Below are 72,089 nucleotides of genomic sequence, written 5' to 3' on the forward strand. Positions count from 1 at the left end.
ATGAGGGCACTGTTACTGGTCTCCCTCACCCACACACTCCATTACCGTCATTCTCGTCATGGTGTCTCACACTTGGCCGCTCATGTGGAGTCTTTGCTTCCTTTCTGTTAATCGTGTTGATTCCTCTTCAGCTGATACTTTCACTTCTTAGAAGACGAGTGTTCTAAGTGTCAATGGCCGTGGTCTATGCCGACCTCAGATTCACAAGAGCCTCTGGCCAGGTCACAGGTCAGTGGGGGGATTCCTATCTATAGGACACGTAAGGGAATCCAATATGTATAATTTATGGAGGTTTCCTGTATATGTAAATGAGGGGCTGGTGAGGGGTACACATAGATGAGGGGCTGGTGAGGGGTACATATAGATGAGGGGCTGGTGAGGGGTACATATAGATGAGGGGCTGGTGAGTGGTACATATAGATGAGGGGCTGGTGAGTGGTACATATAGATGAGGGGCTGGAGAGGGGCCTGGGTCCATCTGACCAGGTCATGTTTATTTATAGAGATCTGGATCCATCTGGCCAGGTCATGTTTCTCTATAGAGATCTGGATCCATCTGACCAGGTCATGTTTCTCTATAGAGATCTGGATCCATCTGACCAGGTCATGTTTCTCATAGAGATCTGGATCCATCTTACCAGGTCATGTTTCTCTATAGAGATCTGGATCCATCTGACCAGGACATGTTTCTCTATAGAGATCTGGATCCATCTGACCAGGTCATGTTTCTGTATAGAGATCTGGATCCATCTCACAGGCCATGTTTCTCTATAGAGATCTGGATCCATATGACCAGGCCATGTTTCTCTATAGAGATCTGGATCCATCTGACCAGGACATATTTCTCTATAGAGATCTGGATCCATCTGACCAGGCCATGTTTCTCTATAGAGATCTGGATCCATCTGACCAGGCCATGTTTCTCTACAGAGATCTAGATCCATCTCACAGGCCATGTTTCTCTATAGAGATCTGGATCCATCTGACCAGGCCATGTTTCTCTATAGAGATCTGGATCCATCTGACCAGGCCATGTTTCTCTATAGAGATCTGGATCCATCTGACCAGACCATGTTTCTCTATAGAGATCTGGATCCATCTGACCAGGCCATGTTTCTCTATAGAGATCTGGATCCATCTGACCAGGTCATGTTTCTCTATAGAGATCTGGATCCATCTGACCAGGCCATGGTTCTCTATAGAGATCTGGATCCATCTGACCAGGCCATGGTTCTCTATAGAGATCTGGATCCATCTGACCAGGCCATGTTTCTCTATAGAGATCTGGATCCATCTGACCAGGCCATGTTTCTCTATAGAGATCTGGATCCATCTGACCAGGCCATGTTTCTCTATAGAGATCTGGATCCATCTGACCAGGACATGTTTCTCTATAGAGATCTGGATCCATCTGACCAGACCATGTTTCTCTATAGAGATCTGGATCCATCTGACCAGGCCATGTTTCTCTATAGAGATCTGGATCCATCTGACCAGGTCATGTTTCTCTATAGAGATCTGGATCCATCTGACCAGGCCATGGTTCTCTATAGAGATCTGGATCCATCTGACCAGACCATGTTTCTCTATAGAGATCTGGATCCATCTGACCAGGCATGTTTCTCCACAACTATCTATGAGGGCACTGTTACTGGTCTCCCTCACCCACACACTCCATTACCGTCATTCTCGTCATGGTGTCTCACACTTGGCCGCTCATGTGGAGTCTTTGCTTCCTTTCTGTTCATCGTGTTGATTCCTCTTCAGCTGTTACTTTCACTTCTTAGAAGACGAGTGTTCTAAGTGTCAATGGCCGTGGTCTATGCCGACCTCAGATTCACGAGAGCCTCCGGCCAGGTCACAGGTCAGTGGGGGGATTCCTATCTATAGGACACGTAAGGGAATCCAATATACATAATTTATGGAGGTTTCCTGTATATATAAATGAGGGGCTGGTGAGGGGTACATATAGATGATGGGCTGGTGAGGGGTACATATAGATGAGGGGCTGGTGAGGGTACATATAGATGAGGGGCTGGTGAGGGGTACATATAGATGAGGGGCTGGAGAGGGGTACATATAGATGAGGGGTTGGTGAGAGGTACACATAGATGTGGGTCTGATGAGGGGTAAATATAGATGAGGGGCTGGTGAGGGGTACATATAGATGAGGGTCTGGTGAGGGGTACATAGATGAGGGGTACATATAGATGAGGGTCTGGTGATGGGAACATATAGATGAGGGGCTGGTGAGGGGCACATATAGATGAGGGCCTGATGAGGGGTACATGTAGATGAAGGTCTGGTGAGGAGTACATATAGATGAGTGTCTGGTGAGGGTACACATAGGTGAGGGGCTGGTGAGGGGTACATATAGATGAGGGGCTGGTGAGGGTACATATAGATGTGGGTCTGGTGAGGGGTACATATATATGAGGGGCCGGTGAGGGGTACATGTAGATGAGGGGCTGGTGAGGGGTACACATAGGTGAGGGGCTGGTGAGGGGTACGTATAGGTGAGGGGCTGGTGAGGGGTACATATAGATGAGAGGCCGGTGAGGGGTACATATAGATGAGGGACTGGTGAGGGGTACATATAGATGAGGGGCTGGTGAGGGTACATATAGATGATGGGCTGGTGAGGGGTACATATAGATGGGGGGCTGGTGAGGGGTACATATAGATGAGGGGCTGGAGAGGGGTACATATAGATGAGGGGCTGGTGAGGGGTACATATAGATGAGAGGCGGTGAGGGGTACATATAGATGAGAGGCCGGTGAGGGGTACATATAGATGAGGGACTGGTGAGGGGTACATATAGATGATGGGCTGGTGAGGGTACATATAGATGGGGGGTTGGTGAGGGGTACATAGATGAGGGGTACATATATAGATATCTGGATCCATCTGACCAGACCATGTTTCTCCATAGAGATCTGGATCCATCTGACCAGACCATGTTTCTCTATAGAGATCTGGATCCATCTGACCAGGCCATGTTTCTCTATAGAGATCTGGATCCATCTGACCAGGTCATTTTTCTCCACAACTATCTATGAGGGCACTGTTACTGGTCTCCCTCACCCACACACTCCATTACCGTCATTCTCATCATGGTGTCTCACACTTGGCCGCTCATGTGGAGTCTTTGCTTCCTTTCTGTTCATCGTGTTGATTCCTCTTCAGCTGTTACTTTCACTTCTTAGAAGACGAGTTTTCTAAGTGTCAATGGCCGTGGTCTATGCCGACCTCAGATTCACGAGAGCCTCCGGCCAGGTCACAGGTCAGTGGGGGGATTCCTATCTATAGGACACGTAAGGGAATCCAATATACATAATTTATGGAGGTTTCCTGTATATATAAATGAGGGGCTGGTGAGGGGTACATATAGATGAGGGGCTGGTGAGGGGTACATATAGATGAGGGGCTGGTGAGGGTACATATAGATGAGGGGCTGGTGAGGGGTACATATAGATGAGGGGCTGGAGAGGGGTACATATAGATGAGGGGTTGGTGAGAGGTACACATAGATGTGGGTCTGATGAGGGGTAAATATAGATGAGGGGCTGGTGAGGGGTACATATAGATGAGGGGCTGGAGAGGGGTACATATAGATGAGGGGTTGGTGAGAGGTACACATAGACGAGGGGCTGGTGAGGGGTACATATAGATGAGGGGCTGGTGAGGGGTACATATAGATGATGGTCTGGTGAGGGGTACAAAGATGAGGGGTACATATAGATGAGGGTCTGGTGATGGGAACATATAGATGAGGGGCTGGTGAGGGGCACATATAGATGAGGGCCTGATGAGGGGTACATGTAGATGAAGGTCTGGTGAGGAGTACATATAGATGAGTGTCTGGTGAGGGTACACATAGGTGAGGTGCTGGTGAGGGGTACATATAGATGAGAGGCCGGAGAGGGGTACATATAGATGAGAGGCCGGTGAGGGGTACATGTAGATGAGGGACTGGTGAGGGGTACATATAGATGAGGGGCTGGTGAGGGTACATATAGATGATGGGCTGGTGAGGGGTACATATAGATGGGGGGGCTGGTGAGGGGTACATATAGATGAGGGGCTGGAGAGGGGTACATATAGATGAGGGGCTGGTGAGGGGTACATATAGATGAGAGGCGGTGAGGGGTACATATAGATGAGAGGCCGGTGAGGGGTACATATAGATGAGGGACTGGTGAGGGGTACATATAGATGATGGGCTGGTGAGGGGTACATATAGATACTCTGCAGATTTTGTCTGTCTATGACTAGATAATCTGATAAGAGAGAAGGATCAATAACCAGAATATACATCAAACCCTAAGAAACGAGGCCAAGCCAAATAAACCCAACAAAGGGGTTAATGCAAGCAGGTGGTCAGTCTAATGTTCTGGGAGATGAGGTTTTCTGGGGGGCCACAGTCTGAGATCACTGGTCTATAGTCAGGTCCACCATGGGGTATATACAGTGCCTGGTATACAGCAGGGGACAGAGGAGATCCAGCAGAGAGACATGCTGAGGCATTGGCTGCTGTGACCCCGCCCCTGAGGGATCCACTGAGTCCGCCTCTTGATTGGTGGATCAGCCAGTTCTGCCACTTGGTTGTTCAGTAAAACCCTCTGATTGGTTGGAGGACTCCCCACAATATACACAAGTCTTCACCGGCACCAACAGTAGGATCAGAGCGGAAGGATGAGTATAATATAATGAGGAGGAGGGGTCCGGAGGGAGGGAAACACCCCACAAATAACCCTCACCCCTACAGTGTCACATGAACATTAGACTATTGGAGGCATCACATCTGGTCTCTCATTCACAGGGGGCCCCCCGGAGCCAACAGATGAAGACTGGGATATCACCTATGAAAATATCCCCGCCCCCAAACAGAGAGAAGATCCCACCCAACCAAGTAGAAGGTGTCTCAGGGGTAAGAAAAGACGTATATAAAATACATAACAACCACACACGTAATTATACTGTCATCACTATATACAGTATATAGATTGTATACAGTATATTGATTGTATAGAGTATCGTGATGACTCGCTCTTGCAGACAGGTGCGGTTGCAGTATAGAGGCACGGAAACACAACTTTTCAAATCAAAGTTCAGTGTTTTATTCACACTTGGCAAACAGCAAATAAAGAAAAAGTAACAGCAGTCCACCTGTATTCCTTAGGGGTTTGTTCACACCTGAGTCAATGCCATGCGGCATCAAGCAAGTCTTTTCCAGGCCTCCAGGCAGTCTACTCACCAGCTTCCAACCTCTCAGGGAAGACTCCACTCTCATCTCTCGGGCAGTGTGAGCTGCAACTAGTAAATCCCCCTCAGCTGGTGGAGCAGGCTGCCTTTAAGGCCAACAAAATCCGTCCCGGATTGTGGGGAATGATCCCCACCCTACACTTGACCATTCCCAGTAAGAGCCCACTGGATTGTGGGGAATGACCTCCACCCTACACTTGGTCATTCCCAGTAAGAGCCGCCTGGATTGTGGGGAATGATCCCCACCCTGCACTTGGTCATTCCCAGTAAGAGCCGTCCTGTATTGAGGGGAATCATCCCCACCCTGCACTTGGTCATTCCCAGTAAGAGCCGTCCCGGATTGTGGGGAATGACCTCCACCCTACACTTGGTCATTCCCATTAAGAGCATTCCTGGATTGTGGGGAATGACCCCCAACCTACACTTGGTCATTCCCAGTAAGAGCCGTCCTGGATTGTGGGGAATGACCCCCACCCTGCACTTGGTCATTCCCAGTAAGAGCCGTCCTGGATTGTAGGGAATCATCCCCACCCTACACTTGGTCATTCCCAGTAAGAGCCGTCCTGTATTGTGGGGAATGACCCCCACCCTGCACTTGGTCATTCCCAGTAAGAGCCGTCCCGGATTGTGGGGAATGACCCCCAACCTACACTTGGTGATTCCGAGTAAGAGCCGTCCCGGATTGTGGGGAATGACCCCCACAATAACTACAAACCCCAGGGCCGAAGCCCAGGAGTCACTAACTCCCCTCTTAATAAGTCCCCTAAAATATAACTTTTAATAGTGTAATAAAATATTCCCACTCAATTGATTAAAAATAAATGTCAGAGTGTTGCTTGAACAGTGAGAAATAACCAGTGGGGGACCCCCTATCTGATAATATAACTGTTTTAGCGGCGCTGCAGCCTGCCGCAATGGCAACACTATGACGTGCGACTTAAAATATAAGCACAGCCACCCCCGACATGTTTCGCTGTTGAGACAGCGTTATCAAGAGGTAATGTGGCTACAATGTGACCCAAACATCGGCGGGGCTATTTATAAGCTGGTGTCACTCATCATCATTAGTGGACCGGTCTCCTAATCCAATCAGGAGACCTGTAACTGACCCTTGACGCCCCAGCCAATGCTAGAAGCCGAACCGGAACCCTTCCGGGTCAAGACCCTACCTGCGTACCTATCCTAATACCTGTATTTATGACGTAAGACCAAGGTGGGAGTCTCTCAACAACCGTCATCACTGCGTGACCGGATCTCGCCTCGCGCGAGAGTTCGCCGCGCCTGCGTGGTTAGCAGCGCTGAATACTAGACCATTGCGCGTGCGCCGAACTCGGCGCCGTACTGCGCATGTTTCCGGACTTAGACTCAGACCGCTGGATGACAGCGCCTATGTGTGTATATCACCCGACTCAATATGTGGTCCATTCAACCACTTAGTTACCACTACGGCCATAGATACCATAAATGAACCATGAGAAAAAAATGTGGCTAAGGTATATTAATTAAAGAGCAGAGGTATTAAAGATGTATGGTATTAAGTACTGGTTCATACGTGTAGTATAAAGTGGTAGTGTATCTATTATGGCGATAATCATCAGATGATACTTCTTGTGAAGGTGGTATGTCTATCATGACGATAATCATCAGGTATAGACTTCTTGTGAAAAAGATTAAATTAACTAAGGTGAGTATAGATACATGAGATATACTAAAATCATTAAGGTAAGTATAGGTACCAAAGGTTCGTGTTCGTGTTATTCATGTTGACTGACAATTGTGTCAGTTGTGGTCACATAGTAAATAATAGTTAATGGTGGGATGCAAAAAATGTAAGATAATGCAATGATAAAGACAGCAGGCAGCTGAATGTTTGTTATTATCACATGATGATATTTTATAAGAAGGCTGCAAATGAGAATCCTTCGTTAAGGCCCAACGGTGCCTTACTTTTAAGAAGAAAAATCCATTTTGCTTCTTCGCGAAGGAGGCGAACGTCAATGTTGCCCTTACGGGGGCCTAATTTTAAATGGCACAATCCATAAAAATGAAGATCCTGTATTCGTCCCTGATGTATGCTCTGGACGTGTCTGGCAAGTGGGGTATCGGCCATAGTCCGTATGTTACTTAAATGCTGAGACATGCGTCTGCGTAATTCTTGTGTGGTTTTACCCACATATAGCTTCGGACAGCTGCATCTGGCTACATACACCACATTCCGCGTACCGCAGTTGATAAACTGTCGTATATCATACTCTCTCTGATCAACTGGATTTACCAGCTTCTTAGTTCTTGGGATCAGGTCACAGAACTTACAATGACCACAGGGATAGGAACCCACTGTCCTATTCTGGAGCCAAGTAGAAGGACCCTCCTCCGTCTGAAGATGACTATGCACTAGCTGATCGCGAAGGCTAGGGCCCCGTCTGTATGTCAGACTTGGTCGCATCCCCACTACCGGGGCTATATCTTGATCCCTGGATAACAGATGCCAATGACGGCGTAAGATGGCCATAACCTGGTTGGTGTACCCATCATAGGTACCAATGCATCTCACCTTCTTCTGAGTCTCTCCTTGTTTGGATGGGCCCAGAAGGGTATCCCTATCCTGTTCAACTGCCCTTCTATATGCTCGTTTAAGATGCTTTCGAGGGTAGCCCCGCTGTCGGAACCGCTGATACAAGTTGTTGCTTTCCCTTTGGAAGCTAGCCTCTTCAGAACAATTCCTCCTTGCCCTGAGGTACTGGCCCACGGGAATACTCCTCTTGAGAGGATCCGGGTGCCAGCTGTCCCAGTGCAATAGGGACTTCGTGGAGGTCGGCTTTCTGAATATATCCGTTTGGATACGGTTGTCGCTGTCAACATAGATTGTCAAATCTAGAAAGTTGATGGTACGGCCGCCATATTCGGCAGTAAAGGTCATCCCAATCTCATTGGTATTCAAAGTAGAGACGAAATTATCAAAAAGTGCTCGTGACCCATCCCATAAAATGAGGACGTCATCGATGTAACGTCCCCAAAACAAAATGTGCTGTGTGTAACGACTAAATTCATCAACAAAAACAACTGTGTTCTCCCACCACCCTAAAAAAAGATTTGCATAATTTGGTGCACAAGAAGCCCCCATAGCGGTGCCCTGTGTTTGGTGATAGTAGGTGCCATTGAAAAGAAAATAATTGTGGGTGAGAATAAATTCTAAAAGTGACAAAGTAAAAGTATTGTGTTCGCGGAAGACAGTGCTTTTAGTAGCCAAAAATTGTGAAACTGCCAAGAGACCTAAATTGTGCCGGATGTTGCTATACAGACTTTCAACATCAAGACTAGTGAGTACAGTGGAATCAGTGACAGTGATTTCTGAAAGTTTAAGTACAGTGTCTTTGGTGTCTTTGAGATAGGAAGGCAGTGAGGTGACAAAAGGTGCCAACACTCTATCCAGATACGAGCTACCACCTTGTGTAAGGCAATCATTTCCCGAAACTATCGGCCTCCCACGAATGGGGCTCGTATTTTTATGTGTTTTCGGGAGAGCGTAAAACGTTGCAGTGGTTGGGTGAGCATCGAATATAAACTTAAATTCGTCTTCTGAAAGGAGACCTTTGCTTTTGGCAGACAGAAGCAATTTCCTATAATCTTGTAGGTAGACATTGGTGGGGTCAGCGGCAAGTACTTCATATTTGGTGCGGTCCGACAGCAACGCCATCACCATGTCTACATAATTTTGTTTGTCCATGAGTACCACGTTACCACCCTTGTCACTGGGTTTGATAACCAGTGACGGGTTGGCCCGTAATGCGTTGAGGGCCACCTGTTCATCCCTATCTAGGTTGGAGCCAATAAGGCCTTTCTTGGGTCTAATAGTACCCAATTCCTGGGTCACGATATCAACAAAAATTTCAATGTTAGGAAATTGAGAAAAGAGTGGTGTCATCTTGGATTTGGGTTTAAATTCTGTATAGGGTGCCTCAAATCTCATAGCAGCACCCTCACCTTCATGCCAGAGTTGTTCCAAGTCTTCTAACACCCTTTCGTCACGTTGCACTTGTGCCCTGTGATCATTTTCTCGTATGGTGTGCCATTTATGTAGCGCAACCTTCCGCGCAAACAAATTGATATCAGTGACCCATGTAAAGAGATTGAACTTCGGAATGGGGGTAAAGGATAAACCTCTTCTCAACAGTGAGGTTTCGGCTGGACTGAGATCATGTGAGGACAGGTTGATGACTTGTAGGTCACTTGTCGCTCCATCATGCGGCAAGTCCCTACAGTCATTGTGCCGTATCATGTGGTTGTGGGTAGTGTCCCCGTAGGGAGTCCTAAAAAAGTCATAGGAGTAGGTATGTTGCTGTTCGGCATTTGGGTACCTAGAATGGATGCTTGTGAGGTAGGGAAAAAATTGGTAATAGTAGTTCTCCTCTGTGGCAATGGTGCCTGATGTACCTGAGTAGGTGCGCCAACTACTGGTAATGAGGCAGAGGTAGATGCCGAGCCAGATGCTGGTGGCAAAGTGCCAAACATGGCGACCGAGCTGCCTATTGGAGGCACATTTGGTGCTGGAAAAGCATTTGAGAAAGGGTTGGAACATGTCACCTGATGTTGAGGGTTACTGCTATACTGAGCGCTTGAGCGCTGTGTTGGATAGCGTTTAGCTTGTGGTTGTTTCTCCCTATGTGATGTAAAGAGATTGAACTTCGGAATGGGGGTAAAGGATAAACCTCTTCTCAACAGTGAGGTTTCGGCTGGACTGAGATCATGTGAGGACAGGTTGATGACTTGTAGGTCACTTGTCGGGAACTTCGGAATGGGGGTAAAGGATAAACCTCTTCTCAACAGTGAGGTTTACATTTTTTGCATCCCACCATTGTTACGCCTAGCGCTCCGGGCCCCCGCTCCTCCCCGGAGCGCTCACGGCGTCTTTCTCCCTGCAGCTCCCCGGTCAGTCCCGCTGACCGGGAGCGCTGCTCTGTCATGGCCGTTGGGGATGCGATTCGCACAGCGGGACGCGCCCGCTCGCGAATCGCATCCCAGGTCACTTACCCGTTCCCGTCCCCTGCTGTCATGTGCTGGCGCGCGCGGCTCCGCTCTCTAGGGCGCGCGCGCGCCAGCTCCCTGAGACTTAAAGGGCCAGTGCACCAATGATTGGTGCCTGGCCCAATTAGCTTAATTGGCTTCCACCTGGTCCCTGACTATATCTATCCCTCTCTGGCACAGAGGATCCACCTCCTGCCAGCCGGCATCGTGACAGTAGATCCGGCCATGGATCCCGCTGAAGTTCCTCTGCCAGTTGTCGCTGACCTCCCTACGTTGGTCGCCCAGCAAGCTCGTCAGATCGCCCAACAAGATCACCAGCTGTCGTACTTGACCACCATGACACAGCAACTCCAGTCACAACTACAGCAAGTACAGTCACAGCTACAGCAGCAACAACCATCTCCTCCGCCAGCTCCTGCACCTCTTCCGCAGCGAGTAGCCACTCCTAGCCTCCGCCTGTCCTTGCCGGACAAATTTAATGGGGACTCTAAGTTTTGCCGTGGCTTTCTTTCGCAATGTTCCCTGCACATGGAGATGATGTCGGACCAGTTTCCTACTGAAAGGTCTAAGGTGGCTTTCGTAGTCAGCCTTCTGTCTGGAAAAGCTCTGTCATGGGCCACACCGCTCTGGGACCGCAATGACCCCGTCACTGCCTCTGTACACTCCTTCTTCTCGGAAATCCGAAGTGTCTTTGAGGAACCTGCCCGAGCCTCTTCTGCTGAGACTGCCCTGCTGAACCTGGTCCAGGGTAATTCCTCCGTTGGCGAGTACGCCATACAATTCCGTACTCTTGCCTCTGAACTATCCTGGAATAATGAGGCTCTCTGCGCGACCTTTAAAAAAGGCCTATCCAGCAACATTAAAGATGTTCTGGCCGCACGAGAGACTCTTGCTAACCTGCATGAACTCATTCATCTAGCCACTCGCATTGACATGCGTTTTTCTGAGAGGCATCAAGAGCTCCGCCAGGAAAAAGACTTAGATCTCTGGACACCTCTACCACAGTCTCCACTGCAATCTGCGCCTAGGCCTCCCGCCGAGGAGGCCATGCAAGTGGATCGGTCTCGCCTGACCCTGGAAGAGAGGAATCGCCGTAAGGAAGAGAATCTTTGTCTGTACTGTGCCAGTACTGAACATTTTTTGGTGGATTGCCCAATCCGTCCTCCACGTCTGGGAAACGCACGCTCGCACCCAGCTCTCGTGGGTGTGGCGTCTCTTGATGCTAAGTCGGCTTCTCCACGTCTCACGGTGCCTGTTCGGATTTCTACTTCAGCCAGCTCTTCCCTCTCAGCCGTGGCCTGCCTGGACTCTGGAGCTTCTGGGAATTTTATTCGGGAATCCTTAGTGAATAAATTCCGCATTCCGGTGACCCGTCTTGTCAAGCCACTCCACGTTTCCGCGGTCAACGGAGCCAAGTTGGATTGCACCGTGCGTTTCCGCACGGAGCCCCTCCTAATGTGCATCGGACCTCATCACGAGGAAATTGTATTTTTTGTCCTTCCTAATTGCACTTCTGAAGTTCTCCTTGGACTACCCTGGCTTCAACACCATTCCCCAACCCTGGATTGGTCCACTGGGGAGATCAAGAGTTGGGGCCCCTCTTGTTCCAAGGACTGCCTTCAACCGGTTCCCAGTACTCCCTGCCGTGACCCTGTGGTTCCTCCTGTATCCGGTCCCCCTAAGGTCATTAAGGACTCTGCCTGCCACAGGAAATGCCCCTCCCCCCCTCCCAGTCCCATCAGGCAAGCCCCTGTGTCCCCGCATGGCCCTCGTCCTGGTGTCACACTGCCCCGTGCCAGGTCTCGCCCTCTGCCCTCTCTCCCCATTCCTACTCCTGCTGTTCTGCCTGCCGTTGAGGAATCCCTCCATCCTTTCCCGGTGTCCTCATCCCAGGGGAGGCAGTTACCGGATAAAGAGAAGGGGAGACCTAAGGGGGGGGGTACTGTTACGCCTAGCGCTCCGGGCCCCCGCTCCTCCCCGGAGCGCTCACGGCGTCTTTCTCCCTGCAGCTCCCCGGTCAGTCCCGCTGACCGGGAGCGCTGCTCTGTCATGGCCGTTGGGGATGCGATTCGCACAGCGGGACGCGCCCGCTCGCGAATCGCATCCCAGGTCACTTACCCGTTCCCGTCCCCTGCTGTCATGTGCTGGCGCGCGCGGCTCCGCTCTCTAGGGCGCGCGCGCGCCAGCTCCCTGAGACTTAAAGGGCCAGTGCACCAATGATTGGTGCCTGGCCCAATTAGCTTAATTGGCTTCCACCTGGTCCCTGACTATATCTATCCCTCTCTGGCACAGAGGATCCACCTCCTGCCAGCCGGCATCGTGACAACCATTAACTATTATTTACTATGTGACCACAACTGACACAATTGTCAGTCAACATGAATAACACGAACACGAACCTTTGGTACCTATACTTACCTTAATGATTTTAGTATATCTCATGTATCTATACTCACCTTAGTTAATTTAATCTTTTTCACAAGAAGTCTATACCTGATGATTATCGTCATGATAGACATACCACCTTCACAAGAAGTATCATCTGATGATTATCGCCATAATAGATACACTACCACTTTATACTACACGTATGAACCAGTACTTAATACCATACATCTTTAATACCTCTGCTCTTTAATTAATATACCTTAGCCACATTTTTTTCTCATGGTTCATTTATGGTATCTATGGCCGTAGTGGTAACTAAGTGGTTGAATGGACCACATATTGAGTCGGGTGATATACACACATAGGCGCTGTCATCCAGCGGTCTGAGTCTAAGTCCGGAAACATGCGCAGTACGGCGCCGAGTTCGGCGCACGCGCAATGGTCTAGTATTCAGCGCTGCTAACCACGCAGGCGCGGCGAACTCTCGCGCGAGGCGAGATCCGGTCACGCAGTGATGACGGTTGTTGAGAGACTCCCACCTTGGTCTTACGTCATAAATACAGGTATTAGGATAGGTACGCAGGTAGGGTCTTGACCCGGAAGGGTTCCGGTTCGGCTTCTAGCATTGGCTGGGGCGTCAAGGGTCCGTTACAGGTCTCCTGATTGGATTAGGAGACCGGTCCACTAATGATGATGAGTGACACCAGCTTATAAATAGCCCCGCCGATGTTTGGGTCACATTGTAGCCACATTACCTCTTGATAACGCTGTCTCAACAGCGAAACATGTCGGGGGTGGCTGTGCTTATATTTTAAGTCGCACGTCATAGTGTTGCCATTGCGGCAGGCTGCAGCGCCGCTAAAACAGTTATATTATCAGATAGGGGGTCCCCCACTGGTTATTTCTCACTGTTCAAGCAACACTCTGACATTTATTTTTAATCAATTGAGTGGGAATATTTTATTACACTATTAAAAGTTATATTTTAGGGGACTTATTAAGAGGGGAGTTAGTGACTCCTGGGCTTCGGCCCTGGGGTTTGTAGTTATTGTGTCTTAGGACCCCTCATTCCCCCGTTTGGGGTTTTTTTGAGTTTGAATGACCCCCACCCTACACTTGGTCATTCCCAGTAAGAGCCGTCCTGGATTGTGGGGAATGACCCCCACCCTACACTTGACCATTCCCAGTAAGAGCCGTCCCGGATTGTGGGGAATGACCCCCACCCTACACTTGGTCATTCCCAGTAAGAGCCGTCCTGGATTGTAGGGAATGATCCCCACCCTACACTTGGTCATTCCCGGTAAGAGCTGTCCTGGATTTTGGGGAATGACCCCCACCTTACACTTGGTCATTCCCGGTAAGAGCCGTCCTGGATTGTGGGGAATGACCCCCACCCTACACTTGGTCATTCCCAGTAAGAGCCGTCCTGGATTGTGGGGAATGACCCCCACCCTACACTTGGTCATTCCCAGTATGAGCCGTCCCGGATTGTGGGGAATGATCCCCACCCTACACTTGGTCATTCACAGTAAGAGCCGTCCTGGATTGTGGGGAATGACCTCCACCCTGCACTTGACCATTCCCAGTAAGAGCCGTCCCGGATTGTGGGGAATGACCCCCACCCTGCACTTGACCATTCCCAGTTAGAGCCGTCCCGGATTGTGGGGAATGACCCCCACCCTGCACTTGGTCATTCCCGGTAAGAGCCATCCTGGATTGTGGGGAATGACCCCCACCCTACACTTGGTCATTCCCAGTAAGAGCCGTCCTGGATTGTGGGGAATGATCCCCACCCTACACTTGGTCATTCCCAGTAAGAGCCGTCCTGGATTGTAGGGAATGATCCCCACCCTACACTTGGTCATTCCCAGTAAGAGCCGTCCTGTATTGTGGGGAATGACCCCCACCCTGCACTTGGTCATTCCCAGTAAGAGCCGTCCCGGATTGTGGGGAATGACCCCCAACCTACACTTGGTGATTCCGAGTAAGAGCCGTCCCGGATTGTGGGGAATGACCCCCACCCTACACTTGGTCATTCCCAGTAAGAGCCGTCCTGGATTGTGGGGAATGACCCCCACCCTACACTTGACCATTCCCAGTAAGAGCCGTCCCGGATTGTGGGGAATGACCCCCACCCTACACTTGGTCATTCCCGGTAAGAGCCGTCCTGGATTGTGGGGAATGACCCCCACCCTACACTTGGTCATTCCCGGTAAGAGCCGTCCTGGATTGTGGGGAATGACCCCCACCTTACACTTGGTCATTCCGGGTAAGAGCCGCCCTGGATTGTGGGGAATGACCCCCACCCTACACTTGGTCATTCCCGGTAAGATCCGTCATGGATTGTGGGGAATGACCCCCACCTTACACTTGGTCATTCCCAGTAAGAGCCGTCCTGGATTGGCCTTCCAGCCATACTACGGCCATAGTGTCAGTCTACAACACGCAGCACAGACACTGAATAATACCGACTCTTACTTCCCCAAGACCAGGAACCTTAGTGACACATATCGCCCATACATTGTATAGAGTATATAGATTATATAGAGTATATACAGTATAGTGCATATAGAGTATATAGATGATATATGGATTGTATCCAGTGTATATACATTGTATAGAGTATATAGATTATATAGAGTATATACAGTATAGTGCATATAGAGTATATAGATGATATATAGATTGTATCCTGTGTATATACATTGTATAGAGTATATACAGTATATACAGTATAGTGCATATAGAGTATATAGATGATATATAGATTGGATTCTGTGTATATACACTGTATAGATTATATAGAGTATATACAGTATAGTGCATATAGAGTATATAAATGATATATAGATTGTATCCAGTGTATATACATTGTATAGAGTATATAGATTATATAGAGTCTATACAGTATAGTGCATATAGAGTATATAGATGATATATAGATTGTATCCAGTGTATATATATTGTATAGAGTATATAGATTATATAGAGTATATACAGTATAGTGCATATACAGTATATAGATGATATATAGATTGTTTCCTGTGTATATAAATTGTATAGAGTATATCGATTATATAGAGTATATACAGTATAGTGCATATACAGTATATAGATTATATATAGATTGTATCCTGTGTATATACACTGTATAGATTATATAGAGTATATACAGTATAGTGCATATAGAGTATATAGATGATATATAGATTGTATCCTGTGTATATACATTGTATAGAGTATATAGATTATATAGAGTATATACAGTATAGTGCATATAGAGTATATAGATGATATATAGATTGTATCCAGTGTATATATATTGTATAGAGTATATAGATTACATAGAGTATATACAGTATAGTGCATATAGAGTATATAGATGATATATAGATTGGATCCTGTGTATATACACTGTATAGATTATATAGAGTATATAGATGATATATAGATTGTATCCTGTATATACATTGTATAGAGTATATAGATTACGTAGAGTATATACAGTATAGTGCATATAGAGTATATAGATGATATATAGATTGTATCCTGTGTATATACATTGTATAGAGTATATAGATTATATAGAGTATATACAGTATAGTGCATATAGAGTATATAGATGATATATAGATTGTATCCTGTGTATATACATTGTATAGAGTATATAGATTATATACAGTATATACAGTATAGTGCATATAGAGTATATAGATGATATATAGATTGTATCCTGTGTATATACATTGTATAGAGTATATAGAGTATATACAGTATATACAGTATAGTGCATATAGAGTATATAGATGATATATAGATTGTATCCTGTGTATATACACTGTATAGAGTATATAGAGTATATACAGTATAGTGCATATAGAGTATATAGATGATATATAGATTGTATCCTGTGTATATACATTGTATAGAGTATATAGAGTATATACAGTATAGTGTATATAGAGTATATAGATGATATATAGATTGTATCCTGTGTATATACATTGTATAGAGTATATAGATTATATAGAGCATATACAGTATAGTGCATATACAGTATATAGATGATATATAGATTGTATCCTGTGTATATATACTGTATAGAGTATATAGAGTATATACAGTATAGTGCATATAGAGTATATAGATGATTGTATCCTGTGTATATACATTGTATAGAGTATATAGATTCTATACAATATATACAGTATAGTGCATATAGAGTATATAGATGATATATAGATTGTATCCTGTGTATATACACTGTATAGAGTATATAGATTATATACAGTGTATACAGTATAGTGCATACAGAGTATATTGATGATATATAGATTGTATCCTGTATATACATCTTGTCCTGTGTTTTGTATACAGGTTTCCCGGCTCCTCCCCCTTATGTCACTATCACTCTCATCCTCCTCTCCTGCACACTCATGATGGTCATCATTGGACTCTCTGTACGATGTGAGTATCAGCAAAATGTACTAATGTGAACACAACCTATAACCATCCCATGAACCGATGGCTTCACCCCCCCCCCCCCCACCACCACCACCACCACCACCACCATCTAATAGAAAACCAACAAATCATCTAAACTCCGCCCTCATCTATTATCTTCACTTAGTGTCCCACCTGTATAATGCTAACCCAACCGCACCCTCTCATTAGTGGGTAATGTGCCCAGATCCCTTAATTCACTCTCATAGGCTCTCGTTGCCATCCCCTATGGTGCCATCTTGGGCAGCTAGACCTTCTCTCCTGGTGTTGTGGACCCTGTGTTCCATCTGTGGCTTCATGCCATGCACTTCAGAGTTAGCCACTTACGTTCAATGTTGGTTGACACCATCGGCCCTTTTGGCTCTTAAGGTATCGGTGCCCTTGGGGCTTTGGAGGATTGCTCTGTGCACCACTTTTTCACCTCCATACCCTCGCTGTCATGTCTGGGCAGGGAAGGAGTGCACACTATTATCGCTCACTCCCCATATCCCTGCCTACTTACGTACTCGCCCTAGATAGCGGGTCCATAACCACGGTGACGGTCCCTACTTACAATAAGTAAGGGCAGTCCAGTCAAAATAATAAACTATAATGCAGATGTAGGTCGGGACACAGAATGGAATCACTCAGACTAACAGAAATAAAAACTAAATATACACACATGTGGTGTCCCGGTACCGTATTGCATACCGTACCTAGTGTAGAGGTCCGCAAAGTCAGAGTAACTACGTTCAGGTAGGGTTCCTCAGGGGGGACAGCCCCTAGTCGCCTCTCCTCAAGTTTGTCTATAATGCTAATATATGAATATATTAAATAATTATAGCTATATTGTATAGGAATGTATAGTACTTACCTTGTTCAGCGTCGCAGGACCTTCGGTCATGTGACCATTCTAATAACCTCTATGGTATGTTGCAGGACCTTAGGAGGTCCTTGGGTCACGTGTTACCCACAAATCTCTGTAATGGTGATTGACATCAGTATGGACCAATTAGCGTTAGTCCAGCCCCTGCCCATATAAGAGAGCTGCGTCCAATTATCGCTCTCTTGGGTTGCTGCTCTCGTGGATGCCGGACTAGCAGGACGGATCTACGCAACTTTCAAAGACACGCTAGGCCTCAAAACCTCCGGCCTCAGCAGAACCAAAAATGGTGAGTTCAAATCTAAATCCCCACTAATGCTAGCGTGACTACTGGACTGCAACTAATTCCCCTAAATCCAGTGGAACAATGCACAGTACTAAAAGACTTTAAATGCTAAAGTCCCAACCAATGTCAATCTCCAAGGAAAGTTGTTGTTATGCTTAGAGACTGTTATTTTATTGAAGCTTGCAGAAAACCTTCAGTAAAAGTCAATCCTGTTTCAGAAAACTCTCCGGTTGTGGACAATCTATTCTTATTTTCTACCTCCCTATCGCTCTTGGGAAGGGTGGCGGTAGGAAAAGCATTATGGAGGAGCCCTCACCCTGGCATCACGAATAGCAAGGGTTAACAAGCACCCTTTAATTACCGCACAGCTACACTCCCCATACCCTACATCCCCCAGGCTATCACACACAGTAAGTCGCTGTCTACAGTCCAATACCAAGAGGTTACAGATAAGCCAATTCGTAGAACCAGGAGAATAGTCAGAGAGCGGAGCCAAAAGAGTTAAAAATGCCAGATATAACAAATACAATATAAATGCTAGCTAGGAGTACACAGAGCTCTTTAGCAGGCAAGAATTGGGAGTAGACTGCCAGCTTATATAGGCCCAGACAGGGGCTCACATCAAGGTCAGCTGACCAGTCCAGACAGCTGGGCGTAGCCCAAACCAAAACAAAACAGAGAGAACTGTCAGAGCTGTTTAACCCCACGGGTTCTGACACTTGCCTTCCCATTTCTCCCTGGCTCCTCCACACCAGTCATCTCCTTCTATTGTGGGAACTGACTTTGAGGTCGAGGGTCTCCCAATTGTTCCATCAGTCTTTAGTCATCTTGCGTTTTCAAGAAGCGAGCTACAATATATTGTCTAGGTGCTACCGGGTGCCCATCCAGCTCCCTGCCATTTTGCCCCATGTGTTCCATCTGCTTAAAGGGGTACTCCGGCCCTGAGACATCTTAGATGTCTCACTGTGGGGGTCCCGCCACTAGGGACCCCCGCAATCTTGTATTCGCCACCCACCTGTTTGAGCTGCATGCCGTGGTGCCAGCTCACAAACTGCTGGGTGACAATCACGGGGCCGGAGTATGGTGATGTCACGACTCTGCCCCCATGTGACGTCACCCCCAACCCTGCTATGCAAGTCTATGGGAGGGGGCGGGACGGCCGCCATGCCCCCTCCCATAGACTTGCATAGCGGGGGCGGGGGGTGATGTCACATGGGGGCAGAGTCGTGACGGCCATCACGCCCCCTCCCATAGACTTGCATAGCGGGGGCGGGGGGTGACATCACACAGGGGCTATCGTGATGTCACGATACTCTGGCACCATGGTCGCCACCTGGCTGTTTGTGAGCTGGCACCACGGTGTGCAGCTCAACAGGTGGGTGGCGAATACAACATTGCGGGGGTCCCCAGTGGCGGGACCCCCACGGTGAGACATCTTATCCCCAATCCTTTTGATAGGGGATAAGATGTCTCAGGGCCAGAGTACTTCTTTAAGGCTCATTTCTATATACCTTCTGGTCATGTCCGATTCTCTCCTCCTATTGGGTGGAGGTTTCCTGTGCTATTCGTTATGGAGCTCACGATGGGGTGGACTCTAGCACTATCACTGGGAGATCTCCACCAAGGACAAACGATCTCCAGGTTCTGGTGATGGAGCCAGAGCTTACATTCCGCTGCTCTAGAATCACACCGATCCATCCTTATCCCTCTAGGTGTCCAAACGATCTAGAGCATATGAAAGACCTGACCTCCATCTCCCACACTTCTCACCACCATTTTTTCCAGACGTGGTCATCGTAGGTCATCTACTGAGTCTTCTTCTCCTATCTAATTGCGGCGGCTGAACTTCACCTCCTGCTGAACGCTGCATTGGTGTGACATCATATATTTGGTTTCCGGCACTCGGTCCTGTGGAGGGGTTTCCCCCCCCCCCCCCCTGATTCAAACATAAATGTTTTCTACGTAATTCTGACATGGAGACAGGATACAAAGGAACCATCTTTATGTTTACTCCACTAAGTGCTAACACTGTAATTATTTTATATGCCATTTGGTGGAGACACTATAAGCATTTTATCCTAAATAGAACAGTGACCTGATTGTAGGCAGGATTTTACCTAGATAGTGCACATGTTTTTCTGCATCTTTTTAACCCTTTGCGCCAAAATATGTGACTTTTTACCACTGCTGTCCACAGCCGGTTCTGTAAGCCAGGTTTGGTCTGGTGTATGTTTTGAGGTGTAATTGAGGCCATTGCGCGACACTTTTTTGTTAAAAAAGTCGCACTACATAAATAAGCCAAAAGTGTGTGCCAAAGTCATTTTAATCAAAATCTCTTCAGGGGTGGAGCAACAAAAAGTCACACATTTCAAGGACTTTTCTACAAAAAAAAGCCTCTTAACCTGTTGAGAAATTCCTGCGATGCCCTTAAATAATAGACCCCTATTTCATCACATTCTTATACACAGGCCCAGATTTATCAGTCTGTCCGGGACAAAAACTGGTCAGATTTGCCCATAGCAACCAACCACAGCTAAAAAAAAACTGTTCATAGCAACCAATCACAGATAAAAATTTAAAAAACGGTCATAGAAACCAATCAGAACTCAGCTTATAGCCCATAGCAACAAAGCTCGGCTTTCATATCCTAACAAGCTCTGCTAATACAGTGGAGGAAAAAAGTATTTAGTCAGCCACCAATTGTACCCGTTCTCCCCCTTATAAAGATGAGGCTGTAATTTCCATCATAGGTTATAACCTCACCTATGAGAAAAAATCCATAAAATCACATTGTCTGATTATTAAAGAATTTATTTGTAAATTATGGAGGAAAATAAGTATTTGGTCGCCTACAAACAAGTAATATTTCTGCCTCTCACAGACCTGTAACTTCTTCTATAAGAGTCTCCTCTGTCCTCCACTCGTTACCTGTATTAATGGCTCCTGTTTTATCTTGTTATCAGTATAAAAGACACCTGTCCACAACCTCAAACAGTCACACTCCAAACTCCACTATGGCCAAGACCAAAGAGCTGGTGAAGGACACCAGAAACAACACTGTAGACCTGCACCAGGCTGGGAAGACTGAATTTGCAATAGGCAGGCAGCTTAGTGTGAAGAAATCAACTGTGGGAGCAATTATTAGAAAATGGAAGACATACAAGACCACTGATAATCTCCCTCCATCTGGGGCTCCACACAAGATCTCACCCCGTGGTGTCAAAATTATCACAAGAACGGTGAGAAAAAATCCCAGAACCACACGGGGGACCTAGTGAATGACCTGCAGAGAGCTGGGACCAAGGTAACAAGCGCTACCATCAGTAACACACTACACCGCCAGGGACTAAGATTATGCAGTGCCAGACGTGTCCCCCTGCTTAAGCCAGTACATGTCTGGGCCCGTCTGAAGTTTGCTAGAAAGCATTTGGATGATCCAGAAGATGATTGGGAGAATTTCATATGGTCAGATGAAACCAAAGTAGAACTTTTTAGTAAAAACTCAACTCATGGTGTTTGGAGAAGAAAGGATGCTGAGTTGCATCCAAAGAACACCATACCTACTGTGAAGCATGGGGGTGGAGACATCATGCTTTGGGGCTGTTTTTCAGCCAAGTGACCAGGATGACTGATCTGTGTAAAGAAAATAATGAATGGGACCATGCATCGTGAGATTTTGAGTGAAAACCTCCCTCCATCAGCAAGGGCATTGAAGATGACAATGATCCCAAACACAACGCCCAGGCAACGAAGGAGTGGCTTCCTACGAAGCATTTCAAAGTCCTGGAGTGGCCTAGCCAGTCTCCAGATCTCAACCCCATAGAAAACCTTTGGAGGGAGTTGAAAGTCTGTGTTACCCAGCGACAGCCCCAAAAGATCACTGCTCTAGAGGAGATCTGCATGGAGGAATGGGCCAAAATACCAGCAACAGTGTGTGAGAACCTTGTGAAGACAGAAAACATGTGACCTCTGTCATTACCAACAGTGTGTGAGAACCTTGTGAAGACAGAAAACATGTGACCTCTGTCTTTACCAACAAAGGGGATAGAACAAAGTATTGAGATGAACTTTCCATATTCACCAAATACTTATTTTCCACCATAATTTGCAAATAAATTCTTTAATAATCAGACAATGTGATTTTATGGATTATTTCTCATTCTCTCTCATAGTTGAGGTTATAACATATGATGATAATTACAGCCTCATCTTTATAAGGGGGAGAACTTGTACAATTGGGGGCTGACTAAATACTTTTTTCCCCCACTGTATGAAAGCTGAGTTGGCATTTGTTGTTATGATCCTTCTCCTCTAAGCTCGTATGCGACATATTCGGGTGATTTTATTACAATTTACTATTTGTCTGCACTCGGCTTGGAATACTAGACCCAGTATCACTACCACCAGTCCAATCTGGATACACACAATTTCCAAACCAACCAATTATCCCCAATTTCTTTACCCCAGTGAGACTTGTAGTGAGAAAATGACAACTTACAGAAGTTAGGCCTGATCCCCAATATAAGAACACCCCAGCTTACTAGGGCAGCATTCCAATACCTTCTGCTGGCAGTGGGACCCCTACGGTGGGGAATAGGAGAAGCTAAGAAGCTATCAGGCCCTACCCTTATAATTCTTTAATATTTGGGTTTTCCATTGACTGCCCTTTCTGGTGATATCTGACACGACCACCTAATTGCGTAATATTTACCCAGTGGGTACAGTTGGGGCAAGAATCAATTCACAGAAGTCATGTGAAGGCTCCTTCTAAAGGTATTAAGAGGAGGTATTCAACTGTATATGATAGGAGCTGTGGATATGTCTAAATATGTCAGACCCTTAACAGGACGAAGCATAGCAGTAGTGGGAACCTAATTAAAGGGGTACTCCGGCGCTAAGACATCTTATCCCTTATCCAAAGGATAGGGGATAAGATGCCTGATCGTGGGGGTAGCGCCACTGGGGACCCCCATGATCTTGCACGCAGCACCCAGTTACAATCAGTCCCCGGAGCATGTTCACTCCTGGTCTGATGACTGGCCATAAGGGGGCCGGAGCATTGTGCCCCCTCCCATAGGCCCCCTCAATGCAAGCCTATGGGAGGGGGCGTGACAGCTGTCACTGCAAGCGTCACGCTCCGCCCCCTCAATGCAAGCCTATGGGAGGGGGCGTGACAGCTGTCACTGCAAGCCTATGGGACATCACGCTCCCCGCCTCAATGCAAGCCTATGGGAGGGGGCGTGACAGCTGTCACGCCCCCTCCCATAGGCTTGCATTGAGTTGGCGGAGCGTGACATCACACGGGGTCGGAGCCGTGACCTCACAATGCTCTGGCCCCAGCTGCGGAACCCCCACGATCAGCATCTTATCCCCAATCCTTTGGATAGGGGATAACATGTCTTAGCGCCAGAGTACCCCTTTAACAATGTAATATTAAGTTGTCCACTTTTTCCACCACTGATCTTTAGTTCTCTGACCTGACAACCCATCATCCTACTGTATGATATGTTTTAGTATCTCAGGTGTCCGAACTCCACCTAAACACTCGGGCTGAATTACAGCAACTACAAGGAGAACATGAAGACCTTGGCTCCAGGTTTACCCAGAGTAACTTGAGAAAAGACTCAATGGTTCAGGAGCTTAGAGAAAACCAGAGCCAGACCCAGCAGGACCTGGAGAAGACGCGGGCCGCACTGCAGGAGGTGCAGGAGAAGTGGACGACCGCCACCCAGGAGCTGCAGAAAACCATACGGGAAAAGGAGGACACCAAGTCCACTCTGCGTAGACTTCAAGATGATCTCCAGAGCACCAAGAATGACCTGGGAGGAAAGCAGGAGGAGCTCTCCAGGTAACTCCATCTATTCACATCTTATAAGTCACCTGATCCACCTCAACTCCTCCCATTGTGACCACATAGGAGAAGAAACGTCACCATATCAGCCCAGAGTCCTACGTACTGCTTGGCATCATGTGTGAGATCGTTCTGTCCTGTGATGATTCATTGATGGATTTGGGGGTCACTCATATGAGGATCATACTTACAATAGGATTTCGTATCTGTTAACCCGATGCCACTGTAATGGGTGACGGAACTTTAACAGATGCCAGACAGCTGCGCCGTCACTCATAGGCTACAGTGTCATCTTCTCATAGATATGTGTTGGGCTTCTAGTGGCTTCTCATCATATATCTGATACATAGAAGCCATTATAGCCTACGGTTGGGTTCACAAAGTATTTGGACACTATTGGGGAGTATTATGGTCAGAATCTTTAGCCAAAACTAGAAGTGGGTCCGAAAGACAGAAAAAGAGGTCAATCTTTCCATGATAATTTTACTCTGTGACATTTTACTTCTGGTTTTGGCTCAAAATACTGACCAGAATATTACATGTGAATGTGGCCTTAGTCACCACAGCCTCTGGCAAACTTATAACTTGTGTTATAACAAACACAAATGCATATAAAAAGGCTTCATAAAACAATAGGACAGACAAATGTGCATAAAAACACCCCCCAAAAAAGAAAGCTTGAAAATGAGAGGCCCATTTTGGTTGTAAAGTTTGCATGCTTCATCTATAGTCTTTGGAGACACCTCTACCATGCTCCATCTATAGACCAGTGGAGACACCTCTACCTTGATTCATCTATAGCTGGTGGAGACACCTCTACCTTGATTCATCTATAGCTGGTGGAGACACCTCGACCATGGATCATCTATAGCTGGTGGAGACACCTCTACTATGCTCCATCTATAGCTGGTGGAGACACCTCTACCATGCTCCATCTATAGCTGGTGGAGACACCTCTACCATGCTCCATCTATAGACCAGTGGAGACACACCTACCATGGTTCATCTATAGTCGGTGGAGACACCTCTACCATGGATCATCTATAGACCAGTGGAGACACCTCTACTGTGGTTCATCTATAGCCGGTGGAGACACCTCTACCATGCTTCACCTATATCTGGTGGAAACACTTCTACCATAGTTCATCTATAGCTGGTGGAGACACCTCTACCATGCTCCATCTATAGACCAATGGAGACACACCTACGATGGTTCATCTATAGTCAGTGGAGACACCTCTACCATGCTCCATCTATAGACCAGTGGAGACACCTCTACCATGCTTCATCTATATCTGGTGGAAACACTTCTACCATGGTTCATGTAAAGCTGGTGGAGACACCACTACCATGGATCATGTATAGCTGGTGGAGACACCTCTACCATGGTTCATCTATAGTCAGTGCAGACACCTCTGCCATGGATCATGTATAGCTGGTGGAGACACCTCTACCATGGATCATGTATAGCTGGTGGAGACACCTCTACCATGGTTCATTTATCGCCGGTGGAGACACCTCTACCACGGATCATCTATAGCTGGTGGAGACACCTCTGCCATGGATCATTTATAGGTGGTGGAAACACCTCTACCATGGTTCATCTATAGTCGTTGGAGACACCTCTACCATGGTTCATCTATAGCCGGTGGAGACACCTCTACTATGCTCCATCTATAGCCGGTGGAGACACCACTACCATGCTCCATCTATAGACCAGTGGAGACACCTCTACCATGGTTCACGTAAAGCTGGTGGAGACACCTCTACCATGGTTCATCTAAAGCTGGTGGAGACACCTCTACCATGGTTCATCTAAAGCTGGTGGAGACACCTCTACCATGCTCCATCTATAGACCAGTGGAGACACCTCTACCATGGTTCATCTATAGCTGGTGGAGACACCTCTACCATGGATCATTTATAGCTGGTGGAGACACCCCTACCATGGATCATGTATAGCTGGTGGAGACACCTCTACCATGGTTCATGTAAAGCTGGTGGAGACACCTCTGCCATGGATCATTTATAGGTGGTGGAGACACCTCTACTATGGTTCATCCATAGTCGGTGGAGACACCTCGACCATTGTTCATCTTTAGCTGGTGGAGACACCTCCGCCATTTTTTTGATTGAAAGAGCTTTATTTTCCGTTCAGTCATTACAAGTCGTACAATAAATTACAGTCACACAAAGCATGATAGTACAATACACAGCAAAGGTTCCCTAAGCTATAGATCGCACACCATGCTACTCTAACACTCAGCTCAATCCTGTAATAGAAAGGCACAAGAGATCGAGAAACAAAACAATACAATCTGTGATCGGGGTAGGGGTGTGGGTGACTATGTGGTGGTGGGGAGGGGGTGGATCACAGGGCCAAACTGCTGGGCTGTATCTTCAGGGAGACATGGGAGAAGGAGAGGGGTCTTCACTCCTCTTCTTCCTCATCAACGGCCGGGCTGTCCAAGATGACACCTCCGCCATGCTTCATCTATAGACCAGTGGAGACACCTCTACCATGGTTCATCTATAGTCAGTGGAGACACCTCTACCATGCTCCATCTATAGTCGGTGGAGACACCTCTACCATGCTCCATCTATAATCGGTGGAGACACCTCTACCATGGTTTGTCTATAGCTGGTGGAGACACCTTTACCATGGTTCATGTAAAGCTGGTGGAGACACCTCTACCATGGTTCATCTATAGTTGGTGAAGACACCTCTACCATTGTTCACGTATAGCAGGTGGAGACACCTCTACCATTGTTCACGTATAGCAGGTGGAGACACCTCTACCATGCTCCATCTATAGTCGGTGGAGACACCTCGACCCTGATTCATCTATAGCTGGTGGAGACACAACACCACTAACATGGTTCATCCATAGCCGGTGAAGACTCCTCTACCATCGTTCATCTATAGCTGGTGGAGACACCTCTACCATGCTCCATCTATAGTCGTTGGAGACACCTCTACCATGCTTCATTTATAGTCGGCGGAGACACTTCTACTATGGTTCATCTATAGCCAGTGGAGATGCCTCTATCATGATTCATTTATAGCTGGTGGAGACACCTCTATCGTGCTTCATCTATAGTTGGTGGGGACACCTCAACCATGGTTCATCTATAGCTGGTGGAGACACCTCAACCATGGTTCATCTATAGCTGATGGAGACACCTCGACCATGGTTCATCTATAGCTGGTGGAGACACCTCGACCATGGTTCATCTATAGCTGGTGGAGACACCTCTACCATGGTTCATCTATAGTCGGTGGAGACACCTCGACCCTGATTCATCTATATCTGGTGGGGACACCTCTACCATGCTTCATCTATAGCTGATGGAGACACCTCTAACATGGTTAATCTATAGCTGGTGGAGACACCTCTACCATGCTTCATCTATAGCCAGTGGAGACACCTCTACCATGGTTCACCTATAGCTGGTGGAGACACCTCTACAATGTTCATATATAGTTGGTGGAGACACCTCTACCAATGTTTATCTATAGTTGGTGGAGACACCTCTACCATGCTTCATCTATAGCTGGTGGAGACGCCTCTACCATGGTTCATCTATAGCTGGTGGAGACACCTCTACCATGATTCATCTATAGCCGTTGGAGACACCTCTACCATGCTTCATCTATTGTCGGTGGAGACACTTCTACTATGGTTCATCTATAGTCGGTGGAGACACCTCTACCATGCTTCATTTATAGTTGGTGGAGACACTTCTACTATGGTTCATCTATAGCCAGTGGAGACGCCTCTACCATGGTTCATCTATAGCCGGTGGACACACTTCTATCATGGTTCATTTATAGCTGGTGAAGACACCTCTACTGTGCTTCATCTATAGTTGGTGGGGACACCTCGACCATGGTTCATCTATAGCTGGTGGAGACACCTCGACCATGGTTCATCAATAGCTGGCAGACACACCTCTACCATGCTTCATCTATAGCCAGTGGAGAAACCTTTACCATACTTCATCTATAGCCAGTGGAGACACCTCTAACATGGTTCTTTTATAGCTGGTGGAGACACCTCTACTATAGTTCATCTATAGCTGGTGGAGACTCCTCCACCATGGTTCATCTATGACTGGTGGAGACACCTCTACCATGCTTCATCTATAGCCAATTGAGACACCTCTACCATGCTTCATCTATAGCTGGTGGAGACACCTCTACCATGGTTCATCTATAGTTGGTGGAGACACCTCTACCATGGTTAACCTATAGCCGGTGGAGACACCTCTACCATGGATCATCTATAGCTGGTGGAGACACCTCTACCATGGATCATCTATAGCTGGTGGAGACACCTCTACCATGGATGATCTATAGCTGGTGGAGACACCTCTACCATGGATCATCTATAGCTGGTGGAGACACCTTTACCATGATTCATCTATAGTTGGTGGAGACACCTCTACAATGCTTCATCTATAGCCAATTGAGACACCTCTACCATGCTTCATCTATAGCTGGTGGAGACACCTCCACCATGATTCATCTATAGCTGGTGGAGACATCTCTACCATGGTTAACCTATAGCCGGTGGAGACACCTCTACCATGGATCATCTATAGCTGGTGGAGACACCTCTACCATGGATCATCTATAGCTGGTGGAGACACCTCTACCATGGATCATCTATAGCTGGTGGAGACACCTCTACCATGATTCATCTATAGTTGGTGGAGACACCTCTACAATGCTTCATCTATAGCCAGTGGAGACACCTCTACCATGGTTCATCTATAGCTGGTGGAGACACCTCTATCATGGTTCATCTATAGTCGGTGGAGACACCTCTACCATGCTTCATTTATAGCCGGTGGAGACACTTCCACCATGGTTCATCTATAGCCGGTGGAGACACCTCTACCATGGATCATCTATGTTTGGTGGAGACACCTCTACCATGGTTCATCTATAGCTGGTGGAGACACCTCTACCATGCTTCATTTATAGCCAGTGGAGACACCTCCACCATGGTTCCTCTATAGCTGTTGGAGACACCTCTACGATGGTTCATCTATAGTTGGTGGAGACACCTCTACCATGCTTCATCTATAGCCGGTGGAGACACCTCTACCATGGTTCATCTATAGCTGGTGGAGACACTTCTACCATGGTTCATCTATAGCCGGTGGAGACACCTCTAACATGATTCATTTATAGCTGGTGGAGACACCTCTACCATCGTTCATTTATAGCCAGTGTAGACACCTCTGCCATGGATCATCTATAGCTGGTGGAGACACCTCTAACATGGTTCATTTATAGCTGGTGGAGACACCTCTACCACAGTTCATCTATAGCTGGTTGAGACACCTCTACCATGGATCATCTATAGCTGGTGGAGACATCTCTACCATGGTTCATATATAGCCGGTGGAGACACCTCTACCATGGATCATCTATGTCTGGCAGAGACACTAATTTTACTGTTTTTTTTTACTGTAGATGTGAGAATAACCTCGGATTGATCAGTTCTCAGAAGTGGACATTTGAATCTCAGCTGAGCAAGACAAGAAACATCCTCCAAAATACACAGAGCAACCTACGTCTAACAGAGAACAATTTATCACAGAAGAATGGAGAACTGAACAATGTAAAGAAGTCTCTCCAGAACGTTCAGAAGAACCTGATGGAAAAAGAAAAATATTCAGCGCAACAGAGCAAGAAGCTGAGTGACCTGGATCAGAGATTGAGTGAGGCTGGAAAATGCTTAACTGGTGCACCCTGTGAGTATGAGGGGTGGAGGAGTATATAGGTACAGTATGAAGGGTTGAAGGGGTATATAGTGACAGTATGAAGGGTGGAGGAGTATTTAGTGACAGTATGAAGGGTGGAGGAGAATTTAGTGATAGTATGAGGTGTGTAGGAGTATAAAGTGAGAGTATGAGGGGTGAATGAGTATATAGTGACAGTATGAGAGGTGGAGGAGTATATAGTGCCATTATTAGGGGTTGAAGAGTATATAGTGACAGTATGAGGGATGGAGGAGTATATAGTGACAGTATGAGTGGTGGAGGAGTATATAGGGAGAGTATGAGGGGTGGAGGAGTATATAGTGATAGTATGAGGGGTGGAGGAGTATATAGCAACATTATGAGGGATGGAGGGGTATATAGGCACAGTATAAGTGGTGGAGGAGTATATAGTTAAAGTATGAGGGGGTGGAGGAGTATATAGTGACAGTATGAGGGGTGAAGTATGTAGTGACAGTATGAGGGGTGGAGGAGTATATACGTACAGTATGAGGGGTAGATGTGTATACAGTGACAGTAGGAGGGGTAGAGGTGTACATAGTGGTCATGTGTGGTGAGGTATATATAGTGGTCATGTGTGGTGGTATATATAGTGGTCATGTGTGGTGAGATATATTTAGTGGTTATGTGTGGTGTATATATAGTGGTCATATGTGGTGGGGTATATATAGTGGTCATATGTGGTGGGGTATATATAGTGGTCATATGTGATGGGGTATATATAGTGGTCATGTGTGGTGGTATATATAATGGTCATGTGTGGTGGGGTATATATAGTGGTCATATGTGGTGGGGTATATATAGTGGTCATGTGTGGTATGGTATATATAGTGGTCATGCATGGGGGTATATATAGTGGTCATATGTGGTGGGGTATATATAGTGGTCATATGTGGTGTGGTATATATAGTGGTCATGTGTGGTGGGGTATATATAGTGGTCATATGTGGTGTGGTATATATAGTGGTCATGTGTGGTAGTATATATAGTGGTCATGTGTGGTGGGGTATATATAGTGGTCATGTGTGGTATATATAGTGGTCACATGTGGTGGTATATATAGTGGTCATGTGTGGTAGTATATATAGTGGTCATGTGTGGTGGGGTATATATATAGTGGTCATGTGTGGTGGTATATATAGTGGTCATGTGTGGTAGTATATATATAGTGGTCATGTATGGTGGGGTATATATAGTGGTCATGTGTGGTGTGGTATATATAGTGGTCATTTGTGGTGGGGTATATATAGTGGTCATGTGTGGTGTGGTATATATAGTGGTCATTTGTGGTGGGGTATATATAGTGGTCATGTGTGGTGGTATATATAGTGGTCATGTGTGGTGAGATATATTTAGTGGTTATGTGTGGTGTATATATAGTGGTCATATGTGGTGGGGTATATATAGTGGTCATATGTGGTGGGGTATATATAGTGGTCATATGTGATGGGGTATATATAGTGGTCATGTGTGGTGGTATATATAATGGTCATGTGTGGTGGGGTATATATAGTCGTCATATGTGGTGTGGTATATATAGTGGTCATGTGTGGTGTGGTATATATAGTGGTCATGTGTGGGGGTATATATAGTGGTCATATGTGGTGGGGTATATATAGTGGTCATATGTGGTGTAGTATATATAGTGGTCATGTGTGGTAGGGTATATATAGTGGTCATATGTGGTGTGGTATATATAGTGGTCATGTGTGGTAGTATATATAGTGGTCATGTGTGGTGGGGTATATATAGTGGTCATGTGTGGTATATATAGTGGTCACATGTGGTGGTATATATAGTGGTCATGTGTGGTAGTATATATAGTGGTCATGTGTGGTGGGGTATATATATAGTGGTCATGTGTGGTGGTATATATAGTGGTCATGTGTGGTAGTATATATATAGTGGTCATGTATGGTGGGGTATATATAGTGGTCATGTGTGGTGTGGTATATATAGTGGTCATTTGTGGTGGGGTATATATAGTGGTCATGTGTGGTGTGGTATATATAGTGGTCATTTGTGGTGGGGTATATATAGTGGTCATGTGTGGTGGTATACATAGTGGTCATGTGTGGTGAGATATATTTAGTGGTTATGTGTGGTGTATATATAGTGGTCATATGTGGTGGGGTATATATAGTGGTCATATGTGGTGGGGTATATATAGTGGTCATATGTGATAGGGTATATATAGTGGTCATGTGTGGTGGTATATATAATGGTCATGTGTGGTGGGGTATATATAGTGGTCATATGTGGTGTGGTATATATAGTGGTCATGTGTGGTGTGGTATATATAGTGGTCATGTGTGGGGGTATATATAGTGGTCATATGTGGTGGGGTATATATAGTGGTCATATGTGGTGTGGTATATATAGTGGTCATGTGTGGTGGTATATATAGTGGTCATATGTGGTGTGGTATATATAGTGGTCATGTGTGGTAGTATATATAGTGGTCATGGGTGGTGGGGTATATATAGTGGTCATGTGTGGTATATATAGTGGTCATATGTGGTGGTATATATATAGTGGTCACATGTGGTGGGGTATATATAGTGGTCATATGTGGTGGTATATATAGTGGTCATGTGTGGGGGTATATATAGTGGTCATGTGTGGTGGTATATATAGTGGTCATGTGTGGTGGGGTATATATAGTGGTCATATGTGGTGGTATATATAGTGGTCATGTGTGGTAGTATATATATAGTGGTCATGTATGGTGGGGTATATATAGTGGTCATGTGTGGTGTGGTATATATAGTGGTCATTTGTGGTGGGGTATATATAGTGGTCATATGTGGTGGTATATATAATGGTCATGTGTGGTGGGGTATATATAGTGGTCATATGTGGTGTGGTATATATAGTGGTCATGTGTGGTGTGGTATATATAGTGGTCATGTGTGGGGGTATATATAGTGGTCATATGTGGTGGGGTATATATAGTGGTCATATGTGGTGTGGTATATATAGTGGTCATGTGTGGTGGTATATATAGTGGTCATATGTGGTGTGGTATATATAGTGGTCATGTGTGGTAGTATATATAGTGGTCATGGGTGGTGGGGTATATATAGTGGTCATGTGTGGTATATATAGTGGTCATATGTGGTGGTATATATAGTGGTCACATGTGGTGGTATATATAGTGGTCATGTGTGGTAGTATATATAGTGGTCATGTGTGGTGGGGTATATATAGTGGTCATGTGTGGTGGTATATATAGTGGTCATGTGTGGTAGTATATATATAGTGGTCATGTATGGTGGGGTATATATAGTGGTCATGTGTGGTGTGGTATATATAGTGGTCATTTGTGGTGGGGTATATATAGTGGTCATATGTGGTGGTATATATAATGGTCATGTGTGGTGGGGTATATATAGTGGTCATATGTGGTGTGGTATATATAGTGGTCATGTGTGGTGTGGTATATATAGTGGTCATGTGTGGGGGTATATATAGTGGTCATATGTGGTGGGGTATATATAGTGGTCATATGTGGTGTGGTATATATAGTGGTCATGTGTGGTGGTATATATAGTGGTCATATGTGGTGTGGTATATATAGTGGTCATGTGTGGTAGTATATATAGTGGTCATGGGTGGTGGGGAATATATAGTGGTCATGTGTGGTATATATAGTGGTCATATGTGGTGGTATATATATAGTGGTCATGTGTGGGGGTATATATAGTGGTCATGTGTGGTGGTATATATAGTGGTCACATGTGGTGGGGTATATTTAGTCGTCATATGTGGTGGTATATATAGTGGTCACATGTGGTGTGGTATATATAGTGGTCATGTGTGGTGGTATATATAGTGGTCATGTGTGGGGGTATATATAGTGGTCATGTGTGGTGGTATATATAGTGGTCATGTGTGGTGGGGTATATATAGTGGTCATATGTGGTGGTATATATAGTGGTCACATGTGGTGGTATATATAGTGGTCATGTGTGGTAGTATATATAGTGGTCATGTGTGGTGGGGTATATATAGTGGTCATGTGTGGTGTGGTATATATAGTGGTCATGTGTGGTGTGGTATATATAGTGGTCATATGTGGTGTGGTATATATAGTGGTCATGTGTGGTAGTATATATAGTGGTCCTGTGTGGTGGGGTATATATAGTGGTCATGTGTGGTGGTATATATAGTGGTCACATGTGGTGGTATATATATAGTGGTCATGTGTGGGGGTATATACAGTGGTCATGTGTGGTGGTATATACAGTGGTCACATGTGGTGGGGTATATTTAGTGGTCATATGTGGTGGTATATATAGTGGTCACATGTGGTGTGGTATATATAGTGGTCACATGTGGTGGTATATATAGTGGTCATGTGTGGGGGTATATATAGTGGTCATGTGTGGTGGTATATATAGTGGTCATGTGTGGTGGGGTATATATAGTGGTCATATGTGGTGGTATATATAGTGGTCACATGTGGTGGTATATATAGTGGTCATGTGTGGTAGTATATATAGTGGTCATGTGTGGTGGGGTATATATAGTGGTCATGTGTGGTGTGGTATATATAGTGGTCATGTGTGGTGTGGTATATATAGTGGTCATATGTGGTGTGGTATATATAGTGGTCATGTGTGGTAGTATATATAGTGGTCATGTGTGGTGGGGTATATATAGTGGTCATGTGTGGTGGTATATATAGTGGTCATGTGTGGTGGTATATATATAGTGGTCATATGTGGTAGTATATATAGTGGTCATGGGTGGTGGGGTATTTATAGTGGTCATGTGTGGTGGTGGTGGTATATATATAGTGGTCATATGTGGTAGTATATATAGTGGTCATGTGTGGTGGTATATATAGTGGTCATGTGTGGTGGTATATATATAGTGGTCATGTGTGGTAGTATATATAGTGGTCATGTGTGGTGTGGTATATATAGTGGTCATGTGTGGTGGTATATATAGTGGTCATGTGTGGTGGGGTATATATAGTGGTCATATGTGGTGTGGTATATATAGTGGTCATGTGTGGTAGTATATATATAGTGGTTATGTGTGGTAGTATATATAGTGGTCATGCGTGGTGGTATATATAGTGGTCATATGTGGTAGTATTTATAGTGTCATGTGTGGTATGATATATATAGTGGTCATGTGTGGTAGTATATATATAGTGGTCATGTGTGGTAGTATATATAGTGGTCATGTGTGGTGGTATATATAGTGGTCATGTGTGGTAGTATATATATAGTGGCATGTGTGGTAGTATATATAGTGGCATGTGTGGTAGTATATATATAGTGGCATGTGTGGTAGTATATATAGTGGCATGTGTGGTAGTATATATATAGTGGCATGTGTGGTAGTATATATAGTGGCATGTGTGGTAGTATATATAGTGGTCATATGTGGTAGTATATATAGTGGTCATGTGTGGTAGTATATATAGTGGTCATGTGTGGTGGTATATATAGTGGTCATGTGTGGTAGTATATATATAGTGGCATGTGTGGTAGTATATATAGTGGCATGTGTGGTAGTATATATAGTGGCATGTGTGGTAGTATATATATACAGTGGCATATGTGGTGGTATATATAGTGGCATGTGTGGTAGTATATATATACAGTGGCATGTGTGGTGGTATATACAGTGGCATATGTGGTAGTATATATAGTGGTCATGTGTGGTAGTATATATATAGTGGTCATGTGTGGTAGTATATATAGTGGTCATGTGTGGTGGTATATATAGTGGTCATGTGTGGTAGTATATATATAGTGGCATGTGTGGTAGTATATATAGTGGCATGTGTGGTAGTATATATACAGTGGCATATGTGATGGTATATATAGTGGCATGTGTGGTAGTATATATATACAGTGGCATGTGTGGTGGTATATACAGTGGCATATGTGGTAGTATATATAGTGGTCATGTGTGGTAGTATATATAGTGATCATGTGTGGTGGTATATATAGTGGTCATGTGTGATAGTATATATATAGTGGTATATGTGGTGATATATAAAGTGGCATGTGTGGTAGTATATATATACAGTGGCATATGTGGTGTGGTATATATAGTGGCATGTGTGGTAGTATATATATATATATATATACAGTGGCATATGTGGTGGTATATATAGTGGCATATGTGGTAGTATATATATACAGTGGCATATGTGGTGGTATATATAGTGGCATGTGTGGTAGTATATATATACAGTGGCATATGTGGTGGTATATACAGTGGCATATGTGGTAGTATATATAGTGGCATGTGTGGTAGTATATATATACAGTGGCATATGTGGTGGTATATACAGTGGCATATGTGGTGGTATATATAGTGGCATGTGTGGTAGTATATATATATACAGTGGCATATGTGGTGGTATATACAGTGGCATATGTGGTGGTATATATAGTGGCATGTATGGTAGTATATATATACAGTGGCATATGTGGTGATATATATAGTGGCATGTGTGGTAGTATATATATACAGTGGCATATGTGGTGGTATATACAGTGGCATATGTGGTGGTATATATAGTGGCATGTGTGGTAGTATATATATACAGTGGCATATGTGGTGTGGTATATATAGTGGCATGTGTGGTAGTATATATATATATATATATACAGTGGCATATGTGGTGGTATATATAGTGGCATATGTGGTAGTATATATATACAGTGGCATATGTGGTGGTATATATAGTGGCATGTGTGGTAGTATATATATACAGTGGCAAATGTGGTGTGGTATATATAGTGGCATGTGTGGTAGTATATATATATATACAGTGGCATATGTGGTGGTATATATAGTGGCATGTGTGGTAGTATATATATACAGTGGCATATGTGGTGGTATATACAGTGGAATATGTGGTGGTATATATAGTGGCATGTGTGGTAGTATATATATACAGTGGCATATGTGGTGTGGTATATATAGTGGCATGTGTGGTAGTATATATATAGTGGTCATGTGTGGTAGTATATATATAGTAGTCATATGTAGTGTGGTATATATAGTGGTCATATGTGGTAGTATATATAGTGGTCATGTGTGGTAGTATATATATATACAGTGGCATATGTGGTAGTATATATAGTGGCATGTGTGGTAGTATATATATACAGTGGCATATGTGGTGTGGTATATATAGTGGCATGTGTAGTAGTATATATATATACAGTGGCATATGTGGTGGTATATACAGTGGCATATGTGGTAGTATATACAGTGGCATATGTGGTAGTATATATAGTGGCATATGTGGTAGTATATATAGTGGCATGTGTGGTAGTATATATATACAGTGGCATATGTGGTGGTATATACAGTGGCATATGTGGTAGTATATATAGTGGCATGTGTGGTAGTATATATATACAGTGGCATATGTGGTGGTATATACAGTGGAATATGTGGTGGTATATATAGTGGCATGTGTGGTAGTATATATATACAGTGGCATATGTGGTGTGGTATATATAGTGGCATGTGTGGTAGTATATATATAGTGGTCATGTGTGGTAGTATATATATAGTAGTCATATGTAGTGTGGTATATATAGTGGTCATATGTGGTAGTATATATAGTGGTCATGTGTGGTAGTATATATATATATATACAGTGGCATATGTGGTAGTATATATAGTGGCATGTGTGGTAGTATATATATACAGTGGCATATGTGGTGTGGTATATATAGTGGCATGTGTAGTAGTATATATATACAGTGGCATATGTGGTGGTATATACAGTGGCATATGTGGTAGTATATACAGTGGCATATGTGGTAGTATATATAGTGGCATATGTGGTAGTATATATAGTGGCATGTGTGGTAGTATATATATACAGTGGCATATGTGGTGGTATATACAGTGGCATATGTGGTAGTATATATAGTGGCATGTGTGGTAGTATATATATACAGTGGCATATGTGGTGTGGTATATATAGTGGCATGTGTAGTAGTATATATATACAGTGGCATATGTGGTGGTATATACAGTGGCATATGTGGTGGTATATATAGTGGTCATATGTGGTAGTATATATAGTGGTCATATGTGGTGGTATATACAGTGGCATATGTGGTGGTATATACAGTGGCATATGTGGTAGTATATATAGTGGTCATGTGTGGTAGTATATATATAGTGGTTATATGTGGTAGTATATATATAGTGGTTATATGTGGTAGTATATATATATATAGTGGTCATGTGTGGTAGTATATATATATATATAGTGGTCATGTGTGGTAGTATATATATATATATAGTGGTCATGTGTGGTAGTATATATATATATAGTGGTCATGTGTGGTAGTATATATATATATAGTGGTCATATGTGGTAGTATATATATAGTGGTCATGTGTGGTAGTATATATATAGTGGTTATATGTGGTAGTATATATATATATATAGTGGTCATGTGTGGTAGTATATATATAGTGGTTATATGTGGTAGTATATATATATAGTGGTTATATGTGGTAGTATATATATATATAGTGGTCATGTGTGGTAGTATATATATAGTGGTTATATGTGGTAGTATATATATATATATATATAGTGGCATGTGTGGTAGTATATATATAGTGGTTATATGTGGTAGTATATATATATATAGTGGTCATGTGTGGTAGTATATATATAGTGGTTATATGTGGTAGTATATATATATATAGTGGTCATGTGTGGTAGTATATATATAGTGGTTATATGTGGTAGTATATATATAGTGGCATGTGTGGTAGTATATATATAGTGGTTATATGTGGTAGTATATATATAGTGGTTATATGTGGTAGTATATATATAGTGGCATGTGTGGTAGTATATATATATAGTGGTCATGTGTGGTAGTATATATATATAGTGGTCATGTGTGGTAGTATATATATATAGTGGTTATATGTGGTAGTATATATATAGTGGCATGTGTGGTAGTATATATATAGTGGTTATATGTGGTAGTATATATATAGTGGCATGTGTGGTAGTATATATATATAGTGGTCATGTGTGGTAGTATATATATATAGTGGTCTTGTGTGGTAGTATATATATATAGTGGTCATGTGTGGTAGTATATATATATAGTGGTCATGTGTGGTGGTATATATAGTGGTCATGTGTGGTAGTATATATATATAGTGGTCATGTGTGGTAGTATATATATATATATATATATATATAGTGTTCATATGTGGTAGTATATATAGTGGTCATGTGTGGTAGTATATATATATATATATATAGTGGTCATATGTGGTAGTATATATATACAGTGGCATATGTGGTGGTATATACAATGGCATATGTGGTAGTATATATATAGTGGTCATATGTGGTGGTATATACAGTGGCATGTGTGGTAGTATATATATACAGTGGCATATGTGGTGGTATATATATAGTGGTCATATGTGGTAGTATATATATACAGTGGCATATGTGGTAGTATATATAGTGGTCATATGTGGTGGTATATACAGTGGCATATGTGGTAGTATATATAGTGGTCATATGTGGTGGTATATACAGTGGCATATGTGGTAGTATATATATAGTGGTTATATGTGGTAGTATATATATATATAGTGGCATGTGTGGTAGTATATATATAGTGGTTATATGTGGTAGTATATATATATATAGTGGTCATGTGTGGTAGTATATATATAGTGGTTATATGTGGTAGTATATATATATAGTGGTCATGTGTGGTAGTATATATATATATATAGTGGTCATGTGTGGTATTGTACCCTGTATGTGATGTTTCCAGTGTTTATTCCGTAGCATTTTCTTTTTCTTCTCCAGGTTCCGGTGTCGCGGACGTTCTTGGTGAGTTGTGTTTTTCCATTTCTCCCTGAGGGGTAATATTTCTCCTTGTGGAGACCACCGGCTGGTTGTAGGAGTCTTATAGTCCAGGCAGTGCCCCCTGGGAAAAGACCTGACTAGTGAAGCTGTTTGGCGCCATCTTATTTATTACTTATGGCTCCATACACTGCCTAGTGGCCGGGCCTGGTTACTGCAGCTCAGATCACCATCCCCTGATCAGGATCTCCCTACACAACAACCAGACACAACCGCTTCCGATCCCCTTATTATGTAGTGCGGGCCCCAAACAGCTGACCACGGGGGTGTTGGGTGTCATCATGGCCTGTCCTGTGATCACTGCTGGTCTGGAAAAACCTTTAATAATGGGGACAATTTTTGTTAACTCTTTATCTGCCTTCTCTGAGCCATAACCCTTTATTTTACCACTAAAAACTGAGGAAAAAATCAATAAAAATGTTGTGAGGTAAAATTGTAAATCAGATTGGTGCAATTACAATAAGACCTAAATTGTACAGTATTTGTCATGTTTTGTTATAAAAATAAATAAAACATATAAAAAAATAAAATAAAATAAAAATCTATCTATATACATGAAGTGTCGTTTTCTGACCCCCATAACTTGTTTACTGTTCTGTATGGGGGTCATATATTTTTGTGCCCACAATCTGTATTTCTTATTGGAACCATTTCAGCATTGATCTGACTTTTTTGATCGCTTTTTATTCTAATTTTTGTGGCAATTCTGGCATTTTGTGTTTTTCCTCCATTACATTTAATTGGTTCAGACATTTGTGATATCAAATATGCTTAAGGGGGTTTCGTTTTTTTTGTTTTTTACATTTCTTCATTTGAATTTTTTTTTTATTTAATCATTTTTAAAAACATTTTTTGTACACTTGTTATGTCCTCCTGGGAGTTTCTATAAGGAATATTCCATTGCTCTTATAATGCATTGAGTGGATTTATCTGTGCTCTGCTAGTTCTGCCTGTGACCGGCTATAAGGGCAGATCTGTCCCGGCACACACCGGCTCATCTGCTGTGATTATGGATCAGCTTCCCACACTTGCCCAAAGCCTGCTCCATACACCGGCCAAGGCCCAGGACAAGTATACTGGGCAGTCAGCAGGTTAAAGGGGTATTCCGGGAAAAAACATCTTATCCCCTATCGAAAGGATAGGGGATAAGATGTGTGATCGGGGGGGGGGGGGGGCGCCGCTGGGACCCCCCGCGATCTCCCTGCAGCAGCCCGCATTCTATGCGTAGCTGCGTCTTAAGTTTCAGAAACCTCCGGGCTTCCGAGATGGGGACGTGACATCATACCACGCCCCCTCCATTAATTTTTATGGGAGAGGCGTAGCGGCCGCAACACCCCCTCCCTTAGACATGAATGGAGGGGTCGTGGTGTGACGTCACATCCCCGTCTCGGAAGGCTGCAGGTTTCCGTAACTTCAGACGCAGCTACACGTAGGATGCAGGCTGCTGCAGGGAGATCGTGGGGGGTCCCAGCAGCGGGCCCCCCACGATCAGACATCTTATTTCCTATCCTTTCGATAGGGGATAAGATGTTTTTGCCCGCAATACCCCTTTAAAGGATAGATCGTCCAGATGGATTAGCCCTAAAGTCACCATAAGGAGTGCAGGTTCTTGCCCCTTCCGTAGATCTTCTGCCATCACTGCTCTGAGTCTTGTCCTTTGTGTTGGCAGAACCAGAGGTCCTGGGTCTGGTTACTTATACACAACCTTTTTGCGTTTCCAGAAGATCCCAAAGATGTCTTCGAATACTGTCCCAAGGACTGGCATGAGATCGGCAATCGGTGTTACTACTTCTCTATGAAGAAGACATACAGGAGTCATGCTGAATATGAATGCGCGAAACCATTCTCCTCACTGGCCAGAGTCGAAGATGAGGATTCTGTCCTGAGGGTAAGAGACGTTGAGTGGGTCTTCAAGTCCTCAAGTTGAGTAAGTTCCTACTTGGCTTCTCGTGTCTGAGAATTTGTAGTACTTTTCATTTAGAGAGATAAAAAATGGCCACTGTCATTTCAAACAATTTCCTTCCATGTGACTTCAAATCAAAAATGACTCCTTACCTCCGAAAAAAAAAAAAAAATACTAAAAGTCCCCATCTCCACTGCCTGCTGTTTGGGGAATTCCATCTGTAGCAGCAGAAAGACCAAGCCAGAACACAGGAAGTAAAGGTGGGGTTTAGTTAATACAGCAATGGAAAACAGGAAGTGGGCAGGGCCTATGAAGTGCAGAGCAGAACACAGGAAGTGTGGGGGCGGGGCTTAGATTGTGCTATGTGCAAGACTGAGCCTTGACTGTGTCAATCTACCTTTTCAAAGGACCTTCACTGTGTCTGAAAAGTAAATCAAGGCTTCCCTCTTATCACCCATAAAGTTTTGGGCAGCAGTCTCTTGTTTAAATACTTGTGTTTTTACTATGTACACAGTGCTGCCTCCTAAATGTAATACGTGTAGCTTGTAATCATCAGTATTATAAGATCATTGTTTACTCGTGCTCCAGGTGGTGCTCTTGGATATATAGAAACTGAAGGGACTAAAGAAATGCCAGCACTCACGATTTATCTTCTGCAATGTGATAAGTATTTATTCACACCAGATTTGCGCAGCTTACAACAAAAGATGATGCGTTTCGGCCAAATGGCCGAAACGCGTCATCTTTTGTTGTAAGCTGCGCAAATCTGGCGTGAATAAACACTTATCACATTTCAGAAGATAAATCGTGAGTGTCGCAGATCATTGCTTAGACCATTGCTGATTTTGTGATGTAACCCCTTCCTTGCGATGATCTTGCTGACAATTTCTATCCTTTTTGCGGACATTGCACTTTGCAGTGAAGCCAGTGCATCAGTGTCTCCCTCCACAGGCCTTTCTATATTAATGTTGTGTAAATCATCCCCTAGTACAGTGCAGCCTGTTCTCTGGCACTAGATCATACCGTAGCAGAGAAAAGTATGTCCTCTCCTGTATTTGTCAGTTAAGGGCAAGGAAGTGCCTATGTGTGTACTACTGGCAAACAGCTCAGCTCTGGTCCTGCCCCATGAAATGTAGAGAATAGAAAATAGGTCATGGAGTGGGCTCTCAGGGGCCCAATAATAACAGTGAGGGCATTAAAATCACTGTGTCACTGCCCTGAAGGGTTAATCTAACAAATCCAGGCAGGTTTTTAGGCAGATATGCCACAATGTATCTGAAGAGAGTCTTTCGTTTATAAATTGTTTTTTTTTTCTTTTTAGGATTTAATTGGGAGAACTGGGGGAAGTTACTGGATCGGCTTACAAAAAGTTGGCAACAACTGGGTGTGGCCTGACAAAACGAATAAGTGAGTGACCGTGTGAGACATGTGATGGCTACAGAATGAGCATTCGGGCCTTAACCCCTTAATGACGCAGGACATAAATGTACGTCCTGGTGAGCTGGTACTTAACGCACCAGGACGTACATTTACGTCCTATGCATAACCGCGAGCATTGGAGCGATGCCCGCGTCATGCGCAGCAGGTCCCGGCTGCTGATAGCAACCAGGGACCCGCCCGTAATGGCGGACAATCGCGATCGCGCGGATGTCCGCCATTAACCCCTCAGATGGCGTGATCAATACAGATGACGGCATCTGCAGCATTGCGGTACTTTGAATGGATGATTGGATCGCCCGCAGGTCGCCTCACCTGCCTCCGCTGCCTTCCATGGGTCTTCTGCTCTGGTCTGAGATCGCGCAGACAATACTAGAAGATGACCGATAACACTGATCAGGGCTATGCCCTATACATAGCACTGAACAGTATTAGCAATTGAATGATTGCTATAAATAGTCCCTTATGGGGACTATTAAAGTGTAAAAATAATTGTAAAGAAAAGTAAAAAATAAAAGTTAAAAAATTAGAAAAAAACCCTCCCCCAATAAAAACGTAAATTGTCCCATTTTCTCTATTTCACCCCCAAAAAATGTAAAAAACATTTTTTTTATATACATATTTGGTATCGCCGCGTGCGTAAATATCCCAATTATTGAAATAAAATTTTAAAGATATCGTACTGTGAACGACGTGAATGTAAAAAAATATAAAAGTCCAAAATTGCTGCTTTTTTTATAACATTTTATTCACAAAAAATTAATTAAAAAGTATTAAAAGTTTTATATAAGCAAATATGTTATCAATAAAAAGATCACAGTGCAAAAAATGAGCCCCCATACCGCCGCATATGCGGAAAAATGAAAACGTTATAGGTCTTCAAAATAGGGGGATTTTAAACGTACTAATTTGGTTAAACATTTTGCAATTTTTTTAAACGCAACAGTAATAGTAAAGTAATCATGGGGATCATTTAAATCGTATTGACCCAAAGAATAAAGAACATGTCACTTTTACCGTAAATTGTACGGCGTGAAAACAAAACCTTCCAAAATTTGCAAAATTGTGGTTTACTTTTTAATTTCCCCACACAAATAGTATTTTTTTGGTTGCACCATACATTTTATGGTAAAATGAGTGATGGCGTTACAACGGACAACTGGTCGCTCAAAAAACAAGCCCTCATACTAGATGAAAATATAAAAGAGTTACGATTTTTTGAAGGCGAGGAGGAAAAAACGAAAATGTAAAAATAAAATTGTCCTTAAGGTCCAAATGGGGTTAAAGGGGTACTCCAGTGGAAAACTATTTATTTTAATTTTTTTTCAAATCAACGGGTGCTAGAAAGTTCTACATATTTGTAAATTTCTTCTATTTAAAAATCTTAATCGTTCCAGTACTTATCAGCTGCTGTATTCTCCAGAGGAAGTTGTGTAGTTCTTTCCAGTCTGACCACAGTGCTCTCTGCTGACACCTCTGTCCATGTCAGGAACTGCCCAGAGCAGGAGAGGATTGCTATAGGAGATTTGCTCCTACTCTCGACAGTTCCTGACATGGACAGAGGTGTCAGCAGAGAGCACTGTGGTCAGACTGGAAAGAACTACACAACTTCCTCTGGAGCATACAGAAACTTCCATAAAGAGTAAGCCCCCTCCCGGCTATAGCAAGAAAAAGTTTGGGTTTTTGAAAAAAAAAGTCCTGGCTATATTGAAGAAAAAATGTAAAAGTTTTAAACTGGGCAATGAGACTCAGATGAGCGTGGTCACTAAGGGGTTAATAATTGTCTCTTTACACAGAACAGATTTCCGTCCACAGAATTACCACCACTGTGTGAAAGCGGATCCAAATCTGAGATCGGAGGCCTGCAGAACGACGCTGCCCTGGATCTGCGAAAGAACGACCAAGATGTGCGTCTCCAAGACGGAAGCAGTGCGCTGCATCGGGGAGAAGATCGGCATCATGGGAGAGAAGCACCAGGAGAAAAAGATGTCTGGGAAACCGGGTGGCGCCATATACTAAGGGAAACCGGGTGTCGCCATATACTAAGGGAACCGGGTGCCGCCATATACTGAGGGAACCGGGTGCCTCCATATACTAAGGGAACCGGGTGCCTCCATATACTAAGGGAACCGGGTGCCTCCATATACTAAGGGAACCAGGTGCCTCCATACACTGAGGGAACCTGGTGCCGCTATATACCGAGGGAACTGGGTGCCACCATATACTGAGGGAACCGGGCGCCTCCATATACTGAGGGAACCGGGCGCCTCCATATACTGAGGGAACCGGGCGCCTCCATATACTGAGGGAACCGGGTGCCTCCATATACTGAGGTAACCGGTTGCCGCCATCTACTGAGGGAATCGGGTGCCGCTATCTACTGAGGGAATCGTGTGCCGCCATATACTGAGGGAACCGGGTGCCTCCATATACTGAGGAAACCGGGTGCCTCCATATACTGAGGGAACCAGGTGCCTCCATATACTGAGGGACCCAGGGGCCTCCATATACTGAGGGAACCGGGTGCCGCTATATACTGAGGGAACCGGGTGCCTCCATATACAGGATTACCTCTTCCTTACCCTCAACGTCACTTCACTCTATTCCAACATTTCACATGACTTAGGTCTCAAAACTGCAGCTCACTATCCACACCAAACCAAGAAATTCAAGGACAAGCAGATTGGGTTCCTTTTGGATGGTCTCAAGTTCATCTTGACCCATAATATTTTCTCTTACAATGATTCCATTTATCATCAAAAAAAGGGGAAAGCCATGGGGATCCGTGTTGCCCCCAGCTACCCGAACCTATTTATGGGAGGATTCGAATCTGAATACATCTTCAACTCCACCCCCTTCCAATCTCACATCCGCTACTATAAACGTTACATAGATTACCTTTTTTTCATTATGAAAGGTGACATAGATCAAGCCAACTGGTTCATACAACACTTGAATAGCAATAATTGGGGACTGGAATTCACCCCAACATTGGACCCCAAGTCCATAGTATTTTTGGACTTACATGTGAGTCACCACCTTGGCAAGATCATCACCACCATACACTTCAAAAAGGTTGACACGAACAGTTTCTTAGATTTTCACAGTGTTCACCATAAGAAATGGCTTCTAAACATGCCCTATAGTCAATACAGAAGGATTCGCAGGAACTGCACGAACCTTTCGTATAACAAGACACAATCCAAGATCCTACAAAAAAGATTTCTGCAAAAAAGCTATCCTTCGGCACTACTAAAAAGCGCTTTTCTTTCCAACTTGGCTGTTGAACAAACCACACTCCTACCATCTGATACACCTAAACAAAAAGAAACGTCAACCAATAACAACTACGGTTACAATTTTATTACCATTTACATCCAGAACACCAACTGATCAAGAAAATCCTGGAGAAACATTGGCGCATTCTCCTAACAGACCCCATCTTGAAAAACCTCATCCCCAAAAGACCTGGATTGACATTCCACAGGGGACAAACCGTTAAGAACATACTTGCTCCGAGCAGTCTAAGAAAAGGGAAAACGAAGACCACACACTCTCACCCCGGGATCATACAGATGTGGAAACAAAGGATGTCTTTGCTGTCAAACCATCCAACACGGGAGACAGTCCTTTATATCAAAAAACATTGCGACAACATCCAAAATACAAAGACGTATGGATTGTGGGTCCTCGTTCATCGTCTATTTGATTGACTGTGCCTGTGGTACCTACTACATCGGCAGGACCACCCAGACCCTTAGAAAACGTCTCAACGGCCACAGTCATAACTGCCAAACGGGATATTTAAAGCACAGTGTGTCGAGGCATCAGAGGATGACAGCAAAGACTTTTCGTGTTTGAAGATGACGCCCATTGAGCATATCTCCGCAGATTTGGACAACAGACAATCAGCCCTGAACAAACGGGAAGCTTATTGGATGTACAAATTAAAATACCTAATACCAGATGGTCTAAATGAATGCATAGAGTTATTAACATTGGTCATCTGACATGTTCCCCCACACCCCTCTGTCCCCCACCCTCCCCATTCCTGTCCAATCCCCCATTTCCATCTGGTCCATCAGCAGTGGTCATCCTCCTTCCAGCCCCCACCCATTCCCACACCCGTTCACCACTCCCTACCTCTCCCCTTCCTCCCCTCCATCTCGGCAATACATTCCAGTTCTCCACACATCCATAGTCCACCCTGACCATCCCTCATTTTCCTCCTTACCTATACCAGGTTTCCATGGCATCCATGTCCCTATCCAGTCATAAGCTTCCCAACACATCATTCACACATGTTCCTCCATACCTTTAGGGAACAACTAACACATTACACATCAAAAGTCCTTTATTAAAGGGGTTCTCCGGTGCTTAGACATCTTATCCCCTATCCGAAGGATAGGGGATAAGATGCCTGATCGCGGGAGTCCCCCCACTTGCAGGCAGCACTCCATTTATAATCAGTCCCCGGAGCGTGTTCGCTCAGGGTCTGATTACCGGCGACCACAGGGCTGACGGCGTGTTATGTCAAGCTCCGCCCCTCAATGCAAGCCTATGGGAGGGGGCGTGACAGCTATCATGCCCCTTCCCATAGGACTTGCATTGAGGGGCGGAGCGTGACGTAACATGCCGTTGGCCCTGTGGTCGCCGGTAATCAGACCCTGAGCGAACACGCTCCGGGGACTGATTATAAACGGGGTGCGCATGCAAGATCACGGGGGTCTCCAGCAGCGGGACTCCCGCGATCAGGCATCTCATCCCCTATACTTTGGATAGGGGATAAGGTGAGTAAGCACTGGAGAACCCCTTTAACAGAACTGTTGTATATACCCTTCCCATCTCTAGCTGGGAGCTGCCTCACTCACACTTTACCCATATGTATGCTTTTTCTGTAGTTGTATTTGTGGACCTGAGGAAGGCGCGAGTGTGCGCCAAAATGCGTTGTCCTGTTTTATTTGTGAATTCTTTTTTTAATAAAAGTTGGTCCTGCATAAGTGCTGGCTCTATCTCCACTTCATTTGACTCCCGTCGATACACAGTAGGCTCTCAAAAAAACAAAAACATCCTTTTGTACTCTCCACATTATCTCCATATACTGAGGGAACCGGGTGCCTCCATATACTGAGGGAACCGGGTGCCACCGTGTACTGAGAGAACCGGGTGCCTCCATATACTGAGGGAACCTGGTGCCGCCATATACTGAGGGAACCGGGTACCGCCATATACTGAGGGAACCGGGTGCCGCCATATACTGAGGGAGCCAGGTGCATCCATATACTGAGGGAGCCAGGTGCCTCCATATACTGAGGGAGCCAGGTGCCTCCATATACTGAGGGAACCTGGTGCCGCCATATACTGAGAGAACCGGGTGCCTCCATATACTGAGGGAACCGGGTGCCGCCATATAATGAGGGAACCGGGTGCCGCCATATACTGAGGGAACCGGGTGCCTCCATATACTGAGTGAACCGGGTGCTTCCATATACTGAGGGAACCGGGTGCCTCCATATACTGAGGGAACCGGGTGCCTCCATATACTGAGGGTACCGGGTGCCTTCATATACTGAGGGTACCGGGTGCCTCCATATACTGAGGGTACCGGGTGCCTCCACATACTGTGGGACCCGGGTGCCTCCATATACTGAGGGAACCAGGTGCCTCCACATACTGGGAGAACGAGGTGCCTCCATATACTGAGGGAACCGGGTGCCGCCATATACTGAGGGAGCCTGGTGCCTCCATATACTGAGGAAACCAGGTGCCTCCATATACTAAGGGAACCGGGTGCCGCCATATACTGAGGGAACCGGGTGCCGCCATATACTGAGGGAACCGGGTGCCTCCATATACTGAGGGTACCGGGTGCCTCCATATACTGAGGGTACCGGGTGCCTCCACATACTGTGGGACCCGGGGGCCTCCATATACTGAGGGAACCAGGTGCCTCCACATACTGGGAGAATGAGGTGCCTCCATATACTGAGGAAACCGGGTGCCTCCATATACTAAGGGAACCGGGTGCCGCCATATACTGAGGGAACCGGGTGCAGCCATATACTGAGGGAACCGGGTGCCTCCATATACTGAGGGAACCGGGTGCCGCCATATACTGAGGGAACCAGGTGCCTCCATATACTGAGGGAACCGGGTGCCGCCATATACTGAGGGAACCAGGTGCCTCCATACACTGAGGAGAATGTATAAATAGGAAAAAATTCCCGGTTCCACAGCGCAGTCCACAAATTCAATCAGGAGATGATGATGGATGTATAAGATATTTTATTAGGCCAGGGTGCAACGCGTTTCGGGGCTTGGGATCCCCTTCGTCAGGCAAATAGGCATCATAACATATCAGACAAACTGGTGCCCTTAAATAAAACCATTTTTTGGCGCCAAAATGAAGCTCCGCACAATAGGCGTGGCCTCCATGAGCGGAATTAACATAGTGACATAAATGTATTGAAAAAACAACATAATGAAGTACATATACATTAAAAGACAATCTCATATACAGAATGGAAATACCTGGAGCGCATATGAAACAAACTCTACGTCCCAGGAGAGCGTGCATCTCCGAGCTAGCAGCGCCTGCGCCAACTCCCGATGATACTGATGATGACGGCCGGAGGGAAGACAGCGCATGCGCTCGCTCGCAACATGCAGAGAGAGACACACGGTGCCCCAGCGCGCGCGCACTGGAGTCGGACTGAGTCCGAGGAGTAAACACAATGCGCGTGCGCCTCGGGAACCGCCGTAGCCAAACACACATGTCGGCGAAGCGAACTCCCGCAGCTAGCCAATCCGGCACAGTACAAAATGAGCATGGGGGAAGGGCTGGGCTGAGAATCAAAATATAAATATAAAATTGGGGTGCACCCATACAGATAAAATATAAAATGTAATGTACTGCATTGAGATGCATGTATGAAGATAAAATAAACTGCATGACTGGTAAGTGAATGTGGAATTGAATTAACAGGGATAAGATGCACCATCTAATTAAAATAAATATCATGATATAAAAAATAAAAGTATATAATGAAGGCTATGGCGAAAAATGGTAACAATTTCATAAAAGTTGAAGTTGTGTGATTGGGTAAATAGAAAAATAGATACAGATACTTAAAACAATAAGCGTCTAGTACTGATACTCCTTTAGCAGCCATAATAAATAACACATTAATTAGCACAAAATTCTGTGTATTAAGATGAGAAGTGGCTAAAACTCTAGTAATAACACCCTGAGAATAAATTACATATTCATAAACCCCAAGGTATGGATTGGTCACAAGCTGCACCCCAAGGAAATGGCAGTGGGTAGGGCAATTGGGCTTTGTAAGGGTGTGTGGTGAATTCACCGGATGATATCGATGGCTTCATTGAGGCCTAATGGGTGTAAACTATGAAATCTGTAAATCCAATAGGATTCTCTTTTCTGGAATCTGTCAAATCTATCGTGTGTATTGGCAGGGATATGCTCAATAACTTTTAAAGAGAAAACGGAAAGATCTTTGTTATGACACATAGTCGCATGTTTGGACACACTATGATTCAGAAATCCACGCTGAACGTTAAAGCGGTGTTTATTCATCCGGCAGCGTAACTGTTGCATAGTTCTACCAACGTATTGTAAGTGGCAGGGACATTCAAGTAGATATATGACGTAAGGCGTGGAGCAGTCCACTCTGCTTTTCAGGGTAAAAGATTCTTTGGTCACATTGCTGGTAAGATTAGTAGCGCCTCCAATGATATTGCTACAACATTTGGATGCTTTGCTTCTGCATTTATATACCCCCGGGTTGTTCTTAGTCAGAACAGGAAGGGGATCACGGCTTCTTAAACGACTGGGTGCCAAAACATTCTTTAAGGTGCTTGCACGCCTGAATGTAATAGCAGGTCTATCTGGAATGTGTTCTCCCAATATGGGATCTTGTTTTAGAATATTCCAGTGTCTTGCCAGTATTTGTCTTATATTAAGATGTGAGGCAAAATACGTAGTAATAAAGTTGTGTTTGAACTTCTCCGGATCTACTGGAGACTTTCGGGCTTCAGGGTGATCGGTGGTAGCGGTCAGTTCACATTTAGGTGGACCAATGAGAGCACGCTTGTATGCTGCTTTGATGATATTACTAGGATAGCCTTTAGTTTTCAATCTTTCTGAGACGATCTTGCTCTGAAGAATATAGTCACTAGTTTGCGTGCAATTGCGCCTTAAACGGAAGAACTGACCGTAAGGCAGGTTTAATTTCCATTTTTTAAAATGGCAGCTATTAAAAGACAGTAGACTGTTGCCATCCACTTTTTAAAAAAATGTCTTTGTGATAACCTTATCACCATCATTGGACAGTACAAGGTCTAGATATTCCATGGTAGAGGAATTACATTTCCCACTCAGAGAAATATTGTATGTGTTGTCATTGAGATACTCTGTGAATTTATGGAATTCTTCTTCTGTATCATCCCATACGAATAGAAGATCGTCTATATAGCGTTTGAACAGCTTGATCTTGTTACGCCACTTGTTGTTGGCACCAAAGATATATTCACATTCATATTCGCCCATATACAGGTTAGCGAAGGCAGGGGCAAAGCGGGTCCCCATAGCGGTCCCATGGGTCTGTAGGAACACTTAGTCTTCAAACACAAAATAATTGTGTTCCAATATGTACTTGATGCAATCACAGACAAACGTCTTTTGGGGCTCAGGCATAGTGTGATCTTTCTTTAGGACTTTATCTATAACCTGTAGACCTTTGTTGTTGGGAATATTGGAATATAAAGACGTGACGTCTAATGTAGCCCAACTGTATCTTTGATTCCACTTGAAACCGTCCAATGTGTGGATAAGAGTGGGTGTATCCTTTAAATATGATTCGAGAGTCACTACATATTTTTGGAGAAGGATGTCGACATATTGGGATATGTTACTGGAGATGGAATTTATCCCTGCGATTATTGGTCGCCCGGGGGGATTGAGGATGCATTTATGCACCTTTGGCAGGTGATAAAAGGTAGCCGTTTTTGGGTTCTTAATAGTCATAAACTCTTTTTCATTTTTATTAATGATCCCATCACATAAATTCACAGAGTATCTCAATGACAACACATACAATATTTCTCTGAGTGGGAAATGTAATTCCTCTACCATAGAATATCTAGACCTTGTACTGTCCAATGATGGTGATAAGGTTATCACAAAGACATTTTTTTTAAAAAGTGGATGAAAACAGTCTACTGTCTTTTAAAAGCTGCCATTTTAAAAAACGGAAATCTGTCTAGTGTATGTAACTAGCTCTATCTGCCTAGTGTATGTAACTAGCTCTATCTGTCTAGTGTATGTAACTAGCTCTATCTGCCTAGTGTCTGTAACTAGCTCTATCTGCCTAGTGTATGTAACTAGCTCTATCTGTCTAGTGTATGTAACTAGCTCTATCTGTCTAGTTTCTGTAACTAGCTCTATCTGCCTAGTGTATGTAACTAGCTCTATCTGCCTAGTGTATGTAACTAGCTCTATCTGCCTAGTGTGTGTAACTAGCTCTATCTGCCTAGTGTGTGTAACTAGCTCTATCTGCCTAGTGTATGTAACTAGCTCTATCTGTCTAGTGTATGTAACTAGCTCTATCTGTCTAGTGTATGTAACTAGCTCTATCTGCCTAGTGTATGTAACTAGCTCTATCTGCCTAGTGTCTGTAACTAGCTCTATCTGTCTAGTTTCTGTAACTAGCTCTATCTGCCTAGTGTATGTAACTAGCTCTATCTGCCTAGTGTATGTAACTAGCTCTATCTGTCTAGTGTATGTAACTAGCTCTATCTGTCTAGTGTATGTAACTAGCTCTATCTGTCTAGTGTATGTAACTAGCTCTATCTGTCTAGTGTGTGTAACTAGCTCTATCTGTCTAGTGTGTGTAACTAGCTCTATCTGTCTAGTTTCTGTAACTAGCTCTATCTGCCTAGTGTATGTAACTAGCTCTATCTGCCTAGTGTATGTAACTAGCTCTATCTGTCTAGTGTATGTAACTAGCTCTATCTGTCTAGTGTATGTAACTAGCTCTATCTGTCTAGTGTATGTAACTAGCTCTATCTGCCTAGTGAATGTAACTAGCTCTATCTGTCTAGTGTATGTAACTAGCTCTATCTGTCTAGTTTCTGTAACTAGCTCTATCTGCCTAGTGTATGTAACTAGCTCTATCTGTCTAGTGTATGTAACTAGCTCTATCTGTCTAGTGTATGTAACTAGCTCTATCTGTCTAGTGTATGTAACTACCTCTATCTGTCTAGTGTATGTAACTAGCTCTATCTGCCTAGTGTATGTAACTAGCTCTATCTGTCTAGTGTATGTAACTAGCTCTATCTGCCTAGTGTCTGTAACTAGCTCTATCTGCCTAGTGTATGTAACTAGCTCTATCTGTCTAGTGTATGTAACTAGCTCTATCTGTCTAGTTTCTGTAACTAGCTCTATCTGCCTAGTGTATGTAACTAGCTCTATCTGCCTAGTGTATGTAACTAGCTCTATCTGCCTAGTGTGTGTAACTAGCTCTATCTGCCTAGTGTGTGTAACTAGCTCTATCTGCCTAGTGTATGTAACTAGCTCTATCTGTCTAGTGTATGTAACTAGCTCTATCTGTCTAGTGTATGTAACTAGCTCTATCTGCCTAGTGTATGTAACTAGCTCTATCTGCCTAGTGTCTGTAACTAGCTCTATCTGTCTAGTTTCTGTAACTAGCTCTATCTGCCTAGTGTATGTAACTAGCTCTATCTGCCTAGTGTATGTAACTAGCTCTATCTGTCTAGTGTATGTAACTAGCTCTATCTGTCTAGTGTATGTAACTAGCTCTATCTGTCTAGTGTATGTAACTAGCTCTATCTGTCTAGTGTGTGTAACTAGCTCTATCTGTCTAGTGTGTGTAACTAGCTCTATCTGTCTAGTTTCTGTAACTAGCTCTATCTGCCTAGTGTATGTAACTAGCTCTATCTGCCTAGTGTATGTAACTAGCTCTATCTGTCTAGTGTATGTAACTAGCTCTATCTGTCTAGTGTATGTAACTAGCTCTATCTGTCTAGTGTATGTAACTAGCTCTATCTGCCTAGTGAATGTAACTAGCTCTATCTGTCTAGTGTATGTAACTAGCTCTATCTGTCTAGTTTCTGTAACTAGCTCTATCTGCCTAGTGTATGTAACTAGCTCTATCTGTCTAGTGTATGTAACTAGCTCTATCTGTCTAGTGTATGTAACTAGCTCTATCTGTCTAGTGTATGTAACTACCTCTATCTGTCTAGTGTATGTAACTAGCTCTATCTGTCTAGTGTATGTAACTAGCTCTATCTGCCTAGTGTATGTAACTAGCTCTATCTGTCTAGTGTATGTAACTAGCTCTATCTGTCTAGTGTATGTAACTAGCTCTATTTGTCTAGTGTATGTAACTAGCTCTATCTGCCTAGTGTATGTAACTAGCTCTATCTGTCTAGTTTCTGTAACTAGCTCTATCTGCCTAGTGTATGTAACTAGCTCTATCTGTCTAGTGTATGTAACTAGCTCTATCTGTCTAGTGTATGTAACTAGCTCTATCTGTCTAGTGTATGTAACTACCTCTATCTGTCTAGTGTATGTAACTAGCTCTATCTGTCTAGTGTATGTAACTAGCTCTATCTGCCTAGTGTATGTAACTAGCTCTATCTGCCTAGTGTATGTAACTAGCTCTATCTGTCTGGTTTCTGTAACTAGCTCTATCTGCCTAGTGTATGTAACTAGCTCTATCTGCCTAGTGTATGTAACTAGCTCTATCTGTCTAGTGTATGTAACTAGCTCTATCTGTCTAGTGTATGTAACTAGCTCTATCTGTCTAGTGTATGTAACTAGCTCTATCTGCCTAGTGTATGTAACTAGCTCTATCTGCCTAGTGTATGTAACTAGCTCTATCTGCCTAGTGTCTGTAACTAGCTCTATCTGTCTAGTGTGTGTAACTAGCTCTATCTGCCTAGTGTATGTAACTAGCTCTATCTGCCTAGTGTATGTAACTAGCTCTATCTGTCTAGTTTCTGTAACTAGCTCTATCTGCCTAGTGTATGTAACTAGCTCTATCTGTCTAGTGTATGTAACTAGCTCTATCTGTCTAGTGTATGTAACTAGCTCTATCTGTCTAGTGTATGTAACTAGCTCTATCTGTCTAGTGTATGTAACTAGCTCTATCTGTCTAGTGTATGTAACTAGCTCTATCTGCCTAGTGTATGTAACTAGCTCTATCTGTCTAGTGTATGTAACTAGCTCTATCTGTCTAGTGTATGTAACTAGCTCTATCTGTCTAGTTTCTGTAACTAGCTCTATCTGCCTAGTGTATGTAACTAGCTCTATCTGTCTAGTGTATGTAACTAGCTCTGTCTGTCTAGTGTCTGTAACTAGCTCTGTCTGCCTAGTGTGTGTAACTAGCTCTATCTGTCTAGTGTATGTAACTAGCTCTATCTGTCTAGTGTCTGTAACTAGCTCTATCTGTCTAGTGTATGTAACTAGCTCTATCTGTCTAGTTTCTGTAACTAGCTCTATCTGTCTAGTGTCTGTAACTAGCTCTATCTGTCTAGTGTATGTAACTAGCTCTATCTGTCTAGTGTATGTAACTAGCTCTATCTGTCTAGTGTATGTAACTAGCTCTATCTGCCTAGTGTATGTAACTAGCTCTATCTGTCTAGTGTATGTAACTAGCTCTATCTGTCTAGTGTATGTAACTAGCTCTATCTGCCTAGTGTATGTAACTAGCTCTATCTGCCTAGTGTATGTAACTAGCTCTATCTGTCTAGTGTCTGTAACTAGCTCTATCTGTCTAGTGTCTGTAACTAGCTCTATCTGTCTAGTGTCTGTAACTAGCTCTATCTGTCTAGTGTCTGTAACTAGCTCTATCTGTCTAGTGTGTGTAACTAGCTCTATCTGTCTAGTGTATGTAACTAGCTCTATCTGCCTAGTGTCTGTAACTAGCTCTATCTGTCTAGTGTATGTAACTAGCTCTATCTGCCTAGTGTATGTAACTAGCTCTATTTGTCTAGTGTATGTAACTAGCTCTATCTGTCTAGTGTATGTAACTAGCTCTATCTGCCTAGTGTATGTAACTAGCTCTATCTGTCTAGTGTCTGTAACTAGCTCTATCTGTCTAGTGTTTGTAACTAGCTCTATCTGTCTAATGTCTGTAACTAGCTCTATCTGTCTAGTGTCTGTAACTAGCTCTATCTGTCTAATGTGTGTAACTAGCTCTATCTGTCTAGTGTGTGTAACTAGCTCTATCTGTCTAGTGTATGTAAGTAGCTCTATCTGTCTAGTGTATGTAACTAGCTCTATCTGTCTAGTGTATGTAACTACCTCTATCTGTCTAGTGTGTGTAACTAGCTCTATCTGCCTAGTGTATGTAACTAGCTCTATCTGCCTAGTGTATGTAACTAGCTCTATCTGCCTAGTGTCTGTAACTAGCTCTATCTGTCTGGTGTATGTAACTAGCTCTATCTGTCTAATGTATGTAACTAGCTCTATCTGTCTAATGTATGTAACTAGCTCTATCTGTCTAGTGTATGTAACTAGCTCTATCTGCCTAGTGTCTGTAACTAGCTCTATCTGCCTAGTGTATGTAACTAGCTCTATCTGTCTAGTGTCTGTAACTAGCTCTATCTGTCTAGTGTATGTAACTAGCTCTGTCTGTCTAGTGTCTGTAACTAGCTCTATCTGTCTAGTGTATGTAACTAGCTCTATCTGCCTAGTGTATGTAACTAGCTCTATCTGCCTAGTGTCTGTAACTAGCTCTATCTGCCTAGTGTATGTAACTAGCTCTATCTGTCTAGTGTATGTAACTAGCTCTATCTGTCTAGTGTATGTAACTAGCTCTATCTGTCTAGTGTATGTAACTAGCTCTATCTGTCTAGTGTGTGTAACTAGCTCTATCTGTCTAGTGTATGTAACTAGCTCTATCTGTCTAGTGTATGTAACTAGCTCTATCTGTCTAGTGTGTGTAACTAGCTCTGTCTGTCTAGTGTATGTAACTAGCTCTATCTGCCTAGTGTCTGTAACTAGCTCTATCCGTCTAGTGTATGTAACTAGCTCTATCTGTCTAGTGTATGTAACTAGCTCTATCTGTCTAGTGTATGTAACTAGCTCTATCTGTCTAGTGTATGTAACTAGCTCTATCTGTCTAGTGTGTGTAACTAGCTCTATCTGTCTAGTGTATGTAACTAGCTCTATCTGCCTAGTGTATGTAACTAGCTCTATCTGTCTAGTGTCTGTAACTAGCTCTATCTGTCTAGTGTCTGTAACTAGCTCTATCTGTCTAGTGTCTGTAACTAGCTCTATCTGTCTAGTGTGTGTAACTAGCTCTATCTGTCTAGTGTCTGTAACTAGCTCTATCTGTCTAGTGTATGTAACTAGCTCTATTTGTCTAGTGTCTGTAACTACCTCTATCTGTCTAGTGTGTGTAACTAGCTCTATCTGTCTAGTGTATGTAACTAGCTCTATCTGTCTAGTGTGTGTAACTAGCTCTATCTGTCTAGTGTATGTAACTAGCTCTATCTGCCTAGTGTATGTAACTAGCTCTATCTGTCTAGTGTGTGTAACTAGCTCTATCTGTCTAGTGTATGTAACTAGCTCTATCTGTCTAGTGTCTGTAACTACCTCTATCTGTCTAGTGTATGTAACTAGCTCTATCTGCCTAGTGTATGTAACTAGCTCTATCTGCCTAGTGTCTGTAACTAGCTCTATCTGTCTAGTGTATGTAACTAGCTCTATCTGCCTAGTGTATGTAACTAGCTCTATCTGCCTAGTGTGTGTAACTAGCTCTATCTGTCTAGTGTATGTAACTAGCTCTATCTGTCTAGTGTATGTAACTAGCTCTATCTGCCTAGTGTGTGTAACTAGCTCTATCTGTCTAGTGTATGTAACTAGCTCTATCTGTCTAGTGTATGTAACTAGCTCTATCTGTCTAGTGTCTGTAACTAGCTCTATCTGTCTAGTGTATGTAACTAGCTCTATCTGTCTAGTGTATGTAACTAGCTCTATCTGTCTAGTGTATGTAACTAGCTCTATCTGTCTAGTGTATGTAACTAGCTCTATCTGTCTAGTGTATGTAACTAGCTCTATCTGTCTAGTGTATGTAACTAGCTCTATCTGTCTAGTGTATGTAACTAGCTCTATCTGCCTAGTGTATGTAACTAGCTCTATCTGCCTAGTGTATGTAACTAGCTCTATCTGTCTAGTGTATGTAACTACCTCTATCTGCCTAGTGTCTGTAACTAGCTCTATCTGCCTAGTGTCTGTAACTAGCTCTATCTGTCTAGTGTATGTAACTAGCTCTGTCTGTCTAGTGTATGTAACTAGCTCTATCTGCCTAGTGTCTGTAACTAGCTCTATCTGTCTAGTGTATGTAACTAGCTCTATCTGTCTAGTGTCTGTAACTACCTCTATCTGTCTAGTGCATGTAACTAGCTCTATCTGTCTAGTGTGTGTAACTAGCTCTATCTGTCTAGTGTATGTAACTAGCTCTATCTGTCTAGTGTGTGTAACTAGCTCTATCTGTCTAGTGTATGTAACTAGCTCTATCTGTCTAGTGTATGTAACTAGCTCTATCTGTCTAGTGTGTGTAACTAGCTCTATCTGTCTAGTGTGTGTAACTACCTCTATCTGCCTAGTGTATGTAACTACCTCTATCTGTCTAGTGTATGTAACTAGCTCTATCTGTCTAGTGTCTGTAACTAGCTCTATCTGTCTAGTGTGTGTAACTAGCTCTATCTGTCTAGTGTGTGTAACTACCTCTATCTGTCTAGTGTATGTAACTAGCTCTATCTGCCTAGTGTCTGTAACTAGCTCTATCTGCCTAGTGTCTGTAACTAGCTCTATCTGCCTAGTGTCTGTAACTAGCTCTATCTGCCTAGTGTCTGTAACTAGCTCTATCTGTCTGGTGTATGTAACTACCTCAATCTGTCTAGTGTCTGTAACTAGCTCTATCTGTCTAGTGTATGTAACTAGCTCTATCTGTCTAGTGTATGTAACTAGCTCTATCTGTCTAGTGTATGTAACTAGCTCTATCTGTCTAGTGTATGTAACTAGCTCTATCTGTCTAGTGTATGTAACTAGCTCTATCTGCCTAGTGTCTGTAACTAGCTCTATCTGTCTAGTGTATGTAACTAGCTCTATCTGCCTAGTGTATGTAACTAGCTCTATCTGTCTAGTGTATGTAACTAGCTCTATCTGTCTAGTGTATGTAACTAGCTCTATCTGCCTAGTGTATGTAACTAGCTCTATCTGTCTAGTGTATGTAACTAGCTCTATCTGTCTAGTGTATGTAACTAGCTCTATCTGCCTAGTGTATGTAACTACCTCTATCTGCCTAGTGTCTGTAACTAGCTCTATCTGTCTAGTGTATGTAACTAGCTCTATCTGTCTAGTGTATGTAACTAGCTCTATCTGCCTAGTGTATGTAACTAGCTCTATCTGCCTAGTGTATGTAACTAGCTCTATCTGCCTAGTGTATGTAACTAGCTCTATCTGCCTAGTGTATGTAACTAGCTCTATCTGTCTAGTGTATGTAACTAGCTCTATCTGTCTAGTGTCTGTAACTAGCTCTATCTGTCTAATGTGTGTAACTAGCTCTATCTGTCTAGTGTATGTAACTAGCTCTATCTGCCTAGTGTATGTAACTAGCTCTATCTGTCTAGTGTGTGTAACTAGCTCTATCTGTCTAGTGTATGTAACTAGCTCTATCTGTCTAGTGTATGTAACTAGCTCTATCTGCCTAGTGTCTGTAACTAGCTCTATCTGTCTAGTGTATGTAACTAGCTCTATCTGCCTAGTGTATGTAACTAGCTCTATCTGTCTAGTGTGTGTAACTAGCTCTATCTGTCTAGTGTATGTAACTAGCTCTATCTGTCTAGTGTATGTAACTAGCTCTATCTGCCTAGTGTCTGTAACTACCTCTATCTGTCTAGTGTGTGTAACTAGCTCTATCTGCCTACTGTATGTAACTAGCTCTATCTGCCTAGTGTATGTAACTAGCTCTATCTGCCTAGTGTCTGTAACTAGCTCTATCTGTCTAGTGTATGTAACTAGCTCTATCTGTCTAGTGTATGTAACTAGCTCTATCTGTCTAGTGTATGTAACTAGCTCTATCTGCCTAGTGTGTGTAACTAGCTCTATCTGTCTAGTGTATGTAACTAGCTCTATCTGTCTAGTGTATGTAACTAGCTCTATCTGTCTAGTGTATGTAACTAGCTCTATCTGTCTAGTGTATGTAACTAGCTCTATCTGTCTAGTGTATGTAACTAGCTCTATCTGTCTAGTGTATGTAACTAGCTCTATCTGTCTAGTGTATGTAACTAGCTCTATCTGTCTAGTGTATGTAACTAGCTCTATCTGTCTAGTGTATGTAACTAGCTCTATCTGTCTAGTGTATGTAACTAGCTCTATCTGTCTAGTGTATGTAACTAGCTCTATCTGTCTAGTGTATGTAACTAGCTCTATCTGCCTAGTGTATGTAACTAGCTCTATCTGCCTAGTGTCTGTAACTAGCTCTATCTGTCTAGTGTCTGTAACTACCTCTATCTGTCTAGTGTATGTAACTTGCTCTATCTGTCTAGTGTGTGTAACTAGCTCTATCTGTCTAGTGTATGTAACTAGCTCTATCTGTCTAGTGTGTGTAACTAGCTCTATCTGTCTAGTGTGTGTAACTAGCTCTATCTGCCTAGTGTATGTAACTAGCTCTATCTGTCTAGTGTATGTAACTAGCTCTATCTGTCTAGTGTGTGTAACTAGCTCTATCTGCCTAGTGTCTGTAACTAGCTCCATCTGTCTAGTGTATGTAACTAGCTCTATCTGTCTAGTGTATGTAACTAGCTCTATCTGTCTAGTGTATGTAACTAGCTCTATCTGTCTAGTGTATGTAACTAGCTCTATCTGTCTAGTGTATGTAACTAGCTCTATCTGTCTAGTGTCTGTAACTAGCTCTATCTGCCTAGTGTATGTAACTAGCTCTATCTGTCTAGTGTGTGTAACTAGCTCTATCTGTCTAGTGTGTGTAACTAGCTCTATCTGCCTAGTGTATGTAACTAGCTCTATCTGTCTAGTGTATGTAACTAGCTCTATCTGTCTAGTGTGTGTAACTAGCTCTATCTGCCTAGTGTCTGTAACTAGCTCCATCTGTCTAGTGTATGTAACTAGCTCTATCTGTCTAGTGTATGTAACTAGCTCTATCTGTCTAGTGTATGTAACTAGCTCTATCTGTCTAGTGTATGTAACTAGCTCTATCTGCCTAGTGTGTGTAACTAGCTCTATCTGTCTAGTGTATGTAACTAGCTCTATCTGCCTAGTGTCTGTAACTAGCTCTATCTGTCTAGTGTATGTAACTAGCTCTATCTGTCTAGTGTATGTAACTAGCTCTATCTGACTAGTGTATGTAACTAGCTCTATCTGCCTAGTGTATGTAACTAGCTCTATCTGCCTTGTGTATGTAACTAGCTCTATCTGCCTAGTGTATGTAACTAGCTCTATCTGTCTAGTGTCTGTAACTAGCTCTATCTGTCTAGTGTCTGTAACTAGCTCTATCTGTCTAGTGTCTGTAACTAGCTCTATCTGTCCAGTGTCTGTAACTACCTCTATCTGTCTAGTGTGTGTAACTAGCTCTATCTGTCTAGTGTATGTAACTACCTCTATCTGTCTAGTGTATGTAACTAGCTCTATCTGTCTAGTGTGTGTAACTAGCTCTATCTGTCTAGTGTATGTAACTAGCTCTATCTGTCTAGTGTGTGTAACTAGCTCTATCTGTCTAGTGTGTGTAACTAGCTCTATCTGTCTAGTGTGTGTAACTAGCTCTATCTGTCTAGTGTGTGTAACTACCTCTATCTGTCTAGTGTATGTAACTAGCTCTATCTGCCTAGTGTCTGTAACTAGCTCTATCTGCCTAGTGTCTGTAACTAGCTCTATCTGCCTAGTGTCTGTAACTAGCTCTATCTGCCTAGTGTCTGTAACTAGCTCTATCTGTCTAGTGTGTGTAACTAGCTCTATCTGTCTAGTGTATGTAACTAGCTCTATCTGTCTAGTGTATGTAACTAGCTCTATCTGTCTAGTGTGTGTAACTAGCTCTATCTGTCTAGTGTATGTAACTAGCTCTATCTGTCTAGTGTGTGTAACTAGCTCTATCTGTCTAGTGTGTGTAACTAGCTCTATCTGTCTAGTGTGTGTAACTAGCTCTATCTGTCTAGTGTGTGTAACTACCTCTATCTGTCTAGTGTATGTAACTAGCTCTATCTGCCTAGTGTCTGTAACTAGCTCTATCTGCCTAGTGTCTGTAACTAGCTCTATCTGCCTAGTGTCTGTAACTAGCTCTATCTGCCTAGTGTCTGTAACTAGCTCTATCTGTCTGGTGTATGTAACTACCTCAATCTGTCTAGTGTATGTAACTAGCTCTATCTGTCTAGTGTATGTAACTAGCTCTATCTGTCTAGTGTGTGTAACTAGCTCTATCTGTCTAGTGTCTGTAACTAGCTCTATCTGTCTAGTGTATGTAACTAGCTCTATCTGTCTAGTGTATGTAACTAGCTCTATCTGCCTAGTGTATGTAACTAGCTCTATCTGCCTAGTGTATGTAACTAGCTCTATCTGTCTAGTGTATGTAACTAGCTCTATCTGCCTAGTGTATGTAACTAGCTCTATCTGCCTAGTGTATGTAACTAGCTCTATCTGTCTAGTGTATGTAACTAGCTCTATCTGTCTAGTGTATGTAACTAGCTCTATCTGTCTAGTGCATGTAACTAGCTCTATCTGTCTAGTGTCTGTAACTAGCTCTATCTGTCTAGTGCATGTAACTAGCTCTATCTGTCTAGTGTATGTAACTAGCTCTATCTGTCTAGTTTCTGTAACTAGCTCTATCTGCCTAGTGTATGTAACTAGCTCTATCTGCCTAGTGTATGTAACTAGCTCTATCTGTCTAGTGTGTGTAACTAGCTCTATCTGTCTAGTGTGTGTAACTAGCTCTATCTGTCTAGTGTATGTAACTAGCTCTATCTGTCTAGTGTATGTAACTAGCTCTATCTGCCTAGTGTATGTAACTAGCTCTATCTGCCTAGTGTGTGTAACTAGCTCTATCTGTCTAGTGTATGTAACTAGCTCTATCTGTCTAGTGTATGTAACTAGCTCTATCTGTCTAGTGTATGTAACTAGCTCTATCTGTCTAGTGTGTGTAACTAGCTCTATCTGTCTAGTGTATGTAACTAGCTCTATCTGTCTAGTGTGTGTAACTAGCTCTATCTGTCTAGTGTGTGTAACTAGCTCTATCTGTCTAGTGTGTGTAACTAGCTCTATCTGTCTAGTGTGTGTAACTACCTCTATCTGTCTAGTGTATGTAACTAGCTCTATCTGCCTAGTGTCTGTAACTAGCTCTATCTGCCTAGTGTCTGTAACTAGCTCTATCTGCCTAGTGTCTGTAACTAGCTCTATCTGCCTAGTGTCTGTAACTAGCTCTATCTGTCTAGTGTGTGTAACTAGCTCTATCTGTCTAGTGTATGTAACTAGCTCTATCTGTCTAGTGTATGTAACTAGCTCTATCTGCCTAGTGTATGTAACTAGCTCTATCTGCCTAGTGTGTGTAACTAGCTCTATCTGTCTAGTGTATGTAACTAGCTCTATCTGTCTAGTGTATGTAACTAGCTCTATCTGTCTAGTGTATGTAACTAGCTCTATCTGTCTAGTGTATGTAACTAGCTCTATCTGTCTAGTGTATGTAACTAGCTCTATCTGTCTAGTGTGTGTAACTAGCTCTATCTGTCTAGTGTATGTAACTAGCTCTATCTGTCTAGTGTGTGTAACTAGCTCTATCTGTCTAGTGTGTGTAACTAGCTCTATCTGTCTAGTGTGTGTAACTAGCTCTATCTGTCTAGTGTGTGTAACTACCTCTATCTGTCTAGTGTATGTAACTAGCTCTATCTGCCTAGTGTCTGTAACTAGCTCTATCTGCCTAGTGTCTGTAACTAGCTCTATCTGCCTAGTGTCTGTAACTAGCTCTATCTGCCTAGTGTCTGTAACTAGCTCTATCTGTCTGGTGTATGTAACTACCTCAATCTGTCTAGTGTCTGTAACTAGCTCTATCTGTCTAGTGTATGTAACTAGCTCTATCTGTCTAGTGTGTGTAACTAGCTCTATCTGTCTAGTGTCTGTAACTAGCTCTATCTGTCTAGTGTATGTAACTAGCTCTATCTGTCTAGTGTATGTAACTAGCTCTATCTGCCTAGTGTATGTAACTAGCTCTATCTGCCTAGTGTATGTAACTAGCTCTATCTGTCTAGTGTATGTAACTAGCTCTATCTGCCTAGTGTATGTAACTAGCTCTATCTGCCTAGTGTATGTAACTAGCTCTATCTGTCTAGTGTATGTAACTAGCTCTATCTGTCTAGTGTATGTAACTAGCTCTATCTGTCTAGTGCATGTAACTAGCTCTATCTGTCTAGTGTCTGTAACTAGCTCTATCTGTCTAGTGCATGTAACTAGCTCTATCTGTCTAGTGTATGTAACTAGCTCTATCTGTCTAGTTTCTGTAACTAGCTCTATCTGCCTAGTGTATGTAACTAGCTCTATCTGCCTAGTGTATGTAACTAGCTCTATCTGTCTAGTGTGTGTAACTAGCTCTATCTGTCTAGTGTGTGTAACTAGCTCTATCTGTCTAGTGTATGTAACTAGCTCTATCTGTCTAGTGTATGTAACTAGCTCTATCTGCCTAGTGTATGTAACTAGCTCTATCTGCCTAGTGTGTGTAACTAGCTCTATCTGTCTAGTGTATGTAACTAGCTCTATCTGTCTAGTGTATGTAACTAGCTCTATCTGTCTAGTGTATGTAACTAGCTCTATCTGTCTAGTGTATGTAACTAGCTCTATCTGTCTAGTGTATGTAACTAGCTCTATCTGTCTAGTGTGTGTAACTAGCTCTATCTGTCTAGTGTATGTAACTAGCTCTATCTGTCTAGTGTATGTAACTAGCTCTATCTGTCTAGTGTATGTAACTAGCTCTATCTGTCTAGTGTATGTAACTAGCTCTATCTGTCTAGTGTATGTAACTAGCTCTATCTGCCTAGTGTATGTAACTAGCTCTATCTGTCTAGTGTCTGTAACTAGCTCTATCTGCCTAGTGTATGTAACTAGCTCTATCTGCCTAGTGTATGTAACTAGCTCTATCTGTCTAGTGTGTGTAACTAGCTCTATCTGTCTAGTGTATGTAACTAGCTCTATCTGCCTAGTGTATGTAACTAGCTCTATCTGCCTAGTGTATGTAACTAGCTCTATCTGTCTAGTGTGTGTAACTAGCTCTATCTGTCTAGTGTATGTAACTAGCTCTATCTGTCTAGTGTGTGTAACTAGCTCTATCTGCCTAGTGTCTGTAACTAGCTCTATCTGTCTAGTGTATGTAACTAGCTCTCTCTGTCTAGTGTATGTAACTAGCTCTATCTGTCTAGTGTGTGTAACTAGCTCTATCTGTCTAGTGTATGTAACTAGCTCTATCTGTCTAGTGTATGTAACTAGCTCTCTCTGTCTAGTGTATGTAACTAGCTCTATCTGTCTAGTGTGTGTAACTAGCTCTATCTGTCTAGTGTGTGTAACTAGCTCTATCTGTCTAGTGTATGTAACTAGCTCTATCTGTCTAGTGTGTGTAACTAGCTCTATCTGCCTAGTGTCTGTAACTAGCTCTATCTGTCTAGTGTATGTAACTAGCTCTATCTGTCTAGTGTATGTAACTAGCTCTATCTGTCTAGTGTATGTAACTAGCTCTATCTGCCTAGTGTATGTAACTAGCTCTATCTGTCTAGTGTATGTAACTAGCTCTATCTGTCTAGTGTGTGTAACTAGCTCTATCTGTCTAGTGTGTGTAACTAGCTCTATCTGTCTAGTGTGTGTAACTAGCTCTATCTGCCTAGTGTCTGTAACTAGCTCTATCTGTCTAGTGTATGTAACTACCTCTATCTGTCTAGTGTATGTAACTAGCTCTATCTGTCTAGTGTGTGTAACTAGCTCTATCTGTCTAGTGTGTGTAACTAGCTCTATCTGCCTAGTGTCTGTAACTAGCTCTATCTGTCTAGTGTATGTAACTACCTCTATCTGTCTAGTGTGTGTAACTAGCTCTATCTGTCTAGTGTATGTAACTAGCTCTATCTGTCTAGTGTCTGTAACTAGCTCTATCTGTCTAGTGTATGTAACTAGCTCTATCTGTCTAGTGTGTGTAACTAGCTCTATCTGCCTAGTGTCTGTAACTAGCTCTATCTGTCTAGTGTATGTAACTAGCTCTATCTGTCTAGTGTCTGTAACTAGCTCTATCTGTCTAGTGTATGTAACTAGCTCTATCTGTCTAGTTTCTGTAACTAGCTCTATCTGTCTAGTGTATGTAACTAGCTCTATCTGTCTATTGTATGTAACTAGCTCTATCTGTCTAGTGTATGTAACTAGCTCTGTCTGTCTAGTGTGTGTAACTAGCTCTATCTGTCTAGTGTATGTAACTAGCTCTATCTGTCTAGTGTATGTAACTAGCTCTATCTGTCTAGTGTATGTAACTAGCTCTGTCTGTCTAGTGTGTTTAACTAGCTCTATCTGTCTAGTGTATGTAACTAGCTCTATCTGTCTAGTGTATGTAACTAGCTCTATCTGTCTAGTGTATGTAACTAGCTCTGTCTGTCTAGTGTGTTTAACTAGCTCTATCTGTCTAGTGTATGTAACTAGCTCTATCTGTCTAGTGTGTGTAACTAGCTCTATCTGTCTAGTGTGTGTAACTAGCTCTATCTGTCTAGTGTATGTAACTAGCTCTATCTGTCTAGTGTATGTAACTAGCTCTATCTGTCTAGTGTATGTAACTAGCTCTATCTGCCTAGTGTCTGTAACTAGCTCTATCTGTCTAGTGTATGTAACTAGCTCTATCTGTCTAGTGTCTGTAACTAGCTCTATCTGTCTAGTGTCTGTAACTAGCGCTATCTGTCTAGTGTCTGTAACTAGCTCTATCTGCCTAGTGTCTGTAACTAGCTCTATCTGTCTAGTGTATGTAACTAGCTCTATCTGCCTAGTGTCTGTAACTAGCTCTATCTGTCTAGTGTATGTAACTAGCTCTATCTGTCTAGTGTATGTAACTAGCTCTATCTGTCTAGTGTCTGTAACTAGCTCTATCTGTCTAGTGTATGTAACTAGCTCTATCTGTATAATGTCTGTAACTAGCTCTATCTGTCTAGTGTATGTAACTAGCTCTATCTGTCTAGTGTATGTAACTAGCTCTATCTGTCTAGTGTCTGTAACTAGCTCTATCTGTCTAGTGTATGTAACTACCTCTATCTGTCTAGTGTATGTAACTAGCTCTATCTGTCTAGTGTCTGTAACTAGCTCTATCTGTCTAGTGTATGTAACTACCTCTATCTGTCTAGTGTATGTAACTAGCTCTATCTGTCTAGTGTGTGTAACTAGCTCTATCTGTCTAGTGTATGTAACTAGCTCTATCTGTCTAGTGTATGTAACTAGCTCTATCTGTCTAGTGTGTGTAACTAGCTCTATCTGTCTAGTGTCTGTAACTAGCTCTATCTGTCTAGTGTATGTAACTACCTCTATCTGTCTAGTGTATGTAACTAGCTCTATCTGTCTAGTGTGTGTAACTAGCTCTATCTGTCTAGTGTGTGTAACTAGCTCTATCTGTCTAGTGTGTGTAACTAGCTCTATCTGTCTAGTGTGTGTAACTAGCTCTATCTGTCTAGTGTGTGTAACTACCTCTATCTGTCTAGTGTATGTAACTAGCTCTATCTGCCTAGTGTATGTAACTAGCTCTATCTGTCTAGTGTCTGTAACTAGCTCTATCTGTCTAGTGTTCTCCTGCGGAATAAATACAGGACTTCAAAAGACCAGGATTTTCGGCGCTGACCACGGAGAAATGAACAAAGCCCAGGTAAAGAAATAGAGGTTTTATAGCAACGCGTTTCACCGCATGCGCGGCTTCATCAGGTTTCTAAGCCTGATGAAGCCGCACATGCGGTGAAACGCGTTGCTATTAAACCTCCATTCCTTTACCTGGGCTTTGTTCATTTCTCCGTGGTCAGCCCCGAAAATCCCGGTCTTTTGAAGTCCTGTATGTATTCCACATCTCTCAGGAAGGCTGCAGACTACAAGATTGTTATCCTCAAATCCCATGCGATCAGCATTGTTGTGTCTGCCAGTACACAGTTTAGCAGGGTGAGCACGGAAATGTTTCCTTTTCTTTTTCCCCGCCCTCGTGCTGGCTTTACTCCACAGCGAGCGCCTTTCTGCTCTTCTCTTTTAGTGTTCTCCTGCGGTATTTGTGGTACTGGAGAATTTTTAGAAACATTTCTATTTTTCCTGGCAACATGATTAAATTTAGCGACTTCTAATAAGGAATTTTTCTTTGACGCTATGGCTAATACTACTTTATCCAAGAAATTAAACTTTTTTTTTAATAAATGTTGCTATCATATTTTGGATTTTATCTACCGCAGCATTTTTCCCATGTATTCAAAGACACACTGGCTCTGATTTATCAATCTGTCTGAGACAGAAACTGGAGTGATTTTCCCAAGCAACCAATTACTGGTCAGCTTTCATTTTACCAGAGCTCCCTAAAATATAAAACATGAGCTGTGATTGGTTGCTTGGGAAAATCCCTCCAGTTTCTGTCTCAGACAGATTGATAAATCAGGGCCACTGAGTTTTGCCCATTTTAAGGGAACTTAAAATATCGATGTTTGGAATTTCTTCATTGACACCTGTACAAAGCGTTGTCATTCCGTCCACATCATCAAATTCCGACCAGTCATCACCTTGGACAATGTCATTTAACTCTATGATTCTCCACATATCTACAGGGATCTACAATCTACAAGTTAAATTTTTTTGTTGCTTAGTTAAACCATATTTAGCTACATGTGATTCAAATACCTCTGCATTCCTTGCCACATGTAATGTCTCACAAATTGTAGGAATTTCACTTTTAAGCTTATTCAAGTAGGTTAATTCTTTTAACATATGCATTGACCTGCCAGATTTAAACAGCTGACTCCCTTAAAGGGCTCCAAAGGATAGGGGATAAGATGTCTGATTGCGGGGGTCCCGCCGCTGAGGACCACCACAATGGAGGATGCAGTACCCACCTCCCGACCACGGGGACAGAGTTTCGTGATGTCACGACTCCACCCCCCTCCCATAGACTTGCATTGAGGGGACGGGGCGTGACATCACATGGGGGCTGAGTCATGACATCACGATAGACACATCTGCGACCTGTTCATTCCTTTTTCCTGCCATAATATAGAAGTAATTAAACCAATACTCACAAGATATCTATCCTCTTGTCTCCTCAGACCGTTTTGCTGATGCGCCTAATCACTTCTGGCACGTCTTTCCTTTAGCAATGTCCGGAGCTCTGGCACGTCTTTCCTTTAGCAATGTCCGGAGCTCTGGCACGTCTTTCTTTTAGCAATGTTCGCAGAGTTCTGGCACGTCTTTCCTTTAGCAATGTCCGCAGAGTTCTGGCACGTCTTTCCTTTAGCAATGTCCGCAGAGTTCTGGCACGTCTTTCCTTTAGCAATGTCTGCAGAGTTCTGGCACGTCTTTCCTTTAGCAATGTCCGCAGAGTTCTGGCACGTCTTTCCTTTAGCAATGTCCGGAGCTCTGGCACGTCTTTCCTTTAGCAATGTCCGGAGCTCTGGCACGTCTTTCCTTTAGCAATGTCCGGAGCTCTGGCACGTCTTTCTTTTAGCAATGTTCGCAGAGTTCTGGCACGTCTTTCCTTTAGCAATGTGTGTCCTTTACATATGTGGGCGTGGTTATCCTAAGTAATCCTGTGTCTTCTATCCCTATATAGTATATATCTCCTCCTAGTGGGTTGGCTGAATGCATATATATCTCATGGGTGTATACATTATGTCATGGATACCTTGTTATCTGATTGGATACTGTTACCCTGAAATATATGGTACTTCTAGTCTCAACATGACTATGTGACTATTCCCCAAATAGTATATACTGGAATAGTGCGCTATGTATACCTCCCGCTCAGCAATTCTATCTATAGGATTCAGCTTTCCTAAATGTCAGGTCGGCCACCTTGGATTGTATAACCTTGCTTCACAGATTATATTAAAAAATATTATTTTACAGACATCACACCAGAGGAGACACCTGATTGGTTCAGAGATTACAGCACAGCTCTGACATCACACCAGAGGGGACATCTGATTGGTTCAGAGATTACAGCACAGCTCTGACATCACACCAGAGGGGACATCTGATTGGCTCAGAGATTACAGCACAGCTCTGACATCACACCAGAGGAGACATCTGATTGGCTCAGAGATAATAGCACAGCTCTGACATCACACCAGAGGAGACATCTGATTGGTTCAGAGATTACAGCACAGCTCTGACATCACTCCAGAGGGGACATCTGATTGGTTCAGAGATTACAGCACAGCTCTGACATCACACCAGAGGAGAAATCTGATTGGCTCAGAGATTACAGCACAGCTCTGACATCACACCAGAGGAGACATCTGATTGGTTCAGAGATTACAGCACAGCCCTGACATCACACCAGAGGAGACATCTGATTGGTTCAGAGATTACAGCACAGCTCTGACATAACACCAGAGGGGACATCTGATTGGTTCAGAGATTATAGCACAGCCCTGACATCACTCCAGAGGGGACATCTGATTGGTTCAGAGATTACAGCACAGCTCTGACATCACACCAGAGGAGACATCTGATTGGCTCAGAGATTACAGCACAGCTCTGACATCACACCAGAGGAGACATCTGATTGGTTCAGAGATTACAGCACAGCTCTGACATCACACCAGAGGAGACATCTGATTGGCTCAGAGATTACAGCACAGCTCTGACATCACACCAGAGGAGACATCTGATTGGTTCAGAGATAATAGCACAGCTCTGACATCACACCAGAGGAGACATCTGATTGGCTCAGAGATTACAACACAGCTCTGACATTACACCAGAGGAGACATCTGATTGGTTCAGAGATTACAGCACAGCTCTGACATCACACCAGAGGGGACATCCGATTGGCTCAGAGATTACAACACAGCTCTGACATCACACCAGAGGAGACATCTGATTGTTTCAGAGATTACAGCACAGCTCTGACATCACACCAGAGGAGACATCTGATTGGCTCAGAGATTACAGCACAGCTCTGACATCACACCAGAGGAGACATCTGATTGGCTCAGAGATTACAGCACAGCTCTGACATCACACCAGAGGAGACATCTGATTGGCTCAGAGATAATAGCACAGCCCTGACATCACACCAGAGGGGACATCTGATTGGTTCAGAGATTACAGCACAGCCCTGACATCACACCAGTGGGGACATCTGATTGGCTCAGAGATTACAGCACAGCTCTGACATCACACCAGAGGAGACATCTGATTGGCTCAGAGATTACAGCACAGCTCTGACATTACACCAGAGGAGACATCTGATTGGTTCAGAGATTACAGCACAGCTCTGACATCACACCAGAGGGGACATCCGATTGGCTCAGAGATTACAACACAGCTCTGACATCACACCAGAGGAGACATCTGATTGGCTCAGAAATTACAGCACAGCTCTGACATCACACCAGAGGAGACATCTGATTGGCTCAGAGATTACAGCACAGCTCTGACATCACACCAGAGGAGACATCTGATTGGCTCAGAGATAATAGCACAGCCCTGACATCACACCAGAGGAGACATCTGATTGGTTCAGAGATTACAGCACAGCTCTGACATCGCACCAGTGGAGACATCTGATTGGCTCAGAGATAATAGCACAGCCCTGACATCACACCAGAGGGGACATCTGATT

The 72,089-nt window shown here is 43.4% G+C and overlaps 2 protein-coding genes across 2 annotated transcripts in view; both read left to right on the forward strand.

Annotated features, from left to right (window-relative positions):
- Positions 1-3,171: 3,171 nt before the first annotated feature.
- LOC130317616 (B-cell differentiation antigen CD72-like) lies at positions 3,172-45,243 on the forward strand. The gene is made up of 9 exons (XM_056552845.1): positions 3,172-3,284; positions 4,824-4,931; positions 17,057-17,146; positions 23,845-24,178; positions 29,667-29,947; positions 39,828-39,851; positions 41,606-41,772; positions 43,109-43,194; positions 45,021-45,243. Exons 1-9 carry the CDS (start codon positions 3,230-3,232, stop codon positions 45,241-45,243), a joined length of 1,368 nt encoding a protein of 455 aa, XP_056408820.1. The 5' UTR covers positions 3,172-3,229.
- Positions 45,244-68,126: 22,883 nt separating this feature from the next.
- LOC130317759 (cilia- and flagella-associated protein 251-like) overlaps positions 68,127-72,089 on the forward strand; it is a 7,050-nt gene continuing 3,087 nt past the window's right edge. Inside the window, exon 1 of the mRNA XM_056552875.1 lies at positions 68,127-68,141. Coding sequence (XP_056408850.1) covers positions 68,127-68,141 — 15 coding nt within the window. The remainder of the gene's footprint in view (positions 68,142-72,089) is intronic.

The sequence above is a fragment of the Hyla sarda genome, chromosome 1, assembly GCF_029499605.1.
Source record: "Hyla sarda isolate aHylSar1 chromosome 1, aHylSar1.hap1, whole genome shotgun sequence".
Lineage (NCBI taxonomy): Eukaryota > Metazoa > Chordata > Amphibia > Anura > Hylidae > Hyla > Hyla sarda.

Excerpts from the sequence above, each read along its gene's own strand:
- LOC130317616 (XM_056552845.1), top strand. The coding sequence starts at position 3,230 with ATGGCCGTGGTCTATGCCGACCTCAGATTCACGAGAGCCTCCGGCCAG. Across the intron at positions 39,852-41,605 it reads CGGTGTCGCGGACGTTCTTG|AAGATCCCAAAGATGTCTTC; the intron begins GTGAGTTGTGTT and ends TTGCGTTTCCAG. Across the intron at positions 41,773-43,108 it reads ATGAGGATTCTGTCCTGAGG|GATTTAATTGGGAGAACTGG; the intron begins GTAAGAGACGTT and ends TTTTCTTTTTAG.